The sequence below is a fragment of the Mauremys mutica genome, chromosome 12, assembly GCF_020497125.1.
Source record: "Mauremys mutica isolate MM-2020 ecotype Southern chromosome 12, ASM2049712v1, whole genome shotgun sequence".
Taxonomy (NCBI): domain Eukaryota; kingdom Metazoa; phylum Chordata; order Testudines; family Geoemydidae; genus Mauremys; species Mauremys mutica.
Genome location: NC_059083.1, coordinates 60,247,267 through 60,311,928, shown reverse-complemented (window position 1 = coordinate 60,311,928; position 64,662 = coordinate 60,247,267). Strand labels below are relative to the sequence as shown.

General features: G+C 48.9%; 1 protein-coding gene across 2 annotated transcripts; it reads left to right on the top strand.

Annotated features, from left to right (window-relative positions):
- Positions 1–3,980: 3,980 nt before the first annotated feature.
- LOC123347057 (bMERB domain-containing protein 1-like) lies at positions 3,981–59,392 on the top strand. 2 transcript variants are annotated; one of them, XM_044984496.1, is made up of 7 exons: positions 3,981–4,308; positions 21,059–21,176; positions 45,682–45,755; positions 49,160–49,274; positions 54,220–54,293; positions 55,091–55,249; positions 59,079–59,392. In XM_044984496.1, the coding sequence occupies exons 1-6, from the start codon at positions 4,230–4,232 to the stop codon at positions 55,207–55,209; spliced, it is 579 nt and encodes a 192-aa protein (XP_044840431.1). In that variant the 5' UTR covers positions 3,981–4,229; the 3' UTR covers positions 55,210–55,249; positions 59,079–59,392. The 2 variants fall into 2 exon arrangements, with proteins under 2 accessions (XP_044840431.1, XP_044840432.1); XM_044984497.1 differs by having other exon boundaries at positions 59,076–59,392.
- The last annotated feature ends 5,270 nt before the right edge of the window (positions 59,393–64,662 follow it).

The following is a 64,662-nucleotide window of genomic DNA, read 5'->3' as shown; positions in this document are numbered from 1 at the left end:
GCCTATAGAGAATGGGGGAATGAGGCAACTGAACTACAACTCCCATGAGGCACTGCAGTGGGATTTTGGAATAAAAATATTTGGGGTTTGGGCCAAAAAAACAAAATTTGTCTGGTTATCAGTTGTTTGGTTTTACAAAAAAAATCAAAAGAATTTTCCAGAAAGCCAGTACTTTTTTCCAAAAAACTTGGTTTGTAGAAAGCCCCGTTTTCCATGGCAAAACAGTTTTGCTGGAAAATTTTTGACCAGCTGTTATGGTTCCAGCGTGAGTTTTACCATTGAACACTCATTCCTTCTGTCCATGGGCACCCTTCCAAGGGACTAGGGCCTACACCTGTATTTCTTTCAGGGTCGAATTCCATGATTCATCCCACTTTTAGACTGAGTCCCTAAGTCACAGCACCCATATTCACCAGTGCTGTGTCCTCTGGGTTTTGTGTCTGTTACAGACTTCCTTTCTGCAGTATGAAAATGCAGTCTCTTCAGAATAAAGTATGTATTTATCCAGAGGAACATAGGGATGAAAGGGTTAAAACAACAAGAGGCCTATACACACATTATCTTACCTAAATCTGAACCTTTTCCAGTTTCAGTAGGTCCACTTGTCCTAGGCACCTACAGCACTGGAGCTGGGCAAGACTGACTGTGCCCCTGCAGCTGCTGCCATGGTCTCAGTGTGATTCTCTGTCAGTGTCTCACCCACAGAGTTCCACCACCGTCTTTTGATCCATATCAAAATGCCTTTGCCTGTCCTGAGACCCCTGAACTTGGTCAATCTGATTTATGCATCTCTCCAAGGGGAACAGAGGCAGCCTTCCAGCAGTGGATTTGTTTGTTAAGACCTGCAATTGAGAGAGATTCACTATCTGCAGTTGTGGATTGCAAGCTATCACTTTAAGAGTGGGGAGGTTTCCTGCTTCTTGCAGGCCCAGGTGGTTCTGTATCAAAGTGTGTGAGCAGCATCAGTCTGGAAAGAATTAGCTTAAATCAATTAAACTCTCTCTCTGCCTTAGGGAGCAGCTTGTTTTCTCTGTGTTTTGAGGTTCATGTTTGTTGTTCTCAATTTTACAAAATTCAGTAGTTATGCTGCAAACTTCTCTCACTTCTCTAGGTGTATGCTGTGGTCATAACACTGGAGAGGTCTAAAACAACCCACAATTGAGTTAACTCTTTGCCCAAATGCACCAGACAGCACAATAGTAATCATAGAGGCAGAAATACATACACTATTTATAAAATATAATACAGATATCTCCGATGTTTATCACACTAGCTCTAGCCAAGATGATTATCCTTGTGTATGATAAGAGGAGAACTGAAGTCCTCAGGGACTCTCATTGAAGTTTTTTAGCTCACACGTGTGGTAGCTTGAAGCAACAGGGCATCCAGACAGAGAGGGCTGAGGTCCAAGCAGTGGGGTATGTACTTGTTGCTACTTTGTTTTCTGCGTAACACTCCTTTACAGTTCTAGGAATTCATTGTCTTCAGGAGGCAACTGCCATTTTGTTTTCAGTTCAGATGCACGTGTCACAGAAGATCCACACATTAGGGCTTTCTTTCATGTTAAAGCATAACCAGAGTCCTTGTGTTGGTGTTCTGAGAAGAGAACTTAAAAGCAGACAAATGGTAAAATGACCACTTATGGGACTTGGAAGGGCCTCCAGTTTAATGCAAAAGAAGAATCTGGCTAGAGTTTTGCTGTCTTTCCATGCAGATGCTGTTGAAGATAGTGGCATGAAAAGATCTGTTTTTCTAACTGTACTGGGAAAGGTGCCTTTAGTAGCCCCTAATGCCTACCATGTCCCACAGGACCCAGGCACAGTGGGGTTTAAGGACCTAGAGGAGGTTTATAAAGATGTGGTGTGCCAAAATCCTAATAGGCCCATAGTTCTATTACACAAAACACAGGATGGGCTCAGGGGAGGGATTGTAAGTGTCACGAGCCTTCCTGGCTGTAGAGGCATGGGGAGGAACTGGGCAGCAGGCTCAGTACCTAGAGATCCCATTCGGAAGCAACAGGAAGCCTGGGGACAGAGAACTCAAATGGGAAATCTGTGGGGATATGCTGGGAAACTTACAAGTGTAAGAATCTGGCCTGGGACCAGCAAATTAAATAGGAATCTGCAGGGAGGCAGCCGACCTTTAAGTTAGCCTGAGTCTTGTGCTCTGCAAGCCAGAGAGGCACCAGAAGCTGGTCACCTGCTGAAGGCACTGGATCTCCAGGAGAATGAAGGAGGAAGAAAGGCTCCAGGAGGGAGGTCACAGGCCATGCTGCAGTTCCTGGCCAATGTGGAATTGGTGCTCGGGGTGGGGGCAGCTTGCAGAGACCCCCTGCCACCCTCCCTTCCCCCCCACCCCCGGGGCCGCAGGAATGTGCCAGCCGTTTCTGGGAGCAGTTGTGGAGCCAGGGCAGGTAGGAAGCCTGCCTTAGCCCCGCTGTGCTGCTGGACTTGCTGGGAGGAGTTGAGGGAGTGGGAGGGGTTGATCAACAGGGCCCCTGGAGTACCCTTGGGGACCCCAGATTCAGAAATGCTGGATTGGAAGGATTGTGAGCTGCAGATGGAAGGAGCTGTCAACAGACATGGGTACAGAAGCCAGCACACTTAGGGTATTCGATACTCAGGGTCTTTGGGGGAGAGTATATGAGGGGCACTGGGCACTTAACAGATATACAGGAATTTCACAAATAAAGGGCAGGGACTGTTTTGTGTCAGTATAGCGCCTAGTGCAGTGAGGTTGGTCTGTGGCTGAGGTGCCTATTAATTATTAACAATAAATGAAGGTCACCGCGCTGTGAGGAGCAGTTGGGGTGGGAAGACTCACAGAGAGACCTCAATGCCATAGGGTGATGGGTGGGGCAAGTAAACTCGTCTCTCTGACTGGAGAGTTACTGTACAGCAACAGGGAACAGATGATTTAGTGGTGGGATTTCTCTGGTTTCCTTCTGCCCTTTACAAAAATCCCTGTTTATGTGTCAGCCTGACTCTCCGCACATAACTGCCTGGCTTGCCTGCACATCAGCACTAGACTAAGAACCAAGCACATTTGCTATTGTGTTGTGGGTAGAGCTGGTTGGGAATTCTTGGGCAAAACTTTTTTTGTGTGTGTGTGTGGCTGGAAGGCGCTGATTTGTCATACCAGTTTTGATAAAAGTTTCCTCAAGTTGGGATGGAATTTCCGGTCAGAGAGACAGACAGACAGCTTGAGTGACTTTCCCATATTTAGTGTGGTCTTGTCCAGGGAGGAGATAACTCTGGAGTTGATAGCAGAATGGTTACTGCTTCAACTCGGCCTCTGTTGGATGTGTCTTGAGGTGAGTTGTAGAAGTGTAGGAGCACAGGATGCCCCAGTGGTTAGGTTAGCTGGCATATTGGGAGACCTGGCTTCAAGTCCTTGCTCTTCTACAGGGTTCCTGTGCGACCTTGGGAAAGCCAGGTGGGGGGAAGATTTTCAAAGTCACTTAAGCATGAAATTCCCATTAAAACAATGAGGAGTCTGGTGGCACCTTAAAGACTAACAGATTTATTTGGGCATAAGCTTTTTGGGTAAAATACCTACTTCTTTGGGTTTTTTATCCACGAAAGCTTATGCCCAAACAAATCTGTTAGTCCTTAAGGTACCACCGGACTCCTCGTTGTTTTTGTGGCTACAGTCTAACACGTCTACCTCTCTGATACTAAATTCCCATTGACTTTCAATGGGAGGCAAGTGCCATTTATGCCTTTGAAAAATCTCCCTCTTTGTCTCTCTGTGCCTCAATTCCCACTCTTTAAAGTATGGGATAATAGCACTGCCCAACTTCGCAGGGATGTTGTGAGGTGCAGCATTATAGTAACAGGGCTCCTATACGTATAGAAAGGACTAACAAGAAAGCTTCTTGTCCTTGCTTCCACCAGAGGGAGCCCCTCTGTCCAATAATGAACACTTATATCTCGCCTCCTGCTGCTTCTGGTCTATTTCATATTCGTGCAGCTTTGCAAAAGCATCTCAACGGCTAATCATCAGACAGCAGCTGCCAGGCAGGTGTCAGGCTTCTCTTTTCTTTTCTGATTTGATCTCTCTCTTTCTCTCTTTTAATACATTTCTTTTCAAAGGGTGGGCTCTGGCTTCCCTCTGGAACTGGCTCCTTAGAAGTGCATCTGCCTGAGGAATTCTGGGCTCAGGAGGATTTGCTTTTTTAAAAAAACACCTTTTCTTAGAGTCTTATTACAAATAAGAAAGGTGTTAGGATGGAAAAGGAGAGCAGGACGCCTACCAGGTATGGATCACTGGAGACAACCAAGTGGACAGCTGCAGACCCAGCCAAAGGTGAGAATGCTTTGCATGCATGTGGAGCAGCCAGGCATCCCCTGAGATCCCTGCCCGATGAGAGAGCTCAGCCACCTCTTCAGGCAACGGACTCAAATCCGCACTCAATGCCTGCAGAGCCTGCTGATGGATAACACTCTGTCTGAGCTGGACCTCAGCTGGACTGGTCTCCTAGCTCCCTTCTCTACGCCCACCCCTGCTAGTGACTATGATGGGGGTACATAGCAATCAGAGGGGGATGGGTGTTTAGAAATGTTGTGTGCCTCTGATGGTTTTTCTCATCACCTTGAAAGTTTCACAAGGGTAAGTCAGGGACTTTCCCATCCTCCCCCCCTAGGGCTAGGGGGTTGTTGGTGGCATGGGGGGAGGGTCTCGGGGTGCCTGCATAGCTCATTGGCAGGGTGAAGGCAATAGGCATTTTCAAAGCAGTCCTTTTCTGCTCAGCCATAGGGCTGTAATAGTGGCAGGCACTGGAGGAAGCAGGTGATCATGCTCATGAGTAGGAAAACCTGGCTGGGAACCAAGAGTTCTCTGTTCATTCACAAAATCAGCTCACACCAGCTCTTTCAGGCGGGAGTTTGTGCTGCGAGAGCACAGAGGTGGCAAAACTCCAGCGCCTTTGGGGACGCAGATGAGGGAAGGGGTGGATGACGGGGTTAGAGTAAATGAGAAACGTCCTAGCTTGTCTCTCTGGGTGGAGAAAGTATTAAAAGATAACACATCAGTCCCCAGAGCCCCCCAAAGCTGTGACTGCCTTTGAAAAATGATCCCCTCCTGGCTCTAATGGGTCATTGTTAATTTGATTCTTGAGACCATCATGGTGAATAATGAAGATGAGGGCAAGATTCAGGGATTTACACGTTCACGATGCTGCTAAATATTATTAGCTTCTGCTTTACAGTTCCCCAAGTGAGCATCTCAGGGCTGGCAGTTCTGGCAACAGCTGTGCTGGGGAGATTGATGGTTATCCATTTATCCAGAATATTTATGCCGAGTAGATGGTGTCTATTTATTCAAGTACGCAACCGTGTGATCAATGCCACCACAGAAATCTACATCCTGGGAGAGGTAGCTGGGCTTCAGATACACAGCAGCAGCTCTCTTATCGGCTGCTACATAACAGTGTGGGGAGTGTGGGCTAGTGGTTAGAGCAGTGAACCAAGGAGAGGGTGCGGGACTCCAAGGTTCTCTTCCAGATGCAGCTGCTCATTTGCTGTTTTCTCAGGAACCTCATTTCCCCACTCTGTACCTGTTTCTCCCCCTGTGAAATGGGGATGATCACATAACTGTAAGGCTGAAAGGGACCTCAAGAGGTCATCAAGTCTGGCCCCTTGCACTGTGGCAGGACCAAGTAAACCCAGACCATCCTGACAAGTGTTTATCCAACCTGTTCTTAAAAACCTCCAGTGACGGGGATTCCACAACCTCTCTTGGGAGCCTGTTCCAGAGCTTAACTACCCATAGAGTTAGGAAGTTTTTCCTAATATCTAACCCAAATCTGTATGCTGCATATTAAGCCCATTACTTCTTGTCCTACCTTCAGTAGATGTGGAGAACAACTGATCACTGTCCTCTTTATAACAGTCCTTAACATATTTGAAGGCTGTTATGAGCTCTTCCCTTCTCATGACTAAACATACTGAGTTGTTTTAACCTTTCCTATAGGTCACATTTTCTAAATATTTTATCATTGTTGCTCTCCTCTGCACTCTCTCCAGTTTGTCCACATCTTTCCTAAAGTGTGGCAGCCGGAACTGGGACACAGTACTCCAGCTAAGGCCTTACTAGTGCTCAGTAGAATGGGACAATTACCTCCTGTTAATACATCCCAGAATGACATTAGCCTCTTTTGCAACGGCATCACATTGACTCATATTCAATGTGTGATCCACTATGACCCCCAGATCCTTTTCAGCATTTCTACCACTTAGCCAGTTATTCCCCATTTTGTAGTTGTGCATTTGATTTTTCCTTCCTACATGAAGTACTTTCCTTGAAAAGTTTTGGTTTGATGAATCAGCATTTTCCAACAAAAAATGTATCTCTGCAAAATTCCTGACTCTAGTTTCATCTTAACTTTCCCTCTCACAATCCTGACATCACACCTGGCTCACACTTTCCTCCTTTCTCTGGAGCCTTCCATCCAGCCATTCTCTGAGCTCCCCACTTCCGCCTTCTGCCAATTACATATCTTCCCTTATTGAACTAATTACTTCCTTAGTCCAGCCATTGCCCCCAAGTGTCAACAATCTCCACCATAATAGGTTAATTTCTCCCAGTTAAGCCAGTATATCTTCTCTGTGACACAAGTGACCAGGGTTCTACAGCTAGCACTCTGTCGCAGAGACCATAGGATCCAGCTGTGCTACGGAGATCATGTGAATCCAGAGGTTGACTGTCTTCAGAAAATGCTGCAAAACCTTCCTCCTCAACAAAGCCTTTGCACTGTGAGACCAACACTCACACACAGATATTCCCTTCCACCCTAAAACCCCAACACTGACCTTTCCTTCCCCCCCAAACCTCAATACTGACCCCATTTCCACCCCATACCCCAACACTGACCCTTTTCCACCCAACACTGACCATCCCTTACACCTCAACCTTCCACACCGACCCCCTTCCACCCCACACCCCAACACTGCCCCCCTTCTGCTCTACACTGACCCCCCTTTGATCCAACACACCCCAACATTGACCCTCCTTCTGTATCCACACTCCATTGCTGAGCCCCCTTCTATCCAATGAACTGACCCCATTCTACTCCAAACACCAAAAGTGACTTCCATTCTACCCCCAAAACCCAACACTGACCTCTTCTACTTCCCTCAAATTCCCCAAACTGACCCCCTTCTCCCCTGAATTCTCCCAACACTGATACTCCCTCAACCCTTAAACTCCACATATGACCCCTTTCTGCACCAAACCCAAACACTTACCTTCCTTCTTCCCAATAAACCCCAACCCCGACCCCTTTCAGCCCCCCAAACGCCACCCATTGGTCTGACCCGGTATGGCCATCCTTATGTGATCAAGTCATCCCTTAACCTTCTCTCTGGTAAGCTAAGTCTATCACTATAAGTCATATTTTCTAATCCTTTATTCATTCTCGTGGCTCTTCTTTGAACCTCTTCAATTTATCAACATCCCTCTTGAATGGTGGGCACCAGACCTGGACACAACACTCCAGCAGCAATCACACCAGTGCACAATACAGAGGTAAAATATCCTCTCTACTTCTATTTGAGATTTCCATTTATGCATCCAAGAATCGCATGAGCCCTTTGGGGTCCCATATTTCCTGTCATACACAATCACAGTAGCTTTGGGGTAGCAGTAATGTCTGCCTAGACTGTGCCAGCATTTCAGACTGCTCTGAGGGCTCCTGTTGGCTCAGTGCCATGGCACCAGCCCCCAGCACACACACGCTCACCCTCCCGGACAAACCACTGGCTCTGGCAAAGAGATTGCTGGCTGAGCAACAAAAATTATAACATTTGGCAGCTCTTAAGACTTCTGGAGAATTTGGCTCAGCTTTTGCAATTGATTCCCACCCTCGGCAGAATGTGTGACCTCCTGGGACAGTGGTGTAGGCTTAGCCACATGTCACCAGGGCTGTTTTAAGTAGAGGTGTGTGGAGTTCCTGCATCAATGTGTGGGAGTGTCCAGCTTGGGCTGTAGATCTGTTGTTAGGTAGGAGGCCTCTAAGGAAAAATCAGGGTGTTGAATTAGACCTGGAGGTAATGTCCCTGCAAGGTGCTAGGGGGCGCTGTGCTACCAAAGGATGAAAGGTAAAACTTTGCCCCTGATCATTTTTGGTCCTTAAGCATCTACTGGCCTTTGCTGCAAGCATTTGGTTGTGAACAATGATTCCCTGGTTGCTGCCTTCAGCCTCCATGGTCTCTCCCTGGGGTTTCAACAGGAGCAGTGTGACAGATCCAGGGTGGCAGGTGGGTTGCACCCCAGGAGTTGTGGCACGGTAGCAGAGGGTGAAGTGATGCCATAGAACCACAGAAATCAAACAGCTGTCGCTGGTAGATGACTGGACAACTGGGTTGTCCCACCTGTGCTCCTTAGTGATGGGCCTCCCCATGCCAGGAGGTCTCTATGAGGCCAAATCTGTGATGGGCTGAGCACGCTTGGGTCCTATGGGTTCTCTTCTCATGGTTAAGTGGTAGGATTGTGACTGAGGTACATCACCCCTTCTCCCTCATGAGTATTTATATTACAGCAGTTCCTAGAAGCCCCAACAGAGATCAGAGTTGGCTGTGCTAGGTGCTGTACAAACACATAGGGAGCAATGGACCCTGCCATGAAGAGCTTACAGATGAAATAGACAAAAAGAAGCATCATTATCCCCATATTACAATTGGGGAAACTGAAGCACAGAACAAGGCAATGACCTGCCCAAGGTCAGACAGGAAAATTGTGGCTGAACTGGAGTCACCTGTATCCAAATCCACTGCCAAAACCACAAGGCCACCCAGCTAGGGATGCATGCAGTGACCTCTCAGTGGCTGCCTGACACCCTCTCCCCACCCCCCCATTCCTACCTATGGTTCCTCTATGGCAAGGCTGTGGCACAACACTGTAGGGGAAGGGGAATGTATGCTGCTTATGTTCCCTGTGGATGTGGACAAAGGGCTGATTCCGCCAGGTCTCCACTCCTACTGATTGCAATGGGAATTGAAAGCACTCAGCAACTCTCGGCAGCTCACAGTGTAAAGAGAACCTCAGTCCCTGGGATTGCCAATCAATCAGGCGTCTTTCATCATGACCCCAGTAGCAGTAACTGTCAGCATGGATTTGTCAAGAACAAATCATGTCAAGCCAAACCAGTAGTTTTCTTTGGCAGGGTAACAAGGCTTGTGGATGGGAGGAAGCAGTAGACGCGGTATATCTTGACTTTAGTAAGGCTTTTGATAATGTCTCACATGATCTTCTCATAAACAAACTAGGGAAACACAACCTACCATAAGGTGGGTGCATAACTGGTTGGAAAACTATTCTCAGAGAGTAGTTATCATTGGTTCATAGTCAAGCTGGAAGGGCATATCAAGTGGGGTCCCACAGGGATCAGTTCAGGGTCTGGTTCTGTTCAATATCTTCATCAGTGATTTAGATAATGGCATAGAGCAGGGGTCAGCAACCTTTCAGAAGTGGTGTGCCGAGTCTTCATTTATTCACTCTAATTTAAGGTTTTGCGTGCCAGTAATACATTTTAACTTTTTTAGAAGGTCTCTTTCTGTAAGTCTATAATATATAATTGAACTATTGTTGTATATAAAGTAAATAAGGTTTTTTAAATGTTTAAGAAGCTTCATTTAAAATTAAATTAAAATGCAGAGCCCCCCCGACCGGTGGCCAGGACCTGGGTAGTGTGAGTGCCACTGAAAATCAGTTTGCGTGCCACCTTTGGCACACGTGCCATAGCTTGCCTACCCCTGGCATAGAGAGTACACTTATAAATTTTGTGGACAATACCAAGCTGGGAGAGGGTTGCAAGTGCTTTGAAGGATGAGATTAAAATTCAAAATGATCTTGTCAAGTTGGAGAAATGGTCTCAAGTAAATAGGATGAAATTCAATAAGGACAAATGCAAAGTACTCACAATCAGTTACACACATACACAATGGGAAATGACTGCCTAGGAAGGAGTACTGCGGAAAGGGATCTGGGGGTCATAGTGGATCACAAGCTAAATATGAGTTAACATTGTAATGCTGTTGCAAAAAAAGCAAATGTCATTCTGGGATGTATTAACAGGACATGAGAAGTAATTCTTTCTCTCTACTCCATGCTGATTAGGCCTCAGTTGGAGTATTGTGTCCAGTTCTGGGCATCACATTTCAGGAAAGATATGGACAAACTGGAGAAAGTCCAGAGAAGAGCAACAAAAATGATTAAAGGTCTAGAAAACACGACCTATGGGGGAAGATTGAAAAAACTGGGTTTGTTTAGTCTGGAGGAGAGAAGACTGAGAGGGGACATGGTAACAGTTTTCAAGTACATAAAAGGTTGTTACAAGCATTAGGGAGACAAGAAGTAATGGGCTTAAATTGCAGCAAGGGAGGTTTAGGTTGGAAATTAGGAAAAACTTCCTGTCAGGGCGGTTAAACATTGGAATAAATTGCCTAGGGAGGTTGCAGAATCTCCATTATTTGAGATTTTTAAGAGCACATTAGACAAACTCCTGCCAGGGATGGGCTAGATAATACTTAGTCCTGCCATGAGTGCAGGGGACTGGACTAGATGACCTCTCAAGGTCCCTTCCAGTCCTATGATTCTATGATGTAGCTCACTAGAAACACAGACCTGCTCCCAGCGCTGTTGTGAGTCATACCCAGCTGGCTGGCGGCTGTCTAAATGTTTCCATCAAAGCTGTATGCAGTGAAAGTCTGTAGCTATTACACTCCTCATTAGTGATGCTCTCTTCCCCAGGACAGTGTGTGATGATCAGATTGTCTCTGGGTTTAGATCAACACTTGTTCTCTTCTTTGGGTTGCATGGTTGAAATGGGGCCTGTTGAGAGGTCATTTTGCTCCAGTAATACGTTATTGATCTTGCTATCTAGCGTTGTCATGTGCAAAGTGCCTTGGGATGCCTGGCTGTCTGAGCAGGATGGTGTGATCACAGGCCCGCTGATGGGGCCATCTCTTTTCCCATCAGAAATGGAACACAGGAACTGCCCAGTGGGATCAGACCGGGGTCCCTCCAGTCCAGTGTCCTGGCCTAGACCATGGTCAGGACTAACTCCGCTATTTTAAACCTCCGTACATATTCACTGGCTTCTCTTGACTGAATCAGAATTAAATGGCACAAGGAGACTTTTGTGGAATATTGGAGGTCTGTGTCCTCTCATCCACAGTTCTACTCTCCACTCCCCTGGGATGGGCGCCCCCCCCCCATCATTCGGAGCCAAAAGGAAATTCTTCACTTGCAATTCCATGTAACAGACACTCAACCTTGCTGCACAATTATTTTCTCTGTGCCCCTTATAGTCCAAAGAGCACTGGCACAACTCAACGGGGACTTACAATCCCTTGGTCCTTATCTAACGCTCACAGGAGCCAGGAGCGACAGGTTAGGGGCTGACTGGAACAATTTTTAAAGCAAAGTGTTTTCAAATGAGGTCAGAAATGGGCTATTCGTGTGTCTGGAGGTCCATGAAGCAGCTCTGTTCCTCCATATGTCATCGCTAGTGAATGTCACCTCTGTATTTTCCAGGTACAGTAAATAACAGAGAATCAGAGGGTGAACAAAGCACCATATAGGAACAAAATGAAATGTACTAAGAAAACCATGCACCAGCCAGCCAGGCTACGTTGCTGGATGCGAAATTACTGGTACTCTCAGACCCGTACGGCACTGTATACATTCTTAAATGCAGTGGAGGTTGCTAAAGACAAATAATGCCCAACTAAACCACAACAATCAGGAAAAACCCATACAGCTACATGGAACACCTCACCCCCCACCCACCCATCCATTACCACAACATCCAGACAACCGTAACTTTTCAACCAAAGCAGAGGCCAGTTTGGAAAACTGGTGGCTAAGTACCAGATGCTCAAAGCTATTTAGGCATCTGTCTCCCATTGAAATCAGTGGGACTTTCCCAAGGTTACAGAGGGAGTTTTCATCAGAGCAGGGGGTTCTTTTTCCAGGAATTTCTGCCTTCCAGTGCTCTGCTCAGATCAATAGACCATAGGTAAGATTTTCAAAAGCACCTAAGTGACTTAGGAGCCTAGCTCCCATGGACTTTCATGGACTTTGGAGCTTGAAACTTTACACTCTAGAAGTAGCTCCATTTTCTGGCCATGACACTTGTGTCCTCAGCTAATGAAACCTTCATTAAGTCCAAGTTGTTACTTATAAGAGCAGCTGTAAAACCATCAGCCTTGTCCTTTTAGTCTGGTGCCAGAAGTGACGCTTAAATAAATGCAGGATTTCAGGGCTGCATTTAAAATCTATAATATGAGTGAATGACAGCCGAAGTGGATAAGCCGTTCATACCATTATTTTCATTACTCGCCCCATTATCTGGCAGTGCAGTGAAACACATTTGGTGAAAGCGGAGCAAATTAGCAACGGGCTCGGCCGGAGCATCATAATAAGAGTGATTACATTTGGATAGCACATGTCCTGCAAAGAACAAGACCCTAAGGTGACTGGGTGTGCATGTGTACTGCATTGTAACAAATCGGTAGTCACTTATCACTTTGAGGTGGTCAGTAATCCTAACACCATGGGCAGAAGGCCCCTAGCAACAGAGCTAAAGGAAGATCTCCCTTAGGAATTGGTGGTAGAGGGCCTGTCTCACACAGCGGAGCATTTCTGATTCCATCCGGTAGAGGAAAATGGCTCACAGACACACTAGCTAATTCCTTGTAGTACATTGGTACACTATCTCTAAGGGGGAATGTAGCAGTCATTATACACTAACAGCGCTGAGCTGCACGTTAGGGCAGGAAGTGATGAGGAATCCTGTGCCCAGTTGCTGGTGAAATGTAGCGGAATTACAGATAATCTCCTCTTTGTCCCAGATACTTAGGGCTGATGGGTCTGCCCATTGGCAGGAATCATGGCCAGCAGCAGAGCCAGCCTCTGAGCAACCTAACAAGCACAGCTGGCCTGTAGAAGGCTGCCTGCGTGGTTACACAGCCTGATTGATGGGAAGAGTCAACAGACCGGCTCTTAAACCCAGCAGCACCAGCAGTGGTTTGGTGAATGCTCAAAGTGTTTGCTCATGTCTGTGATACTGCCTGCCTTGGCCCCAACCCTGCTCCTGCCTTACCTCACTCCAGGTAACCTGGCTCTGACCCTGGACTCCTAGTCCTGACTTCTGTGCTAACCACTGGGCCTGGCTCCTGCACTCACCACTAGGGATGACCACCCACATCCCAGGCTCTGAAACCCATTGCTGTGGTAATGTGCCTTTGAGAGGCATGCCTAGGGCCAGCGCCCCTGAAACACAGTGCAGGGAAAAGCTGTTACGGCTGTAGCTCATTTTACACTATTAGCAAAGCCAAGACACAGTAGAGGAACCAGAGAAATAAACCTGGTTGTGCAGCAATCCCAGGACTGAGCAATCAGCTCGAAGGGAGGTGATGTTAGCAGTCAGCTGTGTGACAGACCAGAGCCTGCAGGTGACTAAGGAGGAACAGGGGAACTAGAGATGAGGACTCCTGTTGGTACAGAGGGACTTTAGCCCATGCTGTCTCACAAACCAGCTCCTTTCCACACTGCGTGGGGCTCTCCTGCAGCACTTCCTATTTATGAATCAGGAGTGAAAGTAGAGGCGAAACCTCTGCAGACTGTGCTGCAGACACCCACACCAAACCCTTTGTTAACTTACACCCGAGGCTGCTCACGTGTACTTCCTCACAGCCACCCAGGCGGTAAAAGGCCAGGAAATCACAAAGCAATATTTGCAGTCAATACAATGCCAGTCTCCAGATTTTAGCTCACTCTCGTCATGACACTCCAGACCCAGGGCGTGACCCAGAGCCCGTTGGAGTCGATGGAAAGCCTTCCATGGGGTTGAGCAGGTTTTGGTTCTGGCGAGGCCCATGTCTAGCACACTCACTCTCAATGCAGCAGCACTGTCGCCCTCCGCACACACATCTCAGAGCTGAAGAAAGAGGGTCGTTCTCCATTAAGACTTTATCCAAAGACCACTGAAGCCAGTAGAAAGACTCCCATTAACGTGACTAGGATTTGGAATGGTCCCAGGGAACCGGGACAACAGCTTGTGAGCCATGTGTCCACTCAGACCGACCCAGGTTGATCACATTGCAGATATCCAGCCCTGCCAGCCGCTGGTCCACACCCCAAGAATTATCCTTCTAGGTTAGTCATGGAATAATTGTGAAGACACAAGGAGGGCTGAGAAAATCCTCAACTGCTGGCAGGTGATTGTGGGACGTGAGAGAAGGGGGAAACTGGATGATCCATTCTTCACGACACATTATCCATTCAGCTCCTGTTCAATGGGTTTGAAATTTAAAAAAAGGCAGGTGCATCCCTCCCAATAGCAGAGCTGCTGGGGCCACACAGATGATAATACTAAGCACTTTCCACCTGAAGATCTCTCAGTGTTTTGCTAATGCTAATTGTGTGCTCAATAATCCATCTTTAAGCCTCACCGGCTTAAAGCCTTTACTTCTAGAGCAAAATTCTACCCTCCGATCTGGCCTGTGGATTGTAGCTTCATTTTCTGCTCTCTTTGCATGGACAGAGCTCCCAGAGAGAGAAGGGAGAGCAGGGTATCAGAGTTGGGATGTGCCCGTGGATGATCGGAAAGCAGAATTTGTCCCTGCCACTTGATGCTTTTTAAATGTTTCTTATATAGTCTGGCCTTGCTATCGCTCATGAGCTCCTGGCACTTCTCCCACTGTTTGTACATTGTCGGAAAGATGGATTATTGAACCTGCCATAAATTTGTCACTGTATATCATTGATAGTGAGCAAAAGTGACGCACGTCTGATAACTAAAGAGAGCTTTGAAGTGGAAGGTTATAGGAACTGGGACTGGAACAGAAAACTTTGACACGCCGCATAAAAAAATGGATTGGAAGTGTCTGCCGTGGTAAGAGATTCAGGCTCTGTTGCACAGCCCAAATCGATGAGATGTCTTTCCAGGTAAAGTGGCAGGGAGGAGGTGGTGTCTAGTGAGTAGAGCAGACAAGTGGAAGCCAGGATTGCTGGATTCTGATCCTAGTTCTGTCACCGAATGGCTGAGGAAGGCACTTCACCTGCCGGGAAATGTGAATAATAAAACGCACATATCCCAGAGGAGCGCCGTGAGGCTCAATGAATGTTTATAAAGTGCTTTGAGATCCTGGGATGAACCGTATGAAGTATCAGATTATAGGCTTTTCAGGGAAGGGACGACCTTTCTGTTATGTTTGTACAGCACCTAGCACAATGGCGCTCTGACTGGGGCTGCTAGTCGCTCCAGCAATTCAAATAAGGATTCATTTCAGAGGTCCCTGAGGGAGAGCTAGCATCGTGTCTGTGCCCTTTCGTCCTAGGAGCAGACAGTTGTTTCCTAGCCACTCACCAGTCTCATTTAGATTTTCAGATAAAGGTGAATTATAATGAGGCAGCTGATATATTAGGGCTGTGAGAAAACTTTGAAGAACCAGGGGACCGGCTGATCTCAGTGGGTCTATCTGCACTGCAATACAACCCCACAGCACTGAGTTTCAGAGCCCAGCTCAGCTCAAAATTGCAGTGTTGCTGTTTGGGCTCTGAGACCACCTCACTTCACAGAGTCTCAGAGCCTGGACTTCAACATCTACACTGCAACTTTTAGCCCAAACCCTAGTCAGCTGACCTAGGCCAGCCACAGCTGTGCCATGGGTCTTTCATTGCAGTGTATATGTACCCAGTGTTGCAGGCAACAGACCTATCACCACAGAGCTCACACACCTGGGGATGTGAGACTAGAACCAGTGTCCTGAAGCTCTGACAAATCAAGCCTTTCCCATGCTAGCACTCCTTGAGCTGGCTGTAGAAACAGGTGCTTTAGTCTGTCTGCCTCAGTCACCAGAGGGCAGCTACACTCAGTCTCACTTACAAAGCCAAGACACTGTAGCTTTGCTGTTCTGACCCTGCCTGAACCCTTGATATATTTTATCTTGTACACTGTGCACTGCCGAGATTCTGGTTCCTGAATGATGGTTCTCGAACACAGTGAATCAAAACTTCATCAAAGGGGGTTGGCTCTGGTGGGATGATTGGTTGTTTTTTTGCCACTTTGTAGCAAAATAAACAGATGGGGAGAGAGTGCAAGCCAGCTTTAATGGACCCCCCCTCCCCTCCGGCTGCAATCTCATGCACAGCACCAGGATTTAGTTGATAAATGTCAGATAATGAAAGTTACTAACCTGTTCTGCAGGAATGTTGCTAAGGCAGATCCACTCCAGCTTTCTTTGTTACTCCTGGGGGAATTCTGCATCAAAAGATTAAAATTTCTGTGCACAATATTTTAAAATTCTGCAGTTTATTTGTCAAAATAACACAATATAATCAAGCCAGTTTCAATTATTTTGGTATTTTGTTTCAAAATGCCCGTCTGCGAGTCTGTCTGTAACAATACAGACCAACCCCCCCAAAAAAAGATTCAGAAAATGTTTTTGATTAATAGATTCCTTACTAGGAATTAATACAGAACTTTGAGTAATAATTCATTTAAACTGCAATACAGAAGCAGTGCAAAGAATTGGGGAAGTCAGGGGTAACAGAGGAGCTGAGGGAGAGGGAAGTAATTGCTGGGAAGCAGGCTGGGAGTGAACCTGGGGGGTTGTTGGGTGTGGATGGGAGAAGTATGGAACAGTTTGTTTGTTTGTTTTTGAGAGTAGGAGGGATTATTGGGGAGACTCCCCTATGCAGACACTGGCTGACCCTCTAGCCTCTCCCATTCAGTCAGGCACAGCTGCCCCTGTCTCCATGTGGCTCTGCACACCCACTCAGCCACCTCCATTCCATATGTTCCTGCAGCCACACTCAGCAACACCTCCTCTCCCATCCCCATGTTTTCCTGCACCCCCACGCCAATTCAGCCCCTGCTCCAGTCTGTCCCTGCCCCACTAACCCTTCTGAACCACAGTCTGTGTGCCCCCCAGAAGCCCTGTGTGCACCATGCTGTCCCCCTCCCCCATCCTATGCCTCCTCACTTGCCCCATGGACAGGGCGCCGTGGGGTAAATAGCCTCTCCTCCTCTCTGTCTGCAGCTTGCTGCTCCCACCAAGGTTCCCTCTGTTCTGGCACCACAGCAGCCTCTAGTGGTAAAAAAGTGTAACTGCAGCACCTATTTGGCAGAATGTATTTTCTGCAGAGAAAAAAAAATTCTGCAGGGGACATGTATTCTGCATGTGTGCAGTGGTGCAGAATTCCCCCAGGAGTACTTCATACAGCAAGTCTAGAGCTTTACTGCTACAAACCACAGCAAGCCCATAGGTTACAGGCACAAGGGGGAATCTGTGCTTCCTTCCCTCTGCACTCTGCATTCCCCTACAGCCCAGAGCTGCTCCTGTGGGCCCCCACCTGCCCACTGTGCTCCTTCCACCCCTCCCATGTCCTCCCCCCACCTCATCACATGCCCTGCATAAGCAGAGCTGTGCAAATAACAAATATCTGTGTTTGGTAGCTGAACCAAAAACTCAAAAATGAATTCTGTTTGGGTCAAACAAAACAGTTTGGGGATTTAAAAAAAAAATCAAAGTGAAACTTGAAACCAAAAGTCCCTTTGAGTCAAAAACTTGAAACATTTTAACCCCCCACCCCTCCCACACACACACCTGAAACAAAAGGCAAATCTGACACGAATTTGCAAAATGTTTTGGCTGACCCAAATCTGCATTTTTCGGTGAAAAAATAAACCTCAGTCCAAAAATTTTTGCACAGCTCCACTCAACAGCCTAAACCTGTGGGGGAAGGGGTGCAGATGTACTTGCCCAGGCAGAGGCTGCTCTTGTGCCCTTAATAAGGATCGGCGACAGGCTCCCTCCCAAGCACTGAGGAAGTCAGCAGGCAGGCGCTCCACTCCCATCTTCCCTCACTCTCCGCTCCCATGCTCTGACCACTGCACAGAGCTCTGTCCCCTGCACAGAGCTCTGTCCCATGTTGTCTCCTCCTGCACCAGTGTGCTGGGCTCAGTGAGAGCAGGGCAGGGGAACCACTGCTATGCTGGTCCTCCTGCTGTCCCCCTCACCCTCAGATAGGGGGTGCTAGGATGCACCCTGACCCCCCACCCCAGTGCTTCGCCAAGCCCAGCTAGCCAGGCTGGTGCCAGGGAGTGTCTCTTCCCCTACGCCGGTGCATTCAGCCTGAGCAGGGAGAGCAGGGCATGTCTCCTCTTTGGCTTGAGAAGCTAGCTGTGGTGTTGGCCCATAGCCACACCATTTCTGCATCCCCTGTTCAGCGGGGTCCCCAGGGAGGGACAGCGATTTTTATTCATGCAGAATATAAATTGTCCAACAGGTGAGGTCGGGGCCTGCAAGATGGCTGGGAGGGAGTCCCCACCAGGCACCCAATGGCCCTCGCGTCCTGGAATGGCAGATTCCAGTTAGCTGCACCCTCAGTAGGGTGCTGTTAGGAGCTTGATTGGAGGACCACAGTGGGAGGCTGGGTTATGTAAGCATCCCTATTGGCAGGCCCAGGCCCCTCTCCAGCCAGAGCACAAAACGGCGGTAGGGTGGGGGAAAGCTTAATCAGTGTGGATTCCTCTCTGTGAGGGAGGAAGCAGCACCCTGCACTGGGGGCTGTGGGTTAACGATGGCACCAACTGATTCTGGCTCAGATCCTGGCAGGTAAAAGCCTTTCAGGTCTCCACCCGGGGGCTGAGCACTTTGGAGACAATTAGAGGGAAAGGGTTTTTGGTTTTCTTAGAGGGGTCACAAGGTGCTTGACAGCCGGGAATGAGGAGACCCAGCCAGGGCTCTGATCTGTGCTCTGGAGCTGAGCAATGCTGCAACAGTGAAACCTGTGGTGACTCTTCACCACATCCTCACCCTGGCCTTAGGAGACCACTCACCACTAAAGATGGGCCTAAGATGTGGAGTTCAGGCCTAGCTCACAACGGTGGCAAAGTCCAGAAGGAAGTGGTGTTGGGGATGTGGGGAGAGGTTGGAACTAGGATCTTGGGCTGGGCCCATCACTGAGGCGTCTGGGCTGGCCACTGTCAGTCACTGGATTCACTGGACTATGGTTCTGATCCAATCTGACAGTCCCTATGTTCCTGTGTAAAAACAGCATGTTGAATAGAACCTGATTAACGACATGTACATAACAAGCAATGCACAATTGATGTAGTCCTTTAAACTGGAGGGAGGGTCCTGCAATGTGCAGATGTTTTCTACCTTGGCTCGTAGGGTTAGTTCTTGGAACAGTAAGTGCCAGGTAACTCTTCATGTTGTCCCTCAGTTTATGTTGCGTATACAGTTGCTCAGACGCGCCTCATGCCCTAACAGTGATGTAAGGATAACCGAAGGTGGAGTGTGTCCCTGCTCGTACCCTGTTTCATGGCAAAAAAACATGGTCTATGGGCCTGCCTCATCTCCAGCAGGCAAAACACAAGCACCTTAGAATTATCAGAAGACTCAGAGATGCAGATTCATTTTCCCCTCCAGCAGTTTTTGTCTCATTTATTCTCTTGCTGCTTTACGGAGGATGAGGTCTCTGGTGTTTCTAGTATTTATCGTCAGAGTAAAGTCTGGTGACTCACTGGCTTTGAAAGACTAATTAGCGAATCTAATGAAAGAAGGGGAAATGACAGAGCTTACTTAATGCTTGGCCTCTCTGGCTTGCCTGCTTCGGAAGCATCCTCTCACAGTGGGCCCTTCATGCATATTGCATGCTAGTTAGGAGGATAGAGTTCACCTGAGCCAGCCTTGATGGTAATGCGGGTGCTGAGCAGAAGCGTTCCACTGAGGGGCACATCAGGCAAAGTCCAGGAAATAGAAATAAAGGAGAAATCCAGCCGCCCAGCAGCTTTCCATGGGTACGTTGATCCTGAAGCTGATCACGATCTAGAGTGGCACCACTGAAGTAGCACCAGATTTAGGACTCCGGCTTGCAAGCTGCAGAACTCTCTTGGCCCAATCCAGCAACGAACCTGAAGCCATGAAGTGCTCCACTGAAAGAAATGGGCCGGATTCTCAGTTACACTAAGGGCTTGTCTACACAGGGGGGTTATTGTGCACTAACTGGCCAGCTGATACGCCTTCTTTAGTTCACTTTAAAAGTGTAGAAAATTCATTGTGTGCTGAGTTAGTGCAGACTCATGTTTGTGTGCACCCACTGCTTGTTCATGCTCGGTTGGCAGTCCTCCAACTGCTATCTCACACTGCTTTGCATGAGGCCAGGACCGGCTGGGCTGTTTACACCACCTGTGTGCCTTCCACTGCACTGGGGTCAAGTTGACTGAATGTCACTTCACCATTTAAAAACTGGTGCAAAGCCATGATTGGTCTCCTTTTCAATACTCTGCCAGGGTAAAGGGAGCTTCTCATGGCAATATATTCTATTGACATCACAGAACGTTGCAAAGGGGCCTTAGCATCAATAAGAATCGGGCCCAATGAGCTTGAAGTCAGCATGTGCGTACGTGTGCTTTGCTGGCTTGGGCAAGAGTACGCTGCACTTTGCAGGATCGAGCCTGTACTTGGGTGTCCTGGGATCAGCATCTGACCCAGTCTCTCCATGAGTTGTTTTCATAGGTTTACAGGTTCATAGACAATACGGCCAGAAGGGACCATTGTGGTCATCTAGTCTGATCTCCTGTGTAGCACAGGCCAGAGAACTTCCCCGAATTAATTCCTGTTTGAACCAGAGCAGACCTTTTAGCAACACAGCCAATCTGGATTTAAAACTTGTCAGTGATGGAGACTCTACCACAGCCCTCAGTAAGTTGTTCCAAAGGTTAATTACCCTCGCTGTAAAAAGTGCACCTCGTTTCCAGTTTGAATTTGTCTCGCTTCAACTTTCAGCCATTGGATCTGATTTTACCTTTGCCTGCTAGATTGAAGAGCTCATTTTCAAATATTTCTTCCCCATGCAGGTACTTACAGACTGTGATCAAGTGGCTCCTTAACTTTCTCCGTGTCTTTGCAAGGACTTTTCTGGGATATGAACAAGAAACCCTTGTGCGTCCAAAGCAAGAATCAAACCCCTAGATCAACAAGTCACTTTTATTTCTTGTCTCCTGCTTTCTAACCCAATTCATTTCATGTTTCATTTGCAGAAGAAATTGTTTCCATGGCTGATTCGACTACAACCGTGGGTGACATAGAAGGGGAGCTCTTTAAAATCGAGAGGATCAGAGAGGTCCTGGTGAGAAGAGAGTCAGAACTGAGATACATGTGAGTAGGTTGCCAGCTTCCTGTCTCCTCCTTTGGATTTTCCTGTGAGTTCTTCTGGCCCCTGGGTGGTGCATCAGCCATTAGAGTGAAAAGCATCCCCAGGGAACTGCAGAATGAGTCACAGCTCTGGAGATTTTTCCCCACTTGAAAAGGAGCCTGTCTGGGAGAGAATCTGGCTTGACATTAATCACTTGTGAGCAATCCCATTTGAACAGGTTTTGTTACAAAACCAGCCATTTTGTCAAAATTGACAAGATTCCTGCATTGTGAAAAACACCCAGCGGAGTTGGTGAAAAATATCACTGAGAAATTCTCCCACCTGTGTCTCGTGTGACTGGTTCAGTGCCATAGCCAGTGCCTGGTGCAGACTGGGGCAGAAGTGAAAGCAAGGTGTCTGGAGCTCAATCCAGATGTGACTGAGGTTTTCATAGATTTAAGCGAGAAGAGGCCATTATGGTAAACTAGTCCGACCTCCTGCGTGACCCAGGCTGTAGAATTTTACCTAGTAATCCAGGCATCAGGGCCACCACTTCAGGTTGATTTAGAACACATCTTTTAGAAAGAGAAACCCAACCTTGCTTTAAAGACGTCAACTGGTGGAGAAAACACCACATCCCTGGTGAAGTGATGGTGGTGGGTTGGGGGAAAGCAGCCAGAGGAGAAGTCTGAGGTCATATCAGCCCCTTGATTGAGGGAGTGCATCCACCATAGGCCATCCAAATTGGCAATTTAGGGGTGAATTTTGGCTTCCGGCCACAAACTCTAGGATCCCCATGAGACTAGACATTGTGTTTTGGGTGCTTTTGTTTCTGCCACAACTCATACATCACAGTATTGGTGGCTAGAACCATTAATTGGGTCCCCATGATTTGCAGGAGCAAGGACTGTAAAAGGGAGTTTCATCTTTCGTTTTTAAGTGTAACCCTTCTGCCAGGTGGAGCCAGCAGCAACAAGGGCTGGGTTCAGTATCTACGGGTTCCTTTTCAACAATACAACACAAAACCGACTCGAGCTGCCACCCAGTGACCTGGGACAATTACACACCACCCCCTGGGTGCCTCTGAGAGGCAATGCTTCCCCTCTCACAAGCTCAGAGTCTGAGTGTAGCAAAAACTTTTAATAAAAGGAGGGAAGTAACTCAGCATTAATTTGGGAAAACACCGCAACTAGGATTCATAAACATAAATCATGAGCAAAAGACCTACCCCCAAGTAAGCTGGGCAGTGTCCTTTTCACCTCAAGTTCTTAAGTCCAGCAACCCAAAAGTTCCTTTAACTTGCCCGTCCTTTCTCTGCACCCCACTCACAGTTGCTGTCCTTGGCCAGTGCAGCCCCAGAGTTCAGAAGTTCATCCGTAGAGTTCACCTTCCACTCTGGGTGGAACGGGGGGTAAGGAGGCACCTTACATGTTCTGCTGCTTGGGCACTCGCTCATCGCCCCAACAGCCAATTGCCATGCATCTCTGTGGGGCTTTGCTCTGACCCTCTCTGCCAGCCATCCTGCCGGCCACTTCTTTCCACCAACCGCCCTGCAGGCTGTGCCTCTCCACCAGCTGCCCAGCTGGCCACTCACCAAGATATCTTCAGCCCCCCCACACACACACTTAACACAGCTCTCAGTGATTTCAGCTGTTCATGGGGGGGCCTCACTGCTGGTGCACACTGGGCAGTTTCTTGAAATAGAGACACTGTCCCAAAGTAGATCTAAAATTTAGACCTAAGTGTCAGTGATTTCAGCTTTGCAGCATGTAACAAGACTCTCAACTGAGCCTAAATTGACTCTTTTATTTTACTGTGGAAAGAGAAAGGATCAGATGGTGTTTAAAACCCTTAAACAGGGCCCACTCCAGCAAGTATAACTATCCCCACCCCCTCTCAATTCATTGAGCTTTAGAACCCATGTCCCCTGCCTAGCGCCTGCCATTAAGTTGAGGGTGAGTCCCTCCATCAGGATATGCCAGGTACAGTTCTGCTGCCCTCGGTTCACACAACAAGGATAACAACCTTTTATTACTTCTTCCCCAATAACAAGGAGACTGGGGATCCAACACCAGCCACAAGTTATCATTTGGGCAGGCAGTCCCATTATGCTGAACCCCTAGGCAGGGTGGGTGTGTCCACGCAAACGAGAGCACCTCCTGAAGTCCTTTTCCACAGCTCACCACTAGATGTCAGGGGAAAGCTCATTCAGACTCTGCTTACATAAGTTTGTAGCCCTTCCCCTTGTGATGACCCTTCAGTGTGTCATTGACACAAAGCAATGTGGACCAGTCACTAAGACTGAAAGGAACAAGCAGCTGGGCTCTATCTCTGCAGCAGGAGGCTGGTGTGGGGAGTGACATATTCACACATATGGTTCATATGTAAATAGAGTCAGCTAAATGTGGGGTGACCAGGCCCACAACCTTGACACCAGGCCTGTGCAGAGCAATGTGATCAAGGTGGCCAGGAATCAGTTTTGACTGGTGGAGGTGCAGGATGGTAAACAACACAATTTCTCAGACCAGCCTCTCAAAATGCTAAGGCTGGTTCTGCTGAGGGCCCCAAGGCCTTGATACTCAATGATCCAACTGAACCCAGCAGGCTGTGACTAGAGCAATGAGAAGTTTTTGTTTCAGAACCTGATATGACAATGAACCCACTACCTAGCCCAAGGTCATTGGAAGATTTGCTGAGATTCCCCGCAACTTTATTTGTAACTATGACTCATGCAATCGTTTGGTGTCTGAGCACTAAAGGGGGAATTTAAACTGCCTATATCGGAGATAGAACAGCTGGGAGCTGAGCTATGACTTGGCTAACAGCAGGGATGAGCCTACCCTTCGCTTCAGAAGCATGACTCACATGACAGGATCTTAACTACACAAGAAAGTTGCAGTGCTATAGCGTGAGTTGAGAATTTAAACCAATATAGTTAAAGCTGTGCAAAAAGCTGAGGAGACATGCTTATTTCTCGAGCTTGTCAGAAGGCAGAATTTCCATTCCATGGGAAATTCTGAAATTTAAAAAATATAATTCCAAATTGGAACAAAAATCCAAAATCTTGAAATTTCCCATGGAATAAAAAAAAATCCAAAAATTTCCATTTGGTATCACTGAAATGTTTTGTTTCAGTAATGTCAGAACATTGAATTTAGACTTTTATGTTATACTGAAACATTAAATCAAATAGATTATGTGGGGTATGAAATATAATATTAAAACAAAGGTTTTACTGTAATAAACGCTGAAACAAACCATTTTCACTTTATCAGAATGACATGGTTGACATGACTGAAACAAAACAAGAAAGTCAAAATTGTTCCCTTTGAAAATTTCAGTGAAATTTGACACGTTCTTGCAAAATGTTTTGATTTTGACAAACTGCATTTTCAGACTGATTTTTTTCCCCCACAAACTACCCATTTTGCTGTAAGAGGGGATTCTATTTAACTTAAGTTGATTTGGAACAAGTTGAATTAAACCAGCATAAGCCATTCTTACACCAACATAAGAGTGCACATGCAGCCTTTGGTTTAACACTATCAGTTTAAAGGCCAGTTCATGTTATTTCAGTATAACTTTCTCATGTAAACAGGCCTTAACCCCTTACTGGGGTGCTTGGTCCTTTACAGCAGCAATGGGTCATGGGGACATGTAAAAAGGTAGGTAAGTATATTTGGTATTTCCCCCTTCTCCCCTCTCCACTGGTCTCTTCAGTGCTTCAGAGTATAATTTCCCCTTTCTTCAAGTCCTTCCCCAGAGGAGGAGCTTTCCATGAGGCCCTGTGGGATGCAGAAGGATATTCTGAACTGGCCGGTGATGAGGGACAAAATGCCCCCACCCTGTTGGCATGTCCACACTGACCCTGGCTGATGTCGTTTGGGGAGCATGAGCTGGGGCTTGGGACAGGAACCTGAATCTAGCGCAGAGCATTACTTGTCCGCCAAGAAAGAGGCACTCCCAGATATCCGTGTCTGTCTACATGTCGCTCTCAAATAGCCGCATGTCTCAGCCATAGCTGTTTCTGCACTGACCTGTAGCGTCACTGGAAAGCCTCTTCCTAAAACTCTCCTATGCTTCCCCTTCCCAGGCCCTCCTTGGGGAATCCTCTCTGATCAAATCAAGACAAAGGGGAAACACTGCACATGAAAGGCTTGATTAGCATCAGTGGCTGATCCCCAACTACACCATCGCCTTTTCCTCCCTGACTCAGCACAGTGACTGCTGCTGCAGCCTTTGCAGCCAGAAGCCAAGGAAGGGGATTTTCCCTGGGACTGATTTCACTGCTGGACTCAACAGTCTTTGTTAGAACAAAATCCTGAGTCACATCATGACTGAGACAGCCAAACTGCAATGCACAGAGTTCTGTAGCACCTGAGGTAGCTGCCCACATCTTTAATAGGGAGGTGTGGTCTATGCAAAGTGCAGGTCCCAGCATGCAATGCTCCATCTTGATCTGAGCAGTGTACAGGGGCCTTACAGAGGTCAGAAATAGTTCCCTAAGAAAAAGGCCTCTCCAGCTACTCTAGAGCTGGCATATGGGCTCTGTGTCGGCCCTGCTCCCCACCGCTGACACAGAATGGGTATTGGAGGTGGGAAGTGGGAGGCAGTGAGCAGGGTTAGGGAGGGGGTGTAGTTGGTTTGTGCTGCCCTGCATTTATTCCCCACTCATAGAGGACCATGGAAAATAGACTGTATGTTAGAGCAGCCTTTAGGCTGTTCTAACTTATACCAAATGCTGAGCATGGCTTCAGGATATGGGGAGCACAAAAGTGGTTTGAAGCCACTTTAACCCACCCACCTTAACTCCATCTCTGCCCCAAGCACAGGAACCGAGTAAGCACAATTTGGAGTCACGGAAGGATACCAGCCCCTCAGTCTGAACCACTCGGGTTTTGATGCCTTGTGTCAAAGCTGGTTATTTCACTGTAGTTTAGCTTTGCTTTCATTTTTTTTGTACATTTCATCCAAGGATCTCAAAGCACTCTACAAACTACATAAAAGCAGCAAAGAATCCTGTGGCACTGTTGGTGGCACCAGGCATGGCCCAGTGTTAACAGAAGGGTGGAAAATGACAGTGCCAATAAGGCCTCCCTGTATCAGGCCTTTGGCCGGCTTGCTTGCCCGAACCGCTTCTATGTTTAGACTTTAATTAACCCCACAGGCCAGATGGAAAGAATGGAATGTGTGGCAACTAGTTATCAGTACCAGGAGGCAATTATACAGCCTGCTTGCACCTGGCTGAAGGGAGTGAAACAGAATGACCGGTCAAGAAAAGTTACTAACGAGATGATGTATTTTCTGCCAAGTATGATTTAACCTGTTTAGAGTAATTGCTACTTTATAATGTATTTGCTGTATGGGAACTAAAAGGGAGGGAGGAGGGGGGGAGAAGGGGGAGCTGGGCAGTGGGGGGTAATAGAGATGCTTAGCTAAAATCATGTATAAAGAGAGAGAGCTGCTTGTATGGAGGGTGCTTGATTTGAGACGTGTGTCTCCGAGCATCCTACTTTGAGATCTCAAATAAACTTTTTTTTTGCTTCTCCACCCTGGTGTGTCTATTGAAGCGAGGCACTCCGGGCAACGAACCACTGTTGCTGTCGCCTCGGGCCTTTGTGCCGGCAACAGCACCTTATAGACTAACAGATGTTTTGCAGCATGAGCTTTCGTGGGTGAATGCCCACTTCGTCGGATGCAAGAGTGGAAATTTCCAGGGGCAGGTAAATATAAGCAAGCAAGAAGCAAGCTAGAGATAACGAGGTTAGATCAATCAGGGAGGATGAGGCCCTGTTCTAGCAGTTGAGGTGTGAAAACCAAGGGAGGAGAAACTGGTTCTGTAGTTGGCAAGCCATTCACAGTCTTTGTTTAATCCTAAACTGATGGTGTCAAATTTGCAAATGAACTGAAGCTCAGCAGTTTCTCTTAGAAGTCTGGTCCTAAAGTTTTTTTGCTGGAGGATGGCCACCTTAAGATCTGCTATTGTGTGGCCAGGGAGGTTGAAGTGTTCTCCTACAGGTTTTTGTATATTGCCATTCCTAATATCTGATTTGTGTCCATTTATCCTTTTCCTTAGAGACTGTCCAGTTTGGCCGATGTACATAGCAGAAGGGCATTGCTGGCATATGATGGCATATATTACATTGGTGGATGTGCAGGTGAATGAACCGGTGATGGTGTGCCTGATCTGGTTAGGTCCTGTGATGGTGTTGCTGGTGTAGATATGTGGGCAGAGTTGGCATCGAGGTTTGTTGCATGGATTGGTTCCTGAGCTAGAGTTACTATGGTGCGGTGTGCAGTTACTGGTGAGAATATGCTTCAGGTTGGCAGGTTGTCTGTGGGCGAGGACTGGCCTGCCACCCAAGGCCTGTGAAAGTGAGGGATCATTGTCCAGGATGGGTTGTAGATCCCTGATGATGCGTTGGAGGGGCTTTAGCTGGGGACTGTATGTGATGGCCAGTGGAGTCCTGTTGGTTTCTTTCTTGGGTTTGTCTTGCAGTAGGAGGCTTCTGGGTACACGTCTGGCTCTGTTGATCTGTTTCCTTATTTCCTCGTGCGGGTACTACAAACTACATCATTACAAATGATCAGTCTAGTTATGCCGTCCTACACCCTTCTGTAGGACAGGTATAATTCTCCCTATCTTACAGATGGGGACATTGAGTCACAGAGAGGTGATGTGACTTGCCCCAGGTCACCTGCATGTCAGTGACAGTCAGAAATAGAACTCGAGTGAGTCCTGGATACAAGTCCTCTTCTCTAACCAGTAAACATACTCCCTTCCTCAGTGGGTTTTAAAACTTGAACTAGCTCCCCAAGAAACAGTGGCATCTCCTGTGTGGCTTCTCTGCTATCTCGGAAGCATAAATAAGTCTGAGTTCATTTGATTTGGTTTGAGAGTTACTCACTATCCAAATTCTAACAGACTGGCTCATCCTGCTAGTGGAAGATTGCAGCATTGGGCCCTAGATCCAGTAGAAAATAACCTTATGTTATTTTGTTATGTTATTTTCATAGCTGAAGTAACAGCTATGAATGGTACATGGCTATGAATGGGAGGAAGGTCAATGCATTTCATTGTGACTTTATTTGCTTATGTGCCTGTGTGAGGCAGGGTCCTAGGGGCGCAGACATCACCCATTTAGGCATATAATGCAGCAGCCCGTGTTTGAACGCTGGCTTCAGAACTCCATGCTGCGTCCCGTGTTCACACAGTGTCGCACACTTGTACCAGTTCCACTAGGGGATTCCAAAGCAGCACCAGCAGCTGGACTTCCGCAGACGGCCAGGCAGTCCCAGCTGAGCACCAAGGGCTCGTTCAGTCACATTCCCAAGTAATGAACTGACCCCACATGACTTGGAGCTGACACGACAGCCCGGATCCCACCCTGGGGTGTTCCAATGGGCACCTGGGCGTGTAAGTGCCACTGATAGTATCAGCATCTTTATGTGGGATCTGGACATCACATCCCTCCCTCTGTGTTTAAAAACTGGACTAAGAGGTGAACTCAGAATCCTCATTGCAAACACCTGCCACTCAACTCATGAGGACCCCATTTAATGGTGTGATCTATCAGCCATATGAATCACGTTACCCAGTGCACCCTATGGCCACTTTGCAGCTTACACTAGTCTCTAGTTGAGTGCTTCAGGCAGGAGCAGAGGAGCTGCTGTTTCTTTGGCTGCCTGAAAGCCACCTGACATGGGATTTGTTCTACACCCTGTGGATAAGCTCATTAAACAAAGCGCTGAAGGTGCCTGACAGGCACCCGCCACCAACAGGAAGTGTCAAATGAAGGACATGACCATGCTTGTATTGGCACAACCTGCAAGACTTTGTCCTGTTGCAGTCCTAATTCCATGTGCAGACGGATCTTGGCAGTGCAGTGAGGGAAGGGGTCACAGGCCCTGACTTGCATTTTTCCCCAGTGGGTGCTCCACCCCTTCTCACCCCTGCTCCTCCCCCGAGGCACCCCCCCTACCCGCCTTCCGCTCTCTCCTCTATGCACCCCGAACAGCTGATCGGCCGCCAGCCCTGGGGCTGGAACCAATGTGGCTGGTGGGTGCTGAGCACACCCTATTTTTTTCCATGGGTGCTTGAGCCCAAGAGCACCCATGGAGTTGGTTGCACGAGGCTGCCGTTGCAGCATCCCTCATCTCCACCCTAAGCGAAGAGGCAATGAAACGCTTCTTCCACTCAGCCCAGGAGGTTTCCTTTGCACGTACGCCTGTGACCCAAAGCAGAGCTGACAGCCCTCGTTTCACAAAAGCCAGGGTGAGTGGGAGCTGGTTATTGCAATGCTAATTGGCCTGTGAGCGAGGAAGGAAGGAAAAAGCAGCCAGAGAATGGGCCTTTCTCCCGGTGTCTCCATTTCTGTTGTTAATTTCAGCACAGACGATTGCTCCTAAAATCAGAGATTACCTGGGAGACAGAGTGTGGCATCTCAGCCGCTTTCATTGGCTACACTCTAAAGCAGCAGGGACCAATGGAAAGTGGGGCTCCAGGGCGCGATCCCTGCTGCCCAGTGGAATTCATAGCCCCGAGTCAGGCCCCCCAGGTCCCCATACAGTGCCTGGGGAGTCAGTCACTAGGAATGGGGTTCACAGAAGCTGGCAAGTGGAGTATGTGGCGGGTAAATTATCCAGGAGTGAAGTGCCGAGGAAAGAGGAGCGGCCTAAGCCCTGCCCCTCAGAGGTAGCTGGGTGCCTATGTCTGGGCTGAAGGGAGGCACCTCCCTCTGCTTGGGATTCACAGCCAGGAACCCTCTCCTGGAGTCAGGCTACGGCAGGCCAGAGCCAGGAGCCTAGTGCTGGGGTGGCCAACCTGCACCTGAGAAGGAGCCAGAATTTACCTATGTACATTGCCAAAGAGCCACAGTAATACCTCAAAAAGAACAAGAGTACTTGTGGCATCTTAGATACTAAAAAATGTATTTGAGCATAAGCTTTCGTGGGCTACAGCCCACTTCATCGGATGCATGCAGTGGAAAATACAGTAGGAAGATAGATATATACATATATACACACAGAGAACATGAAACAATGGGTGTTACCATAGACACACTCTAAGGAGAGTAATCAGTTAAGATGAGCTATTACCAGCAGGAGAGAAAAAACTTTTTGTAGTGGTAATCAAAATGGTCCATCTGCAGCAGTTGACAAGAAGTTGAGAGGAACAGTGGGGGGGGGGGAATAAACAGGGAGAAATAGTTTTACTTTGTGTAATGACCCATCCACTCCCAATCTTTATTCAAGCCTAATTTAATGGTGTCCATTTTGCAAATTAATTCCAATTCAGCCGTCTCTCGTTGGAGTCTGTTTTTGAAGTTTTTTTGTTGTAATATTGTGACTTTTAGGTCTGTAATCGAGTGACCAGGGAGACTGAAGTGTTCTCCGACTGGTTTTGAATGTTATAATTCTTGACATCTGATTTGTGTCCATTTATTCTTTTATGTACATTGGCCAAAATAGTGCCTATTTCAAGGGTAGTTAGGCACTTAAATATGTCTTAGGATCTGGGCCTAAGTGTATACTCACTTTTGAAAATGGGACTTAGCTGTCCAAGTCACTTAGGCCATGCAATGCTGAGCAGAGCAACACCTAAATATCTTTAAAAATCTGGGCCTAAGTGACTAAATCCCTTTTGAAAATGCGACTTGAGATCTTAAACCACTGAGGTGCTTTTGAAAATTTTACCCAAGGACTTTTGGCTCAGCTATACCAACAATGACAGGGCTCTTTGTTTAACTGGACAATTCTGAAATGACAGAAGATTCCAGCAATGAATATACGGTACTAATGCACCAATGGGTGTCTTAATTTTTAATTTAAAGGACCCAGAGATTTACCTCAATTTTTGCAGAAATTCCCCTATCGACAGTTATACTGGAACACTCCATACTGAGCAGGGTTAGGTAGTGATATCACTGCTTATTGTGGACTTTATTATGAAAACCTGCTAATACTTGTTTCAATGCATTTAAATAGACCTCTGTTCTTCTAAGAATATGTCTATACTGCAATGAAGGGATGTGATCACAGCTCATGTAGACGTACCCGCACTAACTTTAAAAGAGTGAGGTCAGGTCCCAGGCCAGTGAAGCTGTGGCAGCGCGCACTTCAGCACAGGCTGTACAAACCCACCGAAACCCTGGGTAATTACTGGCTGGACTAGACTGTGCTGAAGCAAGTGCTGCAGCAGGTTTACCGCTCCATTAAAGGTATCTTGAGTGTGACTGCTCAAGGTGTAATCACACCTTGTGATTGCAGTACAGACATGCCTTAAGAGAGAAGCTTCACCTTTGCCTGTGCTCAGGGCTGGCTCTGGCTTTTTTGCCACCCCAAGCAAAAAAAAAAAAAAAAAAAAAGCGGGGTGGGGTGGGGTGGCCGGAACAGCAAAGCAAAAAAAACCACCCTGCGGCACAACCGGAGCGGTAAAGCAGGAAAAAAAAAACCTGCGGGGCAGCCGGAGCCGGGGTGCAGGGGGACTCCCTGCGCTGCAGATGTGCCCCGGCTAGCGGAGGGAGGGGAAGGGAGCGGAGGGCAAGAGGAAGGGAGCGGGGGGAGAGGTGGCCAGGGGTTCAGCGGGGTGCTCACCACACGGCCCTGACCACTGCGCCGCCTACCGGGAGGGCTCCGGGTTTTCTGCAGACCTGGCACTGACTGGGGCAGAGGGAGCACGCAGCCTGCTCCCAGCAGGGCACACCCCTCCTCCGTGCCGCTGTCCCCTACAGGGCGACCAGAGCAGCGAACAAAAAAAAAAAAGGGGCTGTGCCGCCCTAGGATTGGACAGAATGCCGCCCCGTAGAATCTGCCACCCCAAGCACGAGCTTGCTCAGCTGGTGTCTGGAGCTGGCCCTGTGTTACACTTGCTAACGTCAGTTCAGCTTGACTAATGTTAGCAATGCGGGGAGCTAGCGTGGCTAGGTTGCTGCCAGCATTTTAAGTGCCATGTCATGCATTTGATGTGCTCCTTTATTATACGTATGATTGGGGCCTGGCTTTTCCCTCAACCCAAATGTCCATCAACTTCCAGGCAGTTATTCCTGATTTGCACAAACGTGAGCGAGAGACCAGGGCATGCTCATTTGTCCTTGATTGCAAATCACACTAGAAATCAGCAGAAGTTTACACAAGGACTTCTTACGGCGACAAGTTAAATTCCAGTCATGTTTGTCAGCAGTGGGATGGGAAAACATTTCCTGGCCATGCCCATTTACATCCTGCAGAACTAAAAGGGTGAATGTATCACCGATCAAAAAATAAGTTGATATCTGCTGGTACCTAGAATGACAGAAGAACATTTTTAGATGTGTTGAAAAGAGCTTTGGGGGTCTGATCTTCCTGCACAGCCTCAGAAACTGTGCCTACAATTATACATTATGCACTGAGCCATTCCTTTGTTATTTATTGAACATAAAAGATAAAAGCGCTTTTCCCTTCATTGTGCTCCCAGAGTAGCATTAGTTCTTCGGCCTTCATGTTCCTTTAGGTGTCAGCCAATGGTACAAAACAACAATAATTCCTTTTGTGAGAAAAGTAATTGAATCTCCTTAATGCCACATTACGTACAGAAATAATCTCGCTGAGCACTTACCTTCCTGATTCTAAAGGACTAAATACAGCGATGCAGAACATGGGAGAATTTCCATCAATAGTCATCCTCTCTTCGACTTAATTTTGCTACAATAAGGTTAAGAATCCAAGGTCACCTCTACCGGTGTGGCACAGAAACTGGGAACAGTGTGTGGGCTATAGGGAACCTGCTTAAAGATCATAAAAAAGCCAGTATGAAATTGGGCCACGTATGCTAGACACAGAATCATGGAGGAAGGAGGAAATAGCGCCAATCTGTTTAGCTCTGTTGAGACTGCCCCAGGTAAACCGTCTTCAGCAACAAACAGATCCTCAAAGGTATTTCAGTGCCTGGCCCATTCATTTGGGGATCTGGGTCCTCTTCACTAGAAATATATAAACTAATAAAAGAGAACTGAAAAAAGAGCAAGGGAGATGTTTAAAGTGCTGGAAGAATTCATTTATGGGGTACGATAAACGTCTATAGCTCCCTCCCACTGTAAATACGCGGTTCTAAAAATTAAAAAGACTCCACTGAGCATGCTCCAGCCCCACAGCCTGCCCCCACTTCTTCTTCTTCTTCTTCTTCTTCTTCTGGATGATGGAGATTTAGAGCAACAACTATAATTTTACGTTCAGGTGGGTAAGCCAGATAATTGCATTAGGAGTAGCGGAGTGTAACGCTCCTTCCTATTTGTGAATCAGGCATTAAGTCGTTATATGCTCCACAGTCTGTTCTGGGTGACCACAGTGGAGCACCGGAGAGTTTTTAATTTTCCATTAGTGCATCAAGTAGCCACATATGCCATGGTTTGTGCAGATGCCCTTTAGGGTTTCCTATAAGTTTTGTGGAAGATCAAGGCCAGGAATCTGAACCCCACGGAGCCTCACACATGGTAGGCATGGCACGAGAGCCCCAGGTGGGAGCATGTACCAGCAGCAGCCAACACTGTATTGGGATTCAGTAGGAAACCATGATTTCAAGTCGCAGCTCCTCAGCTGGCTAATATTAATAAAGGTGTGACTGTCCCAGCCCTGCAGGTATCATTCATCCCTTCTACAAAGGGATGAGAGGTTTGACAAGGTCACTTCTGACAGAGCTGGGCATTGACCTTAGATCTTATGGGCATTTGTACACAGCGATGCCCAGGAAAGTTAAAATGAACTAGAAGCTGAAAGCCTGTCCTGGCACACGAGTGTAATTCATAAAGTCATGCAGCCCAAAATGGCGGAGAACTTAAAAAATTGGTTGGTAAGAGAATGTGAATCCCAGTGATGCCTGAACATGGTGATATTCTGAACAAAAAGGGCTCTCAGCCAGGTTGCAGCTGTTTTTATTGCTTCACACTGACTCAGAGGACTAGAATGGCTATCAAGTGATGTCTGGGGTTACTGTGTTTGCTGGTTGTGTTGTGTGGATGCTTGTGTTGATTTGTGTGTGGATTGTGTGGTGCTGAGAGAGTTGTCTTGATTTGTGCAGGTGGTGAATGAGGAATGTGTGCTGTGGCGAGGGGCTACATGTGTTTGTGGTTATTGTCTGCTGGTTGTGTTGCTGTGTGGGTAGTTGTGTGGATTTGTGTCTAGGGCGGGTTGTGGTGGGAGATTGTTGATGAACGCAGGTGGTGGTTGGGCATATGGCTGTGGCAGTTGGGCTAAGTAATCCACCATCTGTGCAGTCTCTCTCCTACAACCAATGAAATTGCTGCATGCAAATTAAGTGTCAAGTAAGGGTGGTGATTGGTTGAGTCACCTCTGATATCACAATGGTCTAGGAGTCTTGGTATGTCATAGATACACACCTTACTGTAGCTGGCCACCTCACCATAATCTATAAAGGCAAAATGCCTGGGAACTTAAAAATTGGCTGGTAACGAACAGTGAAATCCAGTGATGGTTCAACCTGGTGATAGTCTCAAAAAAGAGCTCTCAGCCATGCTTGTAGCTGTTTCTAAACTTCACACTGACTCTTCATACACAATAGGCTTCAGTGTGACAATCCTGGAATCTTATTGTGTAGATTACCTAAAGGTGTGTGTGGCAGGGCAGGGGTAAAACCCCCTTTAAAGCCCTGCCAAAATGCTGGCTGCAGTCTGCTCTCCGGCCAGGAAGCCAGGGTAGAGACACAGGTATTCAGCAAAAAGAACAGGAGTACTTGTGGCACCTTAGAGACTAACAAATTTATTTGTCTATGCAGGGGGATTGGCACAATTCCACAAAATGGAATTTCAGGATGAGATATTCAAAAGCACCTAAGGAAATTAAGTGTCCAACTCCCATTGGCTTTCAGTGGAGGACAGATACCTAAATCCCCTAGTGCTTTTGACAATGCCACCCTCTGTGGTTTTGTTTTTCAGTTCTCTTTTTTAAAAAACATAGGAAATTACAAACAAAAAACTCCATTAAAGCATGTTAAGATTGTACCCTCAAACACTCCAAAGTTAGGGAGTGCCAGAATGAAGGTTGCCTGTTCAACTTGTTCGTTTGACTTATTTGTGCTTGTGTGTTATGATATAAGGTTGGATTTTCAAAAGTGCATAAGTGACTTAGAAGCACAACACTTATGGCAAGTCAATGGAACTTCAGCTCTCAAGTCACTTAAGGTTCTTTTGAATCCTACCTAAGGTCTTTCATTGCATGACTGTGTGCTATTTATTCTACAGGAGTCCTTATTCATTCATGGCACAGGATGGTCAGTGAATGAGTCAGAGGGTTGCAAAAAGCCAACAGCTGTTCTCTGTGTTTAAGCCACTGGACTGGGACCCAGAAGAGCTAGGCTCTGTTCCTGGTTCAGACACAGAATTTCCTGTGGGACGTTCAGCAGGACCGCACTACCGTGCATGTGTAACTAGAGCTGGTGGGACTTTTCTGATAGAATGATTTTCTGGTGGAGAACGCAATTTCTGCAAAGCCAAAATATTCCACAGAAAAATTTTGATTTTGCTGAAAAATTATGAAATCCAAATGATTTTTTTCATTTTGGGTTGGTTTGACCCAAATCAGAATATTTCAATTTTTGAATGGACCCAAAACATTTAGTTTCTAATCAAGTTTAATGAAACTTTAAATTGCATTTTACTGTTCATGGTACATTGTCTCATGGGAGTTGTAATTCTGGCCCCCATTCTCTCCTATGGGCCAGGCTCCCTGGAGGGCTACATCTCCCATAGGGCTATGTGCTGATTGCATTCTGACAGACTTGCGTGGTGAATGATTGGTATCACATGACTCTGGGTGCATTATGGGATTTGTAGTCTGACTGGGGGGGCTGGCCCATAGGGAAAACTGGAGGCATTGGGGTCCTGACAACTCCCATAAGGCTCCAGACTCATGTGACACTCATGATGCATCACCATACAAAGATGGAGTTTAATCTTGACCTGACTGAAAATGAAACCTTTTGGGTTGTTTCAACAAACCCAAATGAAACACCTTGATTCTTGCAATGCCAAAATGTTACATTTAAGTCAAAAATGTCGGAACGACACATTTTGACATTTCTGAATCAAAATACTTCAGAATTTCTGTACCAAGGAAACTTTTGAAATTTCAGCTTTTCATCCTGTTTTGCAATGAAAAATATAGCGTTCAGCAGAGCCCTCACATGCTACCCTTCGTGGATAAATACCACACAAGCGGTGTATTGGTTGTAGTGAGTTTGTCGGGTCTGAGCCAAAAGTTGCTTGTAAAGAACAGTGACCCCTTTTGCCATCTGGCACCACAGCTTGCAACCTAAATAAAAGTTACAATGTGACAAGGAGTGGAAAGCAAACAATGAGGCCTGGGGAAATACAGGAAAGGAGGGCGAGGGGTAGAGAAATAAGAATTAACACTTAAAACGCTGCAGTGGTGCCACTGTAGCACTTCACTGAAGATGCTACTTATGCCAACCGGAGGGCTTCTCCTGTCAGCGTAGCTACTTCACCTCCCCGAGAGGCAGAAGCTAGGCCGATGAGAGAATTCTCCTGTTGACCTAGTGCTGTCTACACCGGGGGTTAGGGTTGGCTTAACTATGTCGCTCGGATTTTTCACACCCCTGAGTGATGCAGTTATACCAACCTAATTTCCTAGTGCAGACCAGGCCTTAGCTTAGCAGGATTCAAACACAGGAATGTATATAAATAGTGAGAATGGTTTTGGTAGTAAGGAATAATAAAAACAAGAATTTTAGAAGGGGTATATACACACCAGATTCAGGGCACAAACTAATTTCTAAGGGGGCTGGAATAAATTTTCCCTGGAGGCAGGTTATCCTGTATCTGCCTACTACCCTGCACCTGCCTCTGAAGCATCTGGTTCTGTTCTCTGTTGGAGACAGGCTGCTGGGCTAGATGGACCCCAGATCTGATCCATTCTGGCAGTTCCTATGTTGAGGTAGCTCTGTGCAATGTCCTCCTTCCCACTCCCACCTCCAGTGGTCTGTTTCTTTGGTTTTCCCTAGCCTAGCAGCTATTCTGTTTTGTGCATTTTGATCTATTGATAGTACTTTGAAGGCACCTATCATCATTAAGCGGTCATGGCAATGCAAAGGTTTTTTTCATGCAACCCGAATTCTATGCTTAGCTAGTACGTAAATGAGTGGGATGAGATGGAGAGATGCTAGAGAACTGGCTTCCTGCTCAACCTATGCACAATTCTGAAATTAGCACCTCTGCAGCTAGTCAATGGCTAGCACAGCAGCTGGAGAATAGTCTTTAAAACAAACAACTCCCTCCCCCCCTGCATTATTTGCTTTGAGCTTGTTGCCATCCAAATAAATCAACGAGCTGCTGGACTCAGCAGAAGATGATGGAGTCCAGAGGAAATATATATATTTCCTGCCGCTGGTATATTTTGCTTGTACAGCAGAGCCGTGCAGCTCCCTGTCACTGTAGCAGCAGCACTAGTGCTCTTCTCCTTTCTATTTATTTATTTTCCCTTCCCTAATTAATATTTTGGTGTTCTCTGCTCTGCCGACAATGCTGCAGCTTCAGGCAGCTCTGTCCAAACACGATTTATTCCCAAAGGGGTGAAGGATGGTGAATCACAGCCGACAGGATTGTTTGAACTGCAGAATGGATGCTTAGCAACCCACACTTTAAAGTGAACTAAAGACATATCAGTTGAAGGCAGCACAAGCTAATAAGTAGCGGAATCTATACAGCTGCTTGTCAGTCAGAGCGCTGGGACTGGATACCTAGAAATGCCAACAGCATTCTCACAGATTAAAGGCTTTTCTGGGGGACTTGCAAAACATCTAATGGGCTTGAGCATATTCCAGTGAGTCCAAACCATGACAGCATTCTACGGCATCAGTAGGGCGTTGCAAAATGTACAATGCTCAGGTTTTGTCTAGACTGGGAAAATGAGCTGTGTTAGTAAATGTGTCAGCTAACACCCTTTTATTAGCACCGTTTAACATCACTCACCTTCGTAGTGCAGACAAAGGCAGCTACCTGGACTGGATTGGCTATCCTAGGTGTTGGTTAACATCCTGCTAATTAAAATATTTTAGTTACCAAGTTTTCTAACGCACATCATCTGCCCAGTTTGAGCAAAGCCGTGGAGGACGGGGCGAGTCCCAGGTTCAGGTTGCTCTGTGTCAAGTTGGGTCCCCAACTCAGGTGTTTATGAGGTGGGCTCTGGCCCTGACCTGGGTGTAGCTGCAGAAGAGGTGGGTCCCGGTCATGATGGTCTCTGAGGTGGGCCCCAGTGCAAGGGGACTTTGAGGTAGAGGTGGGCCCAGGCCTCAGGTGTCTCTGAGGCAGAGATGGGCCCTGGTGACAAGTGTCTCTGAGGTGATGGTGGACTTGTTAAATGAACAGGAATTGCAGGTGCTTAGCACTTCTGAGGATAAGGGCCTTAAATTGTATGCTTCTTGGGGCATGAACCTCGCAAGGACTGCTTTCTTACAGACGGGCACTAGCGTCAAACTTTAGACCTGGATTCAGAGATTGCTAGGCCAGAAGGGACCACTGTGATCATCTAGTCTGACCTCTAAAGGTTGCCCAAAGGCTGTGTGTCTTCAGATCATGAGTTTTAGTTTGGGCTTGTATCTACTCTTCAAGTGTCAGTGAAATGCCAGGCATACCAACAGCACAGTAGAAATAATGGCAGCAGAACAGCAGCCACACCATACTGTTACTAGCAATTATTCCAAATGCTGGCCAGGTCAGCAATACCATGTAGTTCATTATGTCCCCGGGAGCCCCTCAGTGCCAACTGGTAGAGGGCACACCAGACCATAACTCACATCAGGCCTGACACGTTCAGGGCCCCAACTCACTGTTCTCATAATCTGGATGTAAAAGGTCTTATGTAAAGTATCCTATGCACACTTGCGTGACATACGTCCAGGGTGTGCACAAAGAGTTATAGATGTTCTTAAAATGTGTTTGGCAGGCAGCGTATAAAGCCCAGCCTGACCTAGACAAAGGAATTTCTGTTTACCTATCTGAGCAGCTTGAGCTCAGAGGACATATGAGGTAAACACAACCAGCAAGCTAGAAAATGGGGGAGATGAATGCTTAACAGCCTCAAGAGGGGATGGAGTCTGCACCCCCAGGAAGCCTTCCTGGCTCTTGAAACAGAACCAGTGAACTTTGGAGTCATATTAAGGGGGGCAAAGAGACATTTGAGTCATCCATTACCTATCGTACAAAGGGGAGCAGCCCCCTTTGAGTTCATGAAAAGTGGATCCTCTTGGCCTGGGAGACAAAAGTAGCTGTAAACTGACTATAAGTGAGAAACCTGCTTAGACAGAGACGGTAACTTGCTGAAATTGTTTTAGTTGTTACTTGTAACCATCTCTCTCTCTTTCACCTGTATCTATTATCCCTTACATCTCTCTTCTTTCCGAATAGACCGATTCTTGTTTAATTACAAAATGTATAAACTGGAGAGTGAGTTCCCAGCTAACCTAATAGGCTGGTGTGTGTACTATGTACTTAATAACTAAGCAAAGCTCTTCCTTGCGGAGGCCGAGAGGGGTAAGACAGTGGCTCACAGTTCTGGGTACCCCAAGAGAAGCATCACCATTATACCTGGATATGTTCATTTCTTGTCCTGCATGAAGCGAGGACGTAGTGCAGGGACATGGATACAATTTTTTAAAATACCCCAAACAAGCGAAAACCCCCAACCCCAGTGTGGAGGCAGCTCGGCTCCATTCACCTCCCAAGTGAATGTCTGAGCAGGGCTGGCTCCAAGTTTTTTGCCACCCCAAGCAAAAAAAATTTTCCCGTGCCCCCTGGCCCCGCCCCAACTCCGCCCCTTCCCTGCCCTATTCCAACCCCTTCCCCAAATCCCTGCCCCTGCCCCCCCCCGGGTGTGCAGCATTTCCCCTCCTACCCCTCCCTCCCAGGCAGGGGGGAGAAGCGGAGTGGCGGCGCACTCAGGGGAGCATGCGGCAGTGGAGCGGAGGTGAGCTGGGGGGGAGCAGTTCCCCTGCCCTCCCCCAGGGTTACTTCCTGCAGCCCTCCCAGCACCCCCCACCGCCGCAGCTCACCTCCGCTCAGGGCCGGCTCCCGGCTTTTTGTGCCCCAAGCAAAAAGAAAAAAGGAGCCGGAGCGCCGCCCCTTGGAAAGTGCCGCCCCAAGCACATGCTTGGAGCGCTGGTGCCTAGAGCCGCCCTGTGGCTGAGTCAGCTCTTCTGCTAACCAAACTGGCCATCTGGCCATAGTGATAGATTGTGGCTATGAGCAACTGCCTGGCTGGCAAGGCTGGGGGCCCTGGGGGGATATACAGTGACGGCTTCTGTTAGAGTAGAACCATATCTGGTCCTGGGGTCGCCCAGCACACAGCACTGCATTCCTTCTGCCGACGGAGTTGTTCTCTGCTCAAAGTTTGAGCAACCCCTCCCTGCCTGTAGCGGGCTTTCTAGTCCCTTCGTCAGCACAGGGCGACTCGGGGCCACATGCATCAAGAGCACAAGAACCAAGCTATGCAGTGGCCTGTGGGGGAAGGGACCTGCTCCTTGAGGCACCCCAGGAACAAGGCGCACAATCCAGTCCCTGGTGTGCATGTGTGTTGTGACACTTGTCACACCAGAATGCCACCCCTCCCTGTTCCACAGCTCTCCCATTCCTCTGCAATCACCGCCTCTGATGCTGCGCCCAGTCTGGCCTCAGAGAAAGAACTGATCATATGGCAGATGGAGCTATGCAAGAAAAAACCTGCCAGCTGCTCTGATGGGAAATCAGGCCTGAAGGTCTGTGAATATGGAACTAACCAACCCTGGGGAATTCCACTGTCACTCAGCAAGAGTTCAGTGCAGAATTAGAACTAACCCTCTAATTGTCAAAATCCATCAACTAGTTCTTAATTAAAGGGAAATGTCTTTGGAAGCACATCTTCCCATCGGCATGGAAACCCAGCCAAATATATATGCAGCCAGCATCACTGCTGCTTGGCCAAGGAAATTCCCAGAGGAGCTGGGCTCCAAATGAACCGTAACTTGCTATTCCTTAATTTGTTATTATAACAATGAAAAACACATTGTACTGTTTGGGACAGCCCTTTACATGCAAATCATGGAGGAAATTAGATGCTGCTCGGTTTCAACGCCTCAGGTGTGGAAACTGAGGTACAGAGAAACTAAGTGATTGGGCCAAGGTAACAAACTGCCAGTCACAGACCTAGGAAACAGAATCAAGACACCTGACTCCCAGGCCTGCGTCCCGACCCCGAACCACGAGTCACATGCCAATCAGAAGAGTTACTGCTCTGTCATTTGAAAGCACTGCAAGAAAGATTCACATTTTCCAGTATAGATCTATAGTTGCAGATTTGAAAAATCCATACAAATAAATGTACAGTGAAAGTCTCCAACTCATGGACTTAGATGCCATGGAGCTTAGATGCCTTAGAAACACCATTGGGACAGAGAGGGCCTGATGCAAGGGCCAATTGAAATAAACGAAAAGACTCCCATTGATTTCTGTGGGCTGTGGATATGGCAATGAAGAGATGTAGTCTTGAGAAAGCAGAACTGGGAGCGCTGGAGGAGCACTGTTGTGATTATTGGACTTTAAAATTCACCCCAATTGTAATCTTAAATGTAAAAAATGTGTGCAAGTTCATAAGATGTCCCAATAATCTAAAACTTTTTGCTTGTTTGGAAATCAACCATGGAAAATATGGTCAGGCTGTTTTTAATAAATGGATATTATGAACAATGCAAGAGACAGACAGAGAAGCTGGATTAATGCAAACAAAAAGAGCCTGCCGATATTGTTCAAGAACTGTTGAAATCACGCTTGGTAAAAGCAGAAGACGTGGAACCAGAAGTTAATGGACCAAAATTGGCATGATGGACAAAATACTGAGGGGCTGAGCTATGCTGTCCACTTTTCCCTTTTCTGGTTTTCTTGAAAAGAGACTGAAAAAAACACATTTTCATCTTCCATCTCCCGTCCCAGCTGGCATCTCCACTCATCTTCTCTGACCCCAGGACAGAAGGAACAGACCAGACTGAAAGGCTTTCTTCCTCTGACTGGGGATGTTTTTCGTTCACAAGTTCTGAAAATCAACACATCATCATGACAGCCTGTCCTCAGCCCATCAGTGGGGATACCTAATTGCCAGCACTGCAGAGTCATGTAAGAGCCAGTTCTGTTCCCTTGCTTTTGGGCTGCTTTTCATGCTCCTTCCTTCCTCCTATCCTGTCTCTCATTCTCTCGACTTTCCATCCAATCCTGAAATCAGCCGCATTGCATCAGCACAGCAAGATGAGACGACCATAATCCTGCCTTGTCTAAGGAGAAAAAATACCCAACGCGATGACATCCCTGACCTGAAGGGGAGCCAGGGACCAAGCAACAGGTGCTGCGGTTGATCTGCCAGCCAAAGCATCCATTCGTGACTGACCTGCCATCCAGTGTTCCAAAGACATCAACAAAAGCTGTATTTCCCCCACATTTTCTATCCTACCTCTCCTTCACCTTTTGTGTGAGTGTCTCTGTTAGAGACAGGAGAAGTAAATACCTTTCACCCATCAGGCAGGACTGAATCTAAAATTAACCCACTTTCCTTTTCAACAAATGAAGGTTGTTCTGAAAATAAAAGACGCTGATATTTTGCCTCCAAGAGGAGAAACACTTGACAGGTTTTGATTGTGCAAAACAAACAATCATTCAGTATCAGTTTTAATATAAATTCTCGTTTTAATTTCTTGTTCTTTCTTGTGGTTGATCCATAATTTTTCAATTTCACAATGAATGCTTTTGAGTGTTTGCCAAAGAACTGAGAAAAACCAAAGCCTCTGTATCACTGTTCTAATGTTGGACAGCGAAAGAGTTTAGAAACACCTTTAACTCTTTTGCTCCTTGAAATTAGTACAACACACAGTATCATGGTTTCAAGTCTAGCTGCATCTCTGTCCTCTCACTGGTCTCTGAGTGCACCCCCACAGGTATCAGGCATTGGGACTTTACCTCTCCTGGGCTGGAATCATGCGATTCTCCCAGTGTCAGACCAGGCCCCATGCTAGGAGACCCTGTGGATCAGCCATTCTTAGTCAGCAAATCCAGCTGGGTTTTGCATCTGTGGTTCTTCTCTTAGGGAGTCTGTGACCAGTGGTGAATCCGGTGACCGGTCAGCCTGCTTACACCACCGTATTGTTTACTCTTAACAGTAGGAGCAAAGCATAACATGAGAAGACAGGTTTTAAAACAGCAAAAGATCTACATGCATGTCTGTCTTACCTAATGGCTTCCCATCCTCTGGCCAGAAGCCTAGCAAGGCCTGACTTCTTCAGACACCCCATCTGTGTGGGTCAGTCTGGTGCCCTGAACAGCTCCCCCGACCCTATAGCATGAGTCTCTTCTTATCCAGCCTGAAGTCCTTCCACTGTCAGTTGCCTGGGCTGAGGCCCTGCTGCCCAAAGCCAGCTTGGTGAGTTCCATCATGGGAGCTCGAGCCAGCCTTATCCAGGCCAATTGCTTCCCCATCGTCTCGCATCACCCCCCTCAGTCTTTGCTGGGAGGGGATGGCTCATCTTGAGTCTTTGTTTTGCCTTCCTGTTTGCTTCCCAAGAGTCCTACTGATTTAACCCACTACAGTCATCCAGGTACCATCCCATACAACAATGCAACAGTCATATGCCCACGTCCATCCCGCACAGACTTACAGTGCAGAGCTACAGGAGCACTGGCTTTCCCCTACGACCTCCAGCCCCCTTCTCCACAAAGTCATTTGGCTCCTGCTGGATGCTGGGATCCCCACTTCCTGAGTCCAGCATGAGGCTTAGGATCTGACCTGCTGCTGGTCTTCAAGAAGCAGCTGAAACTTTTTATTTCTAGTCTTCCACTGCCAATGCTTGGTTATTGATTCTTCATTAGCGGTTATTGCTTTGTTTAGTTTGTTTTATAGCTATTAAATGAAGAGCCTGAGAACTGAGAACTGTGTGTAGCTAGGCAACTGAAAAGATACGTTACTTTTCTGGCTTCTGTGCACTGCACCTTGCACAGTAGAGGAGTCTGCCTGCTGCAGGGACAGCTGTGAGGCAGCTGGCGTTTGTGGTTCAGGTCAGGTGCAGAATGTCACACAGTGAGTTGCTGTGATGTCTCCATCTTTCAATTTTATAACAACCTTGTTTGTTCTTTCTTTGTTGTTTTCCTTAATTTGAAATAAGAGTCACAGTGACAGGAATATATGGGGTTCTCTTATGTGTGGGAGACATAACACAAGCACAGCTGTATAGAGGGCCCAGAAAAGGTGCTTTAGGAGAGGACACTCTCAGGGGGCCTTCCCTCATGGTGGCTGTGCATTTCCCAACACACAGAGGGTGACTCAGTTGGCTGAAGGCCATTCTTCTGCAGCATAGGCGCTGACTCTGTGGGTGCTCCGGGGCTGAAGCACCCAGGGGAAAAAAATGGTGGGTGTTGAGCACCCACCAGCAGCCCCCCATCAGCTCCCCACTTCCTCCCAGTGTTTGCTGCCCGCCGGCAGTCCTGCTGATCAGCACCTCCCCTCCCTTCCTTGCGCCTCCCACCCGCCGCAATCGGCTGTTTTGTGGCATGCAGGAGACTTTGGGAGGGAGGGGGAGGACCGATGGTGCAGTGTGCTGGGGGGAGGGTGCGAGAAGAGGCGGGGAAGAGGTGGAGCGGGGGGCGGGCATTGGGAGAAGGGGTGAAGTGGGGGCAGGGCCTGGGGCAGAGCCAGGGGTCAAGCACCCCCCTGGCACATTGGAAAGTTAGTGCCTATGTTCTGCAGTTTCAGTTCTAGAGGTCACAGCAAACATAGCCGTGAAGGCTGTTAAGACACCTCCACAGTGGATAGATGCTGAGCCTGAGCCCTTTCTGCAGGAGAGTCTAAAGAGGTGAATCGAATACAAGCCGGCCTTATAAGGTTAGACTCAGGGAGCTCAATCTGTTCAGCTAAACAAAGAGAAGGTTAAGGGGTGACTTGCTCACAGTCCATAAGGACCTACATGGGGCACAAACGTGTGATAACAAAGGGCTCTTCTCAGTCTAGCAGACGGAGGTATAACAAGAGCCAATGTCCGGAAGTTGAAGCTAGACAAATTTAGACTAGAAATAAAGAGCAGATGTTTAACGGTGACCATAACTAACCACTGGAACAACTCACCGGGGGGGGGGGGGTGACAAATTCTCCACCACGGGACATTTTAAAAACAAGATGGGATGTTTTTCTAAAAGATCTGCTCTAGTTGAAACTGAAATTAATTCAGGGAAGTCCTCTGGCCTGTGTGATACAGGAGGTCAGACTAGATGATCACAATAGTCCCTTCTGGCTGCCTAATCTACGCGTCTGTGTGTGGGGAAAATAATTGAAACAATAAGTAATCAATTCGATCGTTTGGCCCTTGGGCTGGACAGCATGAAGTATCCCAGTGCTGGTTCAGTGAAAAAGGGTTCCAGTGTCTCTGCACTGACATAATTAGGTTGACATAAGCTGCCTTACGTTGACCTGTGTAGTGCAGACCAGCCCTAAGTGGTTTTGTTTGTGTCTCTGCAGGATGGATGACATTCAGCTTTGCAAAGAAATCAGTCGGCTGAAAAAGGAGCTCCAGAAACTCATCGCACTCCCAGGTGAGGCCCAGATACTTTGGAAAGCTTCTGTGGCTTGATCCCAAAGCCCTTGAAGTCGATGGGAGTGTTTTTGATCAGGCCCTTTATTCCTGGATGTGCTCCTACTAGGTAACAGGTAGGACTCCAAAGGTTCAGGCGATCAAGTCAGATGAGCAACCAGACATTTGGATCCAACTCTGAACCTCTCAGGTCTGCAAAGTTGGCCTGGGGCTCTTTCATAAAAGCAGCCCTTCTTACAATGTTGCTGGGACTTTCTTTTCCTAGCTAGGCTGGAATTGTCCCCAGATCATCTCTTTCTGTGGCTCTTTGCCTCTTCCACTGCTTGTCCTGGTTCAAACAAGGAAGTATTGAGAAACAAGAAAAGGAAAAGAAATAAGGAAATCAAAATTGTTACCCAAATCTTTTTGTAAGCCACTGGTGAGCGTGGGTTACAGGATCCTCTTCTGTGCCCGATCCACGGAGGACACGAGTCTGTTACAGGCTCAGCTACCCTCCCACATTGTGCAGGGTTTCTAGTTCACACCAACCACTCCAAATGGCACCCCAGGAGCGGAAGGAGGAGAATTCTTGGAATCCCTTGGTAGAGGGCCCCTTTGGAAGTTTTCTATTGGTGGTGGGAGGGGAATGAGGCCTTTAAAGGCAGGGCCAAGCATCTATCGTCATCAGATGTTGGTGTTGCTGGGGAAAACTTTCCTCTTCTTTGTGTGTTACCACAAATCACAGTAGAAATTTAACATCAGCCTTTTGACAGCGAGGGGATGGGGCAGATGGCAGGCTGGTTCATAGGAAATGCTTCAGGCCCTGATGGAGGAAGCCTGCCAGAAATCACAGGGGGCTAGAGACAGCAAGCAGCTTGGTACATGCAAGGAGCTTCACACACCCTTCTGTCCTGGGGGGGTGCTGTGCCCAGGGGGGAGGGATAGCTCAGTGGTTTGCACATTGGCCTGCTAAACCCTGGGTTATGAGTTCAATCCTTGAGGGGGCCACTTAGGGATCTGGGGCAAAATCAGTATTTGGTTCTGCTAGTGAAGGCAGGGGGCTTGACTCGCCTCAATGACCTTTCCAGGTCCCTTCTAGCTCTATGAGATAGGTAGTTCAATACCTAAAACCTCTGGTCCAGTCTGAGCTCAGAGAGGCGGAGATAACAGAACCACCAGAGCCCCACCTTGTGGCAGGTATGTACTGGGAATCGAGCTAGTCTCCTTGTAAATAAGGGTTACATCTAACAGATACATATTCATAGCTTGACAATTTCAGAAAGCATCTCACTGGGTAACTGGCATAAGTGCATCCGCTGGAAGGAGAGGGCCTTATATTCATTTACACTAAGGCCTGTTTACACTGGCAGAGTGCAGTACCAGGGCCTTAACATGCATGAGGATCCAGTCCAGACAGTGTGGTGAGATCCCCAGTGTGGACATACCCAACATTCAGGTGCTCTTTGGAGAAGAGGAAAACCAGCCAACCAGAAAATCAAAACTTCCTTAGAAAGGAATTTCTGCCCTTTGCTCCCTATATCATGCAGCACCTTAAAACGATGTCCTCACTCTGCCAAGTCACGCTTCACCCCTTCTCTCACTCTGGTCTTCAAGCTTTCTGGAACTCCTTAACCAACCCCCGGGTGCTCAGATTTCCCCCTTTCAAATCTTTCCTCAAAACTTTGACCTCTGGCAGATGCGCCATCCTTCCACAGAGGGAAAGAGAGCACTGGGGGGAGAAACAAAGCAAGACTAAGCCACACCCCACTCTCTAAAGGGCGTCTCCAAAGCCCATTGAAGTAAATGGGAATTAACAGGGCCCCCGGGGGGGGGGAAAGTGGGGCAATTTGCCCCGGGCCGTGCGAGCCCTGCCTTGGCGACGGTCCGGGTCTTTGTCCGGCATTTCGGCGGCGGGGGGCCCTTCAGTCGCTCCAGGTCTTTGGCGGTGGGGGGCCCTTCAGTGCTGCCAAAGACACAGAGTGACTGAAGGGCTGCCGAAATGCCCCACAAGCCCTGGCCAGGTGGCAGTCCGGGTCTTCGGCGGCGGGGGCCCTTCAGTCACTCTGGGTCTTCAGTGGCTTTCGGCGGCAGGGAGCTCTTCAGTGCTGCCGAAGATGCGGAGCAACTGAAGGGCCCCCTGCCACCAAAATGCCGCCGAAGACCCGGACCACTGCAGGGTGAGTACAAGCGCCGCAGCTCCCCCGCTTTGCCCCAGGCCCCCTGAATCCTCTCGTTGGCCCGGGGAATTAGGCCCAAAGGCAGGACCTTCCCCTGCATCTCCCAGCGTGTTGTGTGTGTTGCCCATCTCTTTAGACTGAATCCTCTTCGGACAGCAGCCAGGTCTTCTAGGATACAAACAGCTGCAGCGCGCTGTGAGTGCTTAAATAATAACGAGTAAGAATAACTTCACCGCAGAGCCGGTCACGTCACTGTCATTAAGGAAATGGCTCCCGCCAGGAGTTCCTAATTCAGGTCCCAATTAAGGAAACCACTTCATCCTATGCTTTCCTGGATGGGAATGGGCCTAATGCATGCTGAAGTGTTTCCCTGTATTGGGGCCGCAACCAGTAGGGTCTAGGCTTAAGTTTGTTCCAGCCACAAGTCTCACTCTGCAGATCTGACAGGTCCCAGGAGCTGCAGTGGAGCATTAGAGAGTGCAGTGCTGTGATGTTTGAATCCCTGAAGCAGGAAGGGTCTGTACATTCATCTCCTAGAACAGCATCTCAGCTCATTTACAAGACTCTGTTTGTTCTCTGCCTGGAGGGCATCTCGAGATCAAGGATGACTTGAAGCCAGAGTCTTTCTAGTCCCTGTCGCTGCTGCTCCAGGTCTGGCTCTAAAGCAGGAACATGCAGACTGATTCAGGTTAGAAGTGGGCTCAATCCACAAAATGTAGGTCCCAATTCAGAGTTTGAACCTGATGCTGTAACTGAGGGATGTTCAGACTGGGGCCGGAGGATATCAGGTTTCCCCATTATAAAGGCAGGAGCCATTTGCAAAATTTGGATCCAGAGAGTCAACTCAGGATGTGCTGCAAATCTCATGAGAAACACTGAACTTGTGAGACTCCCAGTAGAGCTTCAAAAGACAGATCCAGCAGAGGTTAGGTTCGGGAGACCAGACTAATTATAATGGATCATTCTGGCCTTAATATCTTTGAATCTATGGATTTTCACTGAAAGTCAATGGGAATTGTGCAGCATGGGAGGCAGCCCAGGCTGTACAAGAAACGCTGCACTGCTATTGTTAGTCAAGCTAGCTAGATCAAAGCCAGCTTGGGTGTCCACATCATGTGTTGCAGTCACACCTCTCATTGCAGGGCAGACGTACCCTAAGAAGCCATCCCTGCCTGCAGCACAGGTAGAATCACAGGTTTCTATATTTCAGTGCATTAGAACAATCTGCTTTGTGTTTCCCGTGTTACAGAGAAAGAGAAGTCCAACGAGGAGAAGCAGAGGGAGGAGGAGCTGGTGCAGCAGATACACAAGCTGGTTGAAACCCGGGATTTCCTGGTGGACGATGTGGAATTTGAAAGACTGAGGTAGCTGGATGAGACAACTCGAGTGTGTCTGAAACTTGCAGGGGTTGGCAGAGCTCCAGCATGTCAGACTCCCGGCATCTGCACTGGGGGCAGGAAATGCACAGAACAGCTCAGCGGCTAGGGAGCTGTGCAGGGTTGGATCAAGGCAGCCCGGGACACTAGACACATCATGACACTGCCCCCCCAGGGGACTACCTGCACAGCCCTGCCTCCGCACACTGTGGCTCCACCCCCCACCTGGAGTGGCTGTCAAGGGGACACCTCCCAGAGAGGTAGGGATAGTGGCATACCCTTATCTTTCCCCAGAGCAGCAGGGGGGCAGTAAACCGGCTCCCCGGGACTCACTCCAGCAGCCAGGTGTATCTGTTTGGATGGGCCAGCCCTACCGCACTCTTCTCCTCTTGCCATGTGCTGAGTCTTCTATTGGCAAGGTGTTGGCAGGGGATTCTCAGAGCGGTGGGTCCTGGAGTCAATACCCCATTGAGCTGGTATGGGGCAGTTCACGCCTCTCAGAGCTATTGTTTCAGGCTGTCTGCAGACTCAGGCAGACAATGCAGCATCGATTACACTTGGGTCACATTTTTCAGCTTTTCTTCAGACTCTTTATTAAAATGAAAGCTGAGATTCCGATGTAATCACATGACTAGGAACTGGGACCACAGGTATGTGGTCTGCAGTGCTTATGCCATAAGCCAGCCCTGGAGGTGCAGAATGGGGCAGAAGCAGGGGAAAGGCAACATGCACTGGTGGTGATAGAAGGAACATAAGAACGGCCATACTGGGTGAGACCAAAGGTCAATCTAGGCCAGTGTCCTGTCTTCCGACAGTGACCAATGCCAGGTGCTCCAGAGGGAATGAACAGAACAGGTAATCACCAAGTGATCCATCCTCTGTCACCCATTCCCAGCTTCTGGCAAACAGGCTGAGAAGAACATGGTTTTAAGTAAAGGGGCAGCTGCTAGCTATGGGAGCTGAGCAGGGGGTTGGACTCGATGACCTCCTGAGGTCTCTTCCAACCCTAATCTTCTATGATTTGATGACATGACGAGTCAGTGCAAGAAGACGTCCTGAAGTGCAAAGGGTCTGTCTGCACTAGGGTTCATGCTGCAGCAGGCAGGAAGCAAGGTCAGTCAGGCCCAGTCAGCCATTGCAGAATGAAACCATTCAGGCGTATTCAAAGCTGAGGCAGCATATACCTCTGGCTTTCCCCAGTGTTCTCCCCAGCAAGCACAGCACCCCTGCAAGCCTTCAGTTAGGACTCAAGAAGAATGTAATGCATGTTTTGGAACATGTCTCTGCTAGCAGACAGCAGTCACTATAGCTCTGCCGTCGCATGGGTGTTGTGCTGGGGGCCTGGGGCATTCCTGTTCATCATGCCATCTAGACAGCACATTGCAGCCCCTTGCTTGCACTCTGCTGAGCCGTGCTTTGCCACCTGTTGGGCAAATTGAGATTTCTCCTTAATTCTGCCACCTGCTGTGCATGCCTCCTCAGGCTGGCGCCTCCACCCCTGCTGGATCTGTTCTCCGGGTTTTGGGGGCTGTGGTCACTCGTTGTTACTGCTGGCCCCAGTTAACCTGGCTGGCCGTGAGAAATGAAGAGAGGGTCGGATTGTTGCTCAGGTGTATGTGTGAAGCGGCGAGGCTCTGCAGGTAACTCCTGGGGACAGACAGCGCTGGAGGTGGTGCCCGCAGGAGTTACGCTGCGGGTTGTGGGACTACCTCCTTCGCTCTGGGGTGCAGTATCTGCAGAGTGATAGTCAGGGACAGGGGAACCAGTTAGGAGATGACCTCACGCCCCACCCCACCAAGCAAACATTTTGAAAGATCCTGAAATGTTCAGCTGATACCACCCCCCATCTCCCTCCCTGGGGATTTAGATCACAAAATGGCCTCTGTGCCTTCTGCTTTCCCCGCACCATGCTTCTGCGAGGCAGCGTATCTCTGTCTGTCTGTCTGTCTGTCCTGGGCACTGTATCTCGGCATCAAATTCATTTTCCAAGCTAACCATCACAATGTAATCTGACATGGCCTCAGTTGGTGCCGTCACAGGGGCTGGGGCTTTTGCCTGGAGAAATATTTGTGGGGAGAAGGGGAGTTATTTTGTTTTGCTGGTTCCCCTTCCCTCATTGTCATTCTTCAGCTTCAGTTACCGCAGGCAGGCTTCTGTGAAAAGGGGAGGTTTGCACGGAGCACTTAACTAAAACCCAGGCTGATCTCTTCCAGAAGGAGCCAGATTGCTGGGCTGATTTTCCCCCAGTCTTTGTGGAGCTGGCCAGTTCCCTATAAACCTTTTACTGGCTGTATTTTAGGAGCAGCCTGTCTGTCCCTTCCCCCAAAACACCCTTCTAGCCTCCCTGTCAGTTAGCGGTTAAAGAGCTCTAAGCTGCCGTGTCCCAGAGTGTACAGGGCCAGTGGAAATCCACATTCCCATGCAATAGGTCTGGTAAGGCAGGATGCCTGGTACTGTGCTGACATCATTTCTGGCAGGCCTGTGGAGTGCTCTCAGCCAAGAGATCACCAGCTCCAGCTCTGCCTCGCTTGTGAAATCTGACCAGATCACAGCATGTAGCATGGGCCTGTGACCTGGTCAGATTTCACTGGTGACCTGCAGCAAGAGGGGAGCTGATGGGTAGACTCTGAGAGGAAGGTGTTTCCTTTTACTGACGGTGGTATGCACGAGGGTTGGTTTAGTATTTGTATAATGGTAGAGCAGAGGTGCCCTAACCAAACTCAGGACCCCATGGTGCTAGGACCTATACAAACATGGTGAGAGACAGGCCCCGCCCCAAAGAGCTGTCAATCTAACTAGACGAAACAAAGAGTGGGAAGGGAAATAGAAGCAAGGAGAGTGAAGTGACTTCTTTACATTCATACAGCCTGTCAGCCAGGAACAGAGCCCAGGTCTCCTGAGTCCCAACCCAGTGCTCTATCCACCGGGACTATACACAGATATGAACACTGGGCTCAGCTTTGCAGAGCTCCCTGCCAAGTTGGAAAGGGGTCCAGGGCTGGGACACTGTTGGATTATTGTGGGAGTGGGCGGACGGCTGAGAAGTGGGGTGAGGGAGAATGACACCCCAAGAGTACACAGGTATCACGCTGCAGGCTCTTTAGTCCAGAGGGGTCACGCTGCAGGCTGGTTTTCAGAGAGGGAATGTCTGAGACTTCAGCTAGGAAGCATTGGAGGTTGGGGAATGTGGAGGTGTCTAAGCACTAGGCCGAAATGAAGGATTGCAAGAGGCCAACCCAGGGAAGCACAAGACACCCCCTCCACACAAGGACCTTGCTTTTGAGGTTTAGCAGACAAAGGATTTGATGCATATTCAGGTCTGAATGTGAATTGGGCCTGGCAGGTCATCACTTCTGCCCATGTCCTCACACCCACGTAGGTGCAGAGCAGAGTTCTGAGCTTTAGCATCCAATTCCCTCCTCTGTGCGCTGCTAGGAGCATTGCCGATCTATCATAGCTAAGTGGAGATCCAGTCACTAACCCCCACCCCTACATGGACAGGCAAGTCCTAAAGCTGTCTGATCAGGAGGTCCAGCTGACCTCCAGTTCAGCTGGGCCAGGCCCCACCCTGAAATGCCAGCCAGGCAGAGAACCCTGCACTATTGAACACACTGTGCGTGAGAAAGGAAACCAACTGAAGATGTGAAAGTAATGTGGCTAATTCTAATGTGTTGACACCGTATCTCACACGAAAAGGGGGTCACCTGGAGAGAACAGAGGCTAGATGACTTACCACTTAGGTTCATGCTGGGTCAACAGAAGAGGGTTTATGATACATTGGGGAAACAATAGCTCTTAGCACTGGGAGGACAGTCTCCATCTTCAAAGTGTAATCCACTGGTCGTGGGAGTCACAGGTGCCCCTCTGAGCTGATCCACACAGGCTTTAGCTCAAGCTGTATAGCAGCTGATGCTTTTCGCTCTGGAAGTGCCTGGTTCGCTCCCCAGTGCGTTGGCCAAGATGGCAGCTGTCACAAAAACATGGGATTTTCAAAGGCACCTAGGGGATTTAGGTGCCAGTCCCCACTGAATGTCACAGATAGTAGTTGAAATCCGCCCCCTGCTCTCATACACCCGCTCCATAGAGAAGTAAAGAGACTTGCCTGTGATTTCAAAGGAAATCAGATGGTGAGATGGGATCAAAACTCGAGATCTCCTGGCTCCCAGTCCTGTGCTCCAATCAGACAATGTCTCTCTGTCTCAGAACTGGGGTGACTGTACATCCCGTTTTTGCTGGGACAGTCCCGTCCCGACTTCTTTGGCAAAAATGGGCATTTGTCCCGTTTGCGCTTGTCCGCTTGATCAGTTGGCAAGTGCAAACAGGACAAATGCCCACTTTTGTCAAAAAAGTGGGGTGTGGAGGAAGGTGTGGGGGGTGTGAGCAGTGATGCCAGCCCCATGCAGGGGGGAGGAGTCAGGGCTTGGGCAGGAGGCAGACAGTTCTTGGGCAAGCCGTGACCACAGCCTCATGCAGGGGGGCAGGCAGTGCTCGGGCTAGCGGCTCGAGCCAGCCCCATGCGGGGAGGGGAGGCAGGGGCTTGGGAAAGTGGCTCGGGCCAGTCCCTCACAGGGGCAGGGGTGGGGGTGGGCTAGCCCCACGTGATGTCCTGTTTTCCCTTTGGGAATATGGTCACCCTACTCAAAATGAGCATCTGTGGGTACGTCTACATGGCACTAAAAACCAGCAGTGTAGACGTCCCCGCGCAGGCTGGAGCCCAGGCTCTGAAGCCCAGCTGCGGGAGGGGCTCAGAGCCAGGCTCCAGCCCGAGAGGGAACGGTGACACTGCTGCTTCCAGCCCAGTAGCACAAACTGCTCCAGCCCATGTCGGTTGATCCGGGGTCTGGGACTCGCTGCTGCGGGGTTATTTTGCTGTGTACCCTGAGTGGTTCACTGGCCCATTTACTAAGCAAGAACCAATTTCCACCTGTCATAGAGAAAAAGAAGAAGACAAGGAAATGGCTGAGTTCCTGCAAACAAAGCTTTCCAAAAGCTGCCTCCAGAAAGCAAGTAGGTGCCTGATTCGTATTATTTATCGCACAGACGTCTCTTTGGCACTTTCTCCTGTTTACAAAGCTGGCTAGTCCCAAGAATTAATTGCTATAAACAGACCAGCGATTTTCACACTGGGACCATATGCCACCAGAAGAAAGAGGGGGAGGGGAGTGGCAACTCAACAGAGGGACTATTGCCTGTCTCTGATGGCTAGGTGTCATACCCCAGGAAGATGACAGGTTGATATACATGTCACGGTTCTGCTTCTTGCCTGGCTTTTCCACAAAGATGCTTTGGGGGCTGGTTGGGGTGGCTGCCTCCTCTGTGGTTCAGGTATTTACCGTATGTGCCAGTCTACCCAGCTACTTATGTGACCCCCATCACCTTCTTATCTAAACATGGTCACCCTACTCAAAACACTTATCATAGTCCGTCCCCCATGTTCCATCCGTGGTCATTCGGAGCATATCTCCTCCTTCTGGGGCCCTTCCGTAGCCACAAAGGAGGCAGATCATTGACCAAGTGAGATGTGCACATCCTTGGCAATAATAAAGGCATGCTCCATCCATAACTCTTTGGGAGGCAAGTCCAGTCTGGGCCCACTCAGTCGCATCTGAGATCACATGGGACATGTCTCATGACTCCTAGAGACATATGTCTCAGCCCTGGTCATTTGGGAGGTACATCCCAGCCATGACCTCTTGGGACCCAAGTCCCATCCAGTGAGGGAAGCCCTAAGAGGTGACACTGACACTAGCTCTCCTTCTGCTCTTTTGTGGTTGACCATTACGGTAACAAGAACTCTTTAACAGCCCCTGTCAAAGAGAAGAAGATGATGTCCAGAGGGCAGCAAACCTCCACACCGTATGTGACCAAGACAGGCCTCACCCTGCTCAAGGAATGCTGTGGTTTCACCTGTTCCATTATGTAGACTCTCTCCCAGGCCTCCTCTGCACAGGACAAGATCATGGGTAACGTAGACCTCCCTGCTCTCAGAGAAGTCAACCACGAGGCAAGCAAGATTTCCTCATGGTCCCGCCCTTACCGTTGTTCTCTGGGGAGCACCATAGGGCAGGAAATGGATTTCTTGCCTGTTGAAATATTTTGAGTGATCAACAAATATTCCTGTCCTGAATTGGGAACCAAAAAGCAAAATCTCTAATTTTTTTGCAAACCAAAAGTGTGGGGGGAAAAGCCCCGTTTGGATCGATCAAAACGTTTCTATTTTTTAAAAAACTTTTTAAAACTATAATTGGCTTAAAATTTCAGAACGAAAAGGGTTTTTTTTAACTTACATTATCTTGCATTTCTAAACACCAACCAGAGTTTTACAAATTCCCTCCCCTCCCTCCCAAAATTTCAAATTGAAAAATTTCATCAAAACCGTCTCACAAAAACTTGTGGTGTTGATGACTTGGCAGTTTCTGATGGAAAAATCCCTGACCAGCTAAATAAGAGAAGGCCTGTGCTGGCTGACCATTCCTCTTCAGTACACCCCCACCTCCCCCTGCTTAGATGCCACTAGACTTACTTGCACGTAAAGAAAGCTTGGGTGCTGGAACAATTTGTATAGTGGGGGCACTGAGACCCATTGAACCAAACTGTAAACCCTGGAGATAATAGAAACCACTTCAAGCCCGGAGGTGCTAGAAGATCCAGCACCTATGAAAGGAAGGATCTAAACCAGGGGTGGGCAAACTTTTTGGCCCAAGGGCCACATTGGGGTTGCAAAACAGTATGGAGGGCCAGGTAGGGAAGACTGTGCCCCCTCCCAAACAGCCTGCCCCCCACCCCTTATCCACCCCCTCCCACTTCCTGCCCCCTGACTGCCCCCCTAAGAACCTCCAAACCCATCCAACCCCTCTGCTCCTTGTCCCCAACCGACCCCCCTCCATCCACCTCCCCCACCCCCTGACCACCCCCTTCCAGGACCCCCTGCCCCTGACCGCCCCCTTCCAGGACCCTACCCCTTATCCATCTTCCCCCCCCCCAGCCCCTTTCGGAATGTGGCCCTGCAAATATGGGCGGAGGACTCAACAGGAGCAGGGGCAGCCGCACAGCCAGAGAGAAGCGGCGGTTTCCCCTTCAAAGGGCCGCTTCTCTCTGGCCAGCTGCGTGGCCTCCCAGTGCTCCCCCTGAGTCCTCCGCCTGCGTTCCCTGCGCTCCCGCCATCTGCACCGCCCGCCTGCATATGATTTCAGTGCAGCCAGTGTTGAGTTGCCCGAGTGCCTGGCCCTGGGTCCCCCTGTTGTTGGGGGGCCTTTGCCAGGGCACCCTGTGTTCACTTGTAAATCTGCCCCTGCACCACGCCGCCCAGCCCCGGAGCCAGCGAGGATGCTGCGCTGCCAGCACAGCAAGCTGAGGCTGCGGGGGAGGAAGGACAGCCGGGGAGGGGCCAGGGCCAGCTGGGAGCTCAGGGGCTGGGCAGGATGGCCCCGCAGGCCAGATGTGGCTCGCGGTCCGTAATTTGCCCACCTCTGCCCTATCCACACCCCCGCCCTCTGACCACTAATCTATTAGAGTTCTTTGAAGGGGTCAACAAACATGTGGACAAGGGGGATCCGGTGGACATAGTGTACTTAGATTTCCAGAAAGCCTTTGACAAGGTCCCTCACCAAAGGCTCTTATGTAAATTAAGCTGTCATGGGATAAAAGGGAAGGTCCTTTCATGGATTGAGAACTGGTTAAAGGACAGGGAACAAAGGGGAGGAATTAATGGTAAATTCTCAGAATGGAGAGGGGTAACTAGTGGTGTTCCCCAAGGGTCAGTCCTAGGACCAATCCTATTCAATTTATTCATAAATGATCTGGAGAAAGGGGTAAACAGTGAGGTGGCAAAGTTTGCAGATGATACTAAACTACTCAAGATAGTTAAGACCAAAGCACATTGTGAAGAACTTCAAAAAGATCTCACAAAACTAAGTGATTGGGCAACAAAATGGCAAATGAAATTTAATGTGGATAAATGTAAAGTAATGCACATTGGAAAAAATAACCCCAACTATACATACAACATGATGGGGGCTAATTTAGCTACAACGAGTCAGGAAAAAGATCTTGGAGTTATCGTGGATAGTTCTCTGAAGATGTCCACGCAGTGTGCAGAGGCGGTCAAAAAAGCAAACAGGATGTTAGGAATCATTAAAAAGGGGATAGAGAATTAGACTGAGAATATATTATTGCCCTTATATAAATCCATGGTACGCCCACATCTCGAATACTGTGTACAGATGTGGTCTCCTCACCTCAAAAAAGATATTCTAGCACTAGAAAAGGTTCAGAAAAGAGCAACTAAAATGATTAGGGGTTTAGAGAGGCTCCCATATGAGGAAAGATTAAAGAGGCTAGGACTCTTCAGTTTGGAAAAGAGAAGACTAAGGGGGGACATGATAGAGGTATATAAAATCATGAGTGATGTTGAGAAAGTGGATAAGGAAAAGTTATTTACTTATTCCCATAATACAAGAACTAGGGGTCACCAAATGAAATTAATAGGCAGCAGGTTTAAAACAAATAAAAGGAAGTTCTTCTTCACGCAGCGCATAGTCAACTTGTGGAACTCCTTACCTGAGGAGGTTGTGAAGGCTAGGACTATAACAATGTTTAAAAGGGGACTGGATAAATTCATGGTGGCTAAGTCCATAAATGGCTATTAGCCAGGATGGGTAAGAATGGTGTCCCTAGCCTCTGTTCGTCAGAGGATGGAGATGGATGGCAGGAGAGAGATCACTTGATCATTGCCTGTTAGGTTCACTCCCTCTGGGGCACCTGGCATTGGCCACTGTCGGTAGACAGATACTGGGCTAGATGGACCTTTGGTCTGACCCGGTACGGCCTTTCTTATGTTCTTATGTTCTTATGACCACCACCACGAACTCCTCTGCCCTCTATCCAACCCCCCTTGTCCCCTGCCCCCTTACCACACTGCCTGGAGCACCGCTGGCTGGCGGCGCTACAGCCACGCAGCCGCCGCCACCGTGCAGCACAGAGACTGGGTCAGGCCGTAGTTTGCCCACCCCTGATCTAAACTCATCTCGTGCGTGGTGTAACTGATGTCGATGGCATTACAGCACAGATGTATCTGGCCCTCTGTCTTTTTCATCTACGTGCTGAAAGCTTGAGAAATCAGCCAGACTTTCTATCCAGTAAATCTTTCTGTCCAGCCCAGAAACCATTCTAGCCCTGTCCCTCTCATTTTGCTCTCATTAGCAGGTTAAGCCACCAAGATCTGCAGGAGTTACCTAGCATTGGCAACAACAGAGTGCACAACCATAAGATGGTAGAGACCTTATTTTGCAAACAAACAGAGTTTCTTAAGGACAGAATAAAGGCAATGCTCTGTAACACTGGTCTACCCCAGCGTATGTATATGCATAATGCCTACGGATGCTGTCACGAGATTGATACGCCAAGGAGACTAGCCCTGTCCAAACACCATACCTTCAAACTTTGCTTATTTGTGTTTAGGAAGTGCCCAGAAGCTCTGATCAGGATCGGGGCCCTCGAGCTAGCTCAGCTCAGACCCAGAGGGTCGGGTGGGCTTGGACTCGGATAGCTAGCCTGAGCCACTCCCATGTCACATCGATCCCTAGACACCAGGCTGTCCCGTCATTCTCACACACGTTCCCTGGCCCAATGACTAGTCACTGTCCTTATGAATGACTACGAATTGCCACTGTGAATGATGACCAGTCACTGAGCCAGGGAAAGCGCATGAGGACAGCTCTACAGCCTGGTGTGCGGGCAGTGGTTTGATTCCCATGTCACATCCATTTGCTCTCTCTGCTCCTTTCCCAGCAGGCCTCCAGGCAGAGTCTGCGGCTCCTGACAGCTTCAACCTCCCTTCATTGCTCATGCTTCCCACAGCAGCACAAAGACGGAAGGACATTTCCAAACGGGCAGGTGCAAGCTTGGACGTTGGCTTGTTTTCTTGATGCCACTTAAGTGGGAGTCGCCTTCATGACATTAAAAACAAATTCCATCTGATCTCAGCATGGATGGGGCTTTTACAGCAGCAGATCAGGTGCAACTGACGTGGGTTTGTTTGTTTTTCTTAACTGAACAGGATCAAAAAAGACCTTGGAAAGTTTACGTTCAGTGACCATCGGGCCCCTCCCCACCCCCCTGAAATGCTGTGATGCTGCGGCTGGGTGTCGAGCATGCGCTAGCTTCATACCCCTTCCCGGCTCTTTTGCGCTATGAGCTGCCTCCAAACGACACGTTCTAGGAACACCCAGATTTTATATATAGCTGCGCTCTGTTTTATTGTCACAGGCTTTGTGGTTATGGGCAGGGCTGCACATTTGTCGCGGCATCTTTGATCAGCAATCACAAATCAGGCATGGTAAATTTGTAAAAGTCACTGGTTTGTGATTTTTGATAAAATTTGCCATGACAAATGAGGAGGAGGGGGTCCCGGGTGGAGCTGGGGATGGAGTAGGGTGACCAGATAGTAACTGTGAAAAAACGGGACGGGGGTGGGGGGTAATAGGCGCCTATATAAGAAAAAGTCCCCAGAAATGGGACTTTCCCTATAAAAATGGGACTTCTGGTCACCCTAGGATGGAGAGTGAGCCCACCCCACCTTTATCCCTCAGTCAGTGGTGGCTCCTGTCCCATGGGGCTGGGCCCCGCTCCCCACGCTGGGCATTGAGACTTGGTACACGTGGTCTCAGCGTTGCTCAGGTTTGACCCGGCCACGCCTCCATCATGATAATGGCGAGGCAGCCACGCCAAACCTGAGCGGTGCTGCAACCCATGAGCCTGATCACAACACTCTGAGCAGAGAGCCAGGCCCAGCCCCACGGGGCAGGAGCTGCTGCTGTGGGGTGAGTTTATTAAAAACCACAGACACAAAGGTAAGTCACGGACTCAGCTCTTGGTATCTGGGACATTGTTCCCACCATGCCAAACCTGTAGGCCTGGTTTTGGGTAATGCTCTGAGAAAGGTCAGAGTTCAAGTCCAGGAGGGATGTCCATATGGGTTTGAAGGATAATATAATAATACCTAGCTTTTTTACGGAGTTTTTCCTCAGCAGCTCTCAGTGCTTTAAAAGGAGGTCAGAACCATTAGCCCCATTTTAGGGGTGGGGAAACTGAGGCTGGAAGTGACTTGGGCAAGGAGACCCAGCAGTAGAGCTGGGAATAGAAACCAGGTGTCCGGACTCCCAGCGCACTGCTCTGTCTACTATGCCACACCACCCACGTTCTCAACAGCTTACGTCCTGAGTACGGCCCCGCTGTGTTCAAACGGGGGTGGTGCAAACTGGTTTCAAACTCAGTGGAGCACTGTGGGTTCTGTCTCAACCCTAATGTTACTGGGTCTGTGATCCAGGGAGGAGAAAAGGTCACGGAACAGAGAGGGAGGAGAGAAAAACAGGGCGAAGAGCAGGTGAAAAACAAATAGAAAGCGCCTGGGTGGAGAGAGGGATGGGAAAGGCACAGCGAGAAACTCCTGCTGACAACCTCAGTACAGTGGCTCAGCTGCTGCCCTCGGCTACACTGGCACAGCCCTATGGGAATCAGTGGGGTGACGGAGAGGAGAATTTGGCACAGATATAGCACCCACTTGTGCCAGTCTAGCCTTGGGATTCTTCTGCCTGGTAGCTGCCTGCCGCGGCCGCCCTATGGCTAGGAACCCGGGTTGATTCTTTTCATTGACTCACCCTTTGGACCAGGGATTGGCAACGTTTGGCCTGTGGCTCGCCAGGGTAAGCCCCCTAGCCAGCCGGGCAAGCCCCCTAGCCAGCCAGGCTGGTTTGTTTACCTGCCACATCCGCAGGTTCAGCCGTTAGCTGCTCCCAGTGGCAGCAGTTCGCTGCTCCAGGCCAATGGGGGCTGTGGGAAGCCGCGGCCAGCACATCCCTCGGCCCGCGCCGCTTCCTGCAGTGAAAGGCCGGAGCTGCACAGGGTTAATCCAGGCCTTGTTTTAACCCTTCTTATCCCATGCCAATGTGCTGCCATCACAGCCAGAGCCATTATTGTAGTAGCTCAGCAGGACAGATGCCCTCCTCATTTTCTGGCCACGTGTCCTGCAGGGCTGGGCCTGCATTTCTCTGTCCATCGCTGCTAGTGGAGGTTTGAGCTTCGCTCAGAGCATTTCTACCCTGCCTGTGTTCTGCCGTTCGTACTGGCAAAGGGTTTCGCTGGCAGACGTTTCGGAGCATCCTCTCCCATGCACACGGTGGCCTAGGAGCGCTTTGACTGACAAGCTGGCCCTGCAGCTCTGCAGCAAAGCCTTCCCGGCAACGCACTGAAGCTCCTATCTGGTTTTGCCTGTCAGTGTGTCAGTGGCGGGCTGGCTGTTGGGGTGTATTACACTGAGCTGAGGAGCCTGCATGGTCCCATACTGCTACTAGCCTCCATGCACTTCCTGCTCCATCACGTGGTGCCATTTTTATCCCAACTATGCCCCGCCCAGATGGGAATCCTCCCTCCATCCCTTCCAGAACCAGCTTTGAGTCCCTTGCATGTCAGTGAATCAGCCCTGGTTTCTCACCTTGCCAGCAGGTGCCCCACTGGCTTTTCCGTCTTGATTAAATTTCTCCCCAGCTGGTTTATTCGGTGCTTTGCCTGTGTCTGCAGCCAGAAAATACAGGCTCACCTAGGAGATGAGTTCAGCGGGCTCAGCCTAGTGCCTGCATTAATTACTTCTTGGCTTGTTCATTAACACAGATTAGTGCCTGCTCCAATGGCAGCTTGGCACTTCCTAGAATATACAACACTGTCGCCGAGCTGCCGTGACTCTGGGCTCAATGAGCTATGGCCCAGGCCATAGCAAACTAGGATAACATCTCCGGCCATGACCTGCAGTATCCAGGCCTGAGCTGACTGTTCCATTGCTGCTTCCCAGCTGCTCTCTGATCCCTGGAGTGCGGTGGCCAATGGGCCCCGGGCTGCTCTCCTGCCATACACCTTCTTGAATTTAGGTGTTGGTCTTGAGCTGTAAAGCCCTAAATGACTGGGACCTGGGAGATGGCTCCGCTCCCCATGCCACAATGCTGCAGTTGGGATCAGTAGAGCTGCTTGAGCCATTGGTCCTTGGTTGCCAAGGGTGGGCGGTCTCTGTAAGAGACATTCAACTTGCTGCTCATGCCCAAACCTGGTCTGAAATGCCCCAAATGTGTGGCCCCTCAGGGCCCCCGGTGCTGCCTGGCTCTTTGAGCAGGCATCTGAGGAGGGCTGAGGTGGCTGGATTGGGTGGAGGCTGTGGGGGATTTTGATCTGTTTCGTAATCCGTGTTTTCTTCCTGTGGTTGTACTATGTTTGGGTGTGGAGAGGGCAATATATTGCTGGGTTGGCTGTGTAGTGTAATTTGAACTAACGGTGCAGCATGATCCAGCATAAAGGAGCACCCTGCTGTTCTGTGCCTCTGTTTAAACCTGCTCTGGTGTCATCCTCTGGCCACTGGCCTGCATGACTCTGGGGGCACATTTGCTGATAGCGCAGGAGTACAGAGCAAGCCTCCAGCTGTCGCAGTTAAATGTCAGCTCAAGTCCCTTTGCTCACTTTCCTTTGCATATTTTTTTTCTTTTGAAATAGTCCTGAAATCGCCTCAGATGCAGGAAATTGCCTCCAGGGTTACATTTTTTCAAGGGCAAGAAGCCCCGGACTCTCCATTTTGATTTGTTGATCTTGCATTCTCTGTCCTCAGCATGTCTAAATGGTGCCGTTTATAAGCGAGGGTGTGGAGCTGCTGGGGATGCCCCTAGGGCCGGTGCAACCATTTAGGTGACCTAGGCGGTCACCTAGGGTGCTGGGATTTGGGGGGGTGCCATTTTCTTCGGCGGCGACTGCAGCAGCCGGATCTTCGGCCGCCCCGGTCGCCGCAGGCATTTAGGCGGAGGGAGCTGGGGCAGGGGAGCGCAGGGAGGGCTGCCTGCAGCAAGTAAAGCGGGGGGCAGCATGCAGGGGAACATCCCGCCGCAGCTGACCCCTGCCCTGCCTCCTCCCTGAGCACGCCGTGGCTGCTTCACTTCTCCCGCCTCCCAGGCGTGCGGCGCCTAAGCTGATTGGCTCGTGCGCGGAGCAGGAGTGAGCTGGGGCAGGGGGGGTGCCTCAGGGCAGAGGAGGGGAGCTGCCACGGGGGCGGGGGGGGCCTCAGGGCAGGGGCGCGGGAGGGGGGGAAGCAAGGTGGAAGTTTCGCCTAGGGCGCAAAACATCCTTGCACTGGCCCTGGATGCCCCTCCCCCAAGCCCTGCACAGGGCATTTACACTTTTGCTTGGCTGACTTGGGAGGAGTGTGGGGGGGGAAGTGGGGACTGAGCTCCCCCTTATCTGCTCTTGCTCCTGCCCATCATCAGCTGATACCACAGCCCCCTTCACACAGAGGGTGGCAGCCACCAGCACCAATGAGCCCTGCCTCCTATTTTAATCTGCTTTAACCTCTTCCTGGGGGGCCAAGCATTTTTAAGAGCAATGGGAGCTGCTGGGTGTCTGGACCCGAGTCTCAGGGCGTGAGCCAGGGCACTCGAGCTCAGACCGAGCCCTTTGGCAGAGCTGTATGACGGATCATTAATGCAGTGGCCAGGGGTGCTATGAGTCGGGCTTGAGGTGCACTGGCAGAGCTATGTGGTGGCCTGGATTAGGGTAGCAGGGGTGCTGAGGGGCACTGAGGTGCATTGGCAGAGCTGTGCGGATGCCACACCCAGGACTGGCTTGCAGGGAGGCCATTGGTCAAGACTGAAGGGCAATAGCGGAGAAGTGCAGGGGTGTGGATTGACAAAACAGAAGGTGCTGATGCACCAAAGCATGAAGTTCATGGAGCTAGCACGAGTGTGTAGCTGCGAGTATGGAGACACACCCCCAGCTAGAGCAGACATTACCTGTAGCACTGCCCGACCCCACACTCCCTGTCTGCCATTGGGGAGGCGCTGCTCAGTAGCCAGCTGGGAAACCAGCTACGGCCTCCTCTGCCCCACCTCCGAGCTGGCTAATATTTTAGAGGGGCTGGACACCCTGCCCGGCCCACTGTAAGCCTTGTGTGCAGCCCCCAGACGATAGCTACATCATGCCCATGCTGGGCCTGGATCAGGCTGTGCAAAGGCACAGAGAACAGGGTGGTAACACCTAGCCCATAACCCTGCCCTACCTCACTGAGCAGTTGTAGGAAGTACTGTCAAGGACTTGAGTGTTAGGGTTTTAATGTGAGGATCTTTGACTGCTATTGTAAAACAAGCAAACACTGCACGGGCTGTGACCCACGTACGATAACAACCCAGCACGCAGCTAGGCCTCAGAATGGCAAGTGTGGAGAGCAGGCGGTCTTGCTGGAAAGCTCACATCGCTGGCTCAGCATTGATGCTGGTGGCGGGAACGCTAGGCACATGCAGGCGCCTCTGAGTTCCGGAGCACTTGGGGCAGGGCACGTATCTGGCTCAGCAGC

Bases quoted from the DNA above. Each gene is read 5' to 3' on its own strand.
- LOC123347057 (XM_044984496.1), top strand. From the start codon at position 4,230: ATGGAAAAGGAGAGCAGGACGCCTACCAGGTATGGATCACTGGAGACA. The intron at 49,275-54,219 runs GTAGCTGGATGA...CACCTGTCATAG, and splicing joins GTGGAATTTGAAAGACTGAG to AGAAAAAGAAGAAGACAAGG. The intron at 54,294-55,090 runs GTAGGTGCCTGA...ACTCTTTAACAG, and splicing joins AAGCTGCCTCCAGAAAGCAA to CCCCTGTCAAAGAGAAGAAG.